The 72,089-nt window shown below is 38.2% G+C and overlaps 1 protein-coding gene across 1 annotated transcript; it reads left to right on the top strand.

Moving 5' to 3' along the window:
- Positions 1-45,512: 45,512 nt before the first annotated feature.
- Positions 45,513-71,442, top strand: LOC139714216 (uncharacterized). Its single transcript, XM_071625930.1, has 5 exons — positions 45,513-45,636; positions 61,851-62,077; positions 64,048-64,118; positions 69,453-69,599; positions 71,183-71,442. The coding sequence occupies exons 2-5, from the start codon at positions 61,858-61,860 to the stop codon at positions 71,252-71,254; spliced, it is 510 nt and encodes a 169-aa protein (XP_071482031.1). The 5' UTR covers positions 45,513-45,636; positions 61,851-61,857; the 3' UTR covers positions 71,255-71,442.
- The last annotated feature ends 647 nt before the right edge of the window (positions 71,443-72,089 follow it).

The raw sequence follows: 72,089 nt of genomic DNA, 5'->3' as shown, positions 1-72,089 counted from the left end.
TGCTAAATCATGACATTACGTTTTGATGTCAGCGATATGGATTCTTCATTTTGACAATGAATTACGCAAATCGGAAGTGAGGATAATGAATAGGTAAGAAAATAAGGTACACCTGGAAAACAAGGGCATCACACCTCATTAGTTTTGCTTGAGTGATTTGTGAAAACATAGAAAACTCTGAAATACCATAGCTTTTATATTGTGTGTCCGGTTTTCATTGCTAATGTTGATGTTTGCTATTCTGAATGTTCGTTGATCCGAAAATGAAATAAGTTTTGTTATTCATTGCTATGGGTGATGTTTGTTATTCCGAATGTTCGTTGATCCGAAAATGAATTAAGCTTTGTTATTCTGAACTTCGTGGAATATTTCGCAACACAAGAATTTCCTATAGGTCTATCTATGGATGTTTGTTAAACCAGCAGAAGTGAAATGAGGTTCGTTTAATCCGTATGAGAAAAGGATGTGTGTGGGGCCTTATACTAAAAACTCTCTTAATCACGAACCGTATAATGTCTCCAGAAAAACGAACCCCTCCCTTTTGTTTTTCTCATTTTCGGACTAACGATCCATCGGAATAACGAGCCCTATTTCATTTTCGGATTGATAAACTTTTGGAATAACGAACTGCAATCATTAATTGTGTTTTACTTTGATTTCTCATTTTCATGGACACATAGTGTTACTATTCATATCAGAACAAATTCTTGTAATCTGTCAGAGTGTTTCAACAGCAAAAATGGATATTGTATTAAACATTTCCATGCGTTAATGGGTTTTTTCCAAAATGTAATGTAAAAACAGTAACAGTTGACGGTGCTATAGTATCACAAGGAATCCAAGTCATGTTCTCCATGTGATAGTAGCATTTGAGCAGGAAATGAAGGCCATATTTTACTGAGATGAGATAAGACCTTATTGAGGTAAGAGCGGGAGGAATGAGATCTTATTGAGAGGTGATATGCGATCTCCATTATAAAACCACACATTCGAATTAATCTGATGTTGACATGTTGAATGCCGTACAAGTTCACCGATTATACTTTTGTCAGTAAACTTACAGAGAGATAACGTATACGTATGACAACTTGTGCCACCAACATTGGAAAAAAAAGCAAAAGCAAAAAACCCGAGGAATCTCGACAATCCTAGCATTTTTCGTCGAACGTAGTATCTCCATCGGTTTTTATGATATCTTAGGGACTTCTAGACTGTCAAAAAGTGTTTAGTCGAAAAACTTGTCCGAAACATTAGAGCTCAATCAAGATCTTTATAATGTGGGGACAATGATGTGTACCCCATTGTTTTTATTCTATTCTTTTGTGTGTGTGTGTGTGTGGAGCATGATATCGTAAAAAAAATGAAGCTATTCTAATTAAGCCCTACATTTATTTGGGTCTTTTGATAGAAAAAGGCGAAAAAAGCGAGAAATGACTATGAAATATCGTCTTCTCAGACAATGTCAGAACCACAAAGTTAAAAAGACAACATCTCTCCTCGTCCCTCTCGGGCCCAAAACAGATCTAGAAGACGGGTGAACTCTCACATCTCGCATCCTGCTTCCTTTCTTGGATTCAAGACGTCGAGAGGAATTATTTTATCCAAAAAGGTCTATAAGGTGAGGAATGTTGTCCCATCTTAATTCTTGAATGCATTTATCTATTAACTTACAAGTTTTTTATACACGCTTATAAGTTTAAGTATGCAATGCTCCATTTCCCGGAATCATGATGATTGACAGTTTGGCCTTGTTATGTCTTAGTTTGGATTACTGGTTCCTTAGGTTTGATTGTATGCATCCCTTATCATGTTTGACCTGATTACTATTGCAAGTATAATACATGTCGGCATAAATGGGGGCAAACCATGGTAATTCGATAAAAAGCAAATGATAATACCCTGCCAGTTACATACTATGTTATAATGCATATTTGGAAGCGTTTACATTTTTTTTTTCGTTGTGTTTTTTGATCTCCACATCTTTTGAAAATCTGACTTCGATATAAAGTCCTCCAGAAACTTGGTAGTTTCTGACGTTGAATTAGTAAGCTTAAGTTTGAGCGGAGTTATCACAAATCTTTTTACATTATATGACCATGAGCAGCCCGATACGTAAGGAAGGGTAACAGTGTTTGATGCACAAGTTAGGGTTACCAAACAAAAATCAACAACAAATATGATCTCTCTTTGCGATCAACCACAATTGAGATTCAAGAAAACAGTTTCTTTTGTGTGTGTTTGTGTGGGTTTTTTTTTACCATGCATCAAAGATGTTTTATTTTCTTTAGTGGTATAGTTGTATTGGAAATGTATTTTGAGTGTAGTTGATGATACTGGCAATAAGTATTAACTAAAAAAACCCAAAACTGATTGGTTTGCAGATAGAGGGCACTGTACAGTCCAGAGAAATGGGGGATTCCCAACCTGTGTATAGCAAACTAAACAGCTAACCTTTGTTGGTCATTGTGTGAACGATTTTGGATGGACCTCGGAGCAACAGAGGATTCAGCTGCGAGCCACCTTCGGGGACAAAAACCATGCATTGAATAGTAAACCACTGAATGGCTTGGGTGATCAACGCGCCTGCAGTTCTCAACATTCAGGCCAGTTCTTTGTCCAACAGACGATGCACCTGGTGTTAATTTTTCACCCCTCCCCTTCCCCCCCCCCCCCCTCCCCGGACAAATGTCACAATGCACATCTACACTTTAATATGAAAATCTAAGATGCGTAAATATCAAATCATACAGCAACCGCGCTCTTTGCTTGGGGTGTTGGAAATTGAAATGAGTAAATACTCTCTTCTGTGTTTTTTTTTCCCGTAATAAGCTCTGGCGTCTATGTCAGTCAGGCAAAAGAGGGGGAATATGCTTTCGATATACTTGGAAAACATGTATAAGCATGTATACTTTTAATCATTACAGTTGTTGTTGTTGTTGTTGTTTTACGATGTCACAATTGTTGTGGATGACAAATAATTTTTCCAAGCCAAAGTGCTTGAATCACGTTGCGAGTACAGAAAGAATATTGTGGAACCAAAAAAAAAAAAAAAAAAAAGAAAAAAAGAAGAAAAAAGAATCCTTTAAGAAAATGTAGCGGCTAGTTCGGGGAAAGTCGTAAGATCATAAGAAAATTGTCCAACATTGTGACACAGTCACAATAAACACTGGTTAGAGTTTGTTATTCCGAAGGCTCGTTAATACAAAAATGAAAAATAAGGTTAGCTATTTCGAGGTACGTATAATGCACTCACTGTCATTACATTTTCGGACTAACGTACCTTCGGAAAATGAACCTTATTTCTTTTCTTTTTTTTATTAACGAACCTTCGGAGTAACGAAACTTATTTCATTTGAGTTGGATTAGCGAACCAGTGAAATAACTCCACAATAATGTCCGGATTAACGATTTATTTGTTTTTTCGTAGTCAGACAAACAAATCTGTAGGTAAAGGGAATTTTTGTGTTTGGGAATGAGGAACTTACAGAATAACGAACCGTCTGATTATAATGAACATCATCCCAAACAGCAAACAGTTGAACTAACTATTTGCCTATCAAACGAACAATTGTTTGTTTGTGTCTAATAAAATGAAATGGAATTAATTAGTATTTTACCTTGTTTACAATCCGAAAGGGATATCAAAGTTTAATGAAGGCCATACAGCAGATTTATGTGCATATATAAAAAGAAACATGAAAGTTAAGATCACGCACAGAATGCACAAGCGAATTTGGCAAACATGGCATGAATAAATTCTTATCTTGATGTGTAAAGTACACTTTTCTTAAGTGTTCCAATCTGAGAAGTGTTTAGGCTTACCGCCACGGCTCTTCCTCACGCACATAGCAAAGAAAGCAGAGAACACAACTTTAAGTAAGATTTGAGTGACAATGACCTAAATCCTGTAAATTCTGATTATAGCTCAAAGGTCTTTGCCATCAAATTTCAAATGGAATCATAACAAGACCAAAGTTCTTTATTGCTTGGCAAATAAAAACAAACACGCAAATGAAACTTGTATAAGGAACAATGTCAACCTCTTTTACAAGGAACTTGATAAAACGATAAAGTGTTCAAAATGGGACTACAATAACATAGCAAATAACACCATCAAAACATCTCGAACATCATCACAGGAACCTATATACACTGGTAATAACACTCCTATATAGGTTAATGATACGATTTACTAACAAAGATCAAAGGTAGAGGAGATATGGTATCTTTACGTGATGGTGAATAAGTATACCTGTCCACAGATGAGGAGTCCTTTGAATTAGAGTAAAAATATGGCATTGACCTTGAGGTGAAAGATTATCCCTCCTTGACTTACTGTATACATTATGACGGTGAATGAGTAAAATGAACAATCACACGGGGAAATGGAAACAACCAGTTTTTCTCTTCCTCCATCTGTGAACACAAAGTGGAAATAAATCTAAATCAAATCAAAATCAAACCAAATCTGCGTTTGGTTAAGAAAAAGAACTAAGTTAATACTGAAGACATCCTGGCAAGTCATCATTTCCTTGGACAAAACATTTACTCTCAATGTCCCTCTTGATGTAGGTGAAGTCATCTGGTAAAAGTGTTTTAACTATCATGAGAAGAAATTTATACAATGTTACAGGACTCTCTCCAGGACACGGACAGGAGACAAATCCATCTCGATAGCAACTGCCCCACGCCCCTGGAATCAGCTCCCTTACAGTGTCAGGGAATCGCCATCTTTATCAGTGTCCCACACATTTTTGAAAACTTTCCTTTTCAATAACTGATTGGTTATTCATGTATATTTTGTATTTCTTTTTGTCCTCATCTATCCTTTTTTCCCCCAACTCCCTAATATTCGTCTGAAATCATAGTTCTGTGAAGCGCAATGATACATTATTACTCGGTATATACTTGCATTGTAAACTTTTGTGTTGTAATTTATTGTATTGTATTGTATTGTATTGTGTATTGTGTAGAATCTTAAACATTATTGCTTTCTTTGTTATAGTGTTTTTTTTTATGGTTGACAAACTATAAAACCACCGGGTGCTGTTCGTTATTCCGAAGGTTCGTTATTCCTAAGGTTCGTTTTTCCGGTAGGTTCGATAATCCGAAACACACATACAACTTTTGTATTCCCTATACCTATCATAGAGGTTCGTTGATCCGAAAATGAAATTCGGAATAACAAACCTTCGAACTAAAGAGCCTTCGGAAAAACGAGCCTTCGGAAAAACGAACCTTCGGAATAACAAACTGCAACCAAAACCACCACCAGTCATTCCCGTATATGTTCTTACCTCAGCACATTATTCACATAACTATCCACACACTCAATTATATATGCACACTCGCCTTACATTAACACAGGTTAATCTGAGGATGAAATTAGGAAAAACACAGAACCTTGAAATACTTTTTATTAGAAAATATTAATTTTATTTGGATAACAGCATTCAAATATTGGAAGCCAGAGAGACACGAGGCATATTTACACAATATTATACAAATATGGAAATTCTATTATTCTTACATGACTGTATACAAACTCTCCCAAGGCACCCAGGGAAAAGTATGGCAGTGTCAAGATTACATAAAGAAACTAGCTGTGTACCATAAGTGAACGCTATTTCATGACCAGCTTCTATATCACTACATCTTATCTAAAAGTCAAGGACAGTTCAAAATATCAAGCTGGTTTAAACCTTATAATCTGCTTTCGCAAACGCACAATACATACAGGCAAGCCTATATATAGGCCCTATAATATATATATATATATATATATATATATATATATATATATATATATTGTAAATACACTGATGACTTTCAAAATCATTTTTTTATATACATATATAAATTTCAGACATAAAAGAAATGACATATCATACCCTTTTCTCCTCTACTTCTATCTACCATAGTCCCTTATGTGTTATGGTATACTTTAGGTTGCATATACAATTTAAAACATTTACACCAGGTATGTACACAAAACAACTACCTATATAGTAGTTAGTTAGTTAGTTAGTTAGTTAGTAAAGTTAGTTAGTTATCTATTCATTTATTTCAGTAGGACACATGGTCCAGCAAACACGGCTGTTCTTTTTCATGTCCATGCATCACAAGGTAAAATGACATATAACAATCAATATTCATGTACACAAAAATATAAAAAACATAAAAAACATAAATCAAAGTAGAGACTTTCTTTTCTTTTCTTCTACATACTTTCATACATGAATCTTTTTATTCCTGTAACATAACAAAAAACATCAATAAAGTATTATAATGTACATGAATCAAAGAAAGAAATTGAGAGCATACATCAATCACATTGAAAATATTTACTGCATTAAACAGAATTAGCAAATCCTTACATTAGGAATTATGGTGCAGGGGGACTGCCACCGTGCCATGGGTGGCTGTTTTAACACGTGGTAACCCATTGTCACATTGACACAACCAGTTGTGAGCTAATCTTTTTTTGATAGTTAAAGAGATAGAGGGAGGGCACCTTTACTGAGGGTTTCTAAGAGCAACTTACTTTGAAGAATGATGAGGTTTTCAGTTGACACATTAGGTCTTTATATATATATATATATATATATATATATACATATATTATCAATTCCGCAGGAGAATACACGAAAGCAAAATCAGTTTAAAAAGAGAGCAATAAACATTGGAAAGCAAACCGGAAAGGTTTATTGACGTGGAATGACATACTTCGTCTACAACATTCAACGTTTCTATTTTTTACCTCCATGGGAGTTTAGTTTTAAAAATCTTGTTAAGTGAGAAAAGTGATAGAGCGGAGGGACCTATAAATAAAGATAAAACATAAAAGAACATAAAACGTATTAAGAAATTGCATAATGATTATCTTTTTAGAAAAGATCACTGAATTCTTTATAAACAATTTAATTCTAGCTCAAGCATCTGGCTTCGGCACACACACCTCATAAATTCCATCATTATTATTTTCCCAATGTTTCTTCGTCGGACTCGTTCTTTTATCTACTGCCCTGCAGAAGACCAGGACTGCAATGGAAACGATCAGCAAGGTCACGGTGACGGTCGCGACAGTGATCAGCGCGATGAATGTACGGTCCTTGGTCCAGTGGGTGCCCTCTTGTGCGGGCTTCGTTATCGCCGCTGGAACAATCGGGACTGCGGGTACCTGTGCATACAGTGGATCCGAGACAGATGGTCGAGCGGAAGTACTCACTAACGGACACGCTGTCTCTGTCAACGATGATTCAAGGACACTTACTTCAATTTCACTCCCAGGTTCAATACATTTGCCATGTCCTCCTTGTACTTGCAGTAGGTGCTGTTGGGTCTGGAGGAAATAGCGATATTCGGAAAGATGGCAATGACACTGGAGGGGATTATCTGCCAAGAGGAAGGTCTGCAAAGATAGTATGGTGCTGGCACTGATGTTGCCGATGGATTGTAACTGATTTTCGTGAAGATGAAGTTCTTCGAGGGTACTCTCTACAGGGATGAAAGCTCGCCATCCGATGATAGCTATTTTGTTACTGGAGAGGATCAACACCTTTAACCGAAGCATATTGGCGAAGGCATGCTCATGAACGAAACGAATTCTATTATTGCTCAAATCAACGTATTCAGCTTCTGGAAGGACACTGAAATCTCTTTCCTCCAGAGCTGTGATAAGATTCCTAGCCATTTTTAGGTGCGTGACCTTACGAACAGGTGATAAGGCTCCGACAGGGACAGTGGACAAAGATGCGTTTGCAAGCTCTATGGTTTTCAAGGATGTGAGTCCCGCTAAAGCAGACATAGGGACATTACCTATTGGGTTGTCATTAAGGGTAATCCTTTGGAGATTTGTTAACTTGGCAAAACAATTTTCAGGAATACTTGATATCAGATTATCATTCAAATAAAACTCAGTCACGAGATTATCAGGGCCGAAGGCGTCACAAGGAGGTGAAACGAATTTATTTCCGGAGAGATCTAAAGTTTGCAGTGAAGGCGTTTGGTTGAAGGCGCCGGGTTCGATACGCTGTAGTTGAGAACGGTCGAGGAGCATGAACTTCAGGTTGTGCAGTCCCTCAAGCCAAGCGGAATGGAGGACGGAAAACTCATTTCCACCCCAGGAGAGAAGCTGTAGAGCGTTGCATCCTTGAAAAGCGCCCCCTTCAACGGCTTGCAAACCGACATCTACCATGTAGAGATACTTTAAGGACCGGAACATGGAGAGTCTACCTTGGTGCAGGGTGTTGATCCTGTTCAAACGCACGTCGAGTGTCTTCACGCTGTTGCACTGCACCGGTATGTCCGTGAGACCCCTCTCACCACAGTAAGCGTGGCGACTCCAGGCGCTGTAGTCGCAGAGTTCGTCGCATCTCAGCTGCATGCCCTCTTCGACACTGCCCTGGGCCTTGATCAGCACAAAACACCAGCAGCCGAAGGCTAAGGTCACCATCCCCTGATGACGTCGGACACTCCACATGGCGAGTGATGCAGACTGCAGCTGCTTTAGCACTCTTGATTGTGGACGTTAAGGGCACCCTTGGAATTGAAATACATAAGCACATGTTACCATCGTAATTTACCGGAATGCAATGTTCTTGATTGCTTTTTGATTATCTTCTGATGACATTTTTATCTCTCTAAAAAGTGGAATAAGAGGTGATTTTGACACACAACAATTTGCAAATTTCATTCTGTAAATGGAGAATCTATACTCTCCCACACCGTCCACTTATTCTCTATAGTGCTTTCCTCACTCGCCAAGGGCTTTCCGCATGACTCATTCTTCCTCATCATTAAAGCAAAAACAAGCAAACAAAGAAAACAAAAAAGAAATACAAATAAACATATTGCATTCTTTCTGGTCCCCCCCCAAAAAAAAAAAAAGAAGAAGAAAAGGTACACCGTACACTCAACCTTTTAGGCATTAGGCAAACGTCATCCCACGTGATTGAAATTTGCATTCTTACTGGCTCGTCACCAAAAACGTATTTATTGTTGAAAACGTCGTCTGTGCAATAAACCTTGTAAACTATCATACTAATTTGGTATTGTGGAATGGTCCTTTAATAATTACTGAAGTTATTGTCTGTTACATGCACTGCATAGCAAACTCCCTCTACGCTCAATAGTTCGTGAGTCCCCTCGGATGCAAAGTGGTGAAAAACAAATAAAGTCACTCAAATTCACGAGTACATTCAAACATACGAATGTAACTCCGCCCCGTATACCCATGCAAGCACTCTCCCGCCCCCCCTACACACACACACACACACACACACACACACACACACACAGCCGTGCCAAACACACCCACACACATACTATTCTTTTACGTTTGTGCGCTATATACTACCCCCTCCCCCCCCCCCGTAAACGTGTATTGTTCTCTTATGATAACAATACCTTATGCTACACTCAAAAAGATCACCGCCATTTTTTATTTTAATTGTGATGAGGCCTGTTCTGGCTCTAAAGTTAGCACACACACACACACACACACGTACGCACACGCACACAATTTCGAGGTCCCCAGTTCGCGTATAGATTCAGCGGGTTGTGGCCCCGTGCAAAACACACTACATTTCACCATCATTTTATAGTTTATATACCTAGTCTGTCGGTAGACACTACCCCCCCCCTGTATGGTTTCTTTAGAACTCATAGGGTTCATTATATATTTATCAATTATGCAAGGCACATCCCCTCAGATTAACCGAAACAATTATGCAAGATGTGTTCTTAAACATCTTCCTGTTGTGAATTATGAAGAGCGTCGGGTTCAGGAACTTGCAACTTTGAACAATCTACAAAGCCAGACACTGACGAGATAGAGATCAATATCATTCTTTCAGTTAAGACTATTCGCTTATTCCCCCCCCCCCCCCCCCCCCTTGTCAGCCTCGTAAACAATTAATTCTAATCGAGTCTATAATACGCTGGTTGTAAGTTTTGGTGGTGTGCCTACCTGGCTTGTCGCAGTTTTGACAGATGGTAGGTCCTACTTGCTGACATGCCTCGGCGGGCTTCCCCAGTCGTCTGGGGACGTGTTTTGTTGAGTGGAATCCTTTATGATAAATCCCGCTCACTGGTTCAGGAGCAGTGGACCCTGGATGCCGCACCCTGGATAACCCCAATGTTATGTGATAAGGGTAGCAACGCGCTCCTATTCGTATAGGGTTAGAGGGTCACGTCGTAGGCATATGATTGGCGTCCCTTTATGTCGGAACTGCAAACAAGAAGAGTACCAATTTGACAGTAAGCATTCTGGTGCTTTTTTTTCTTTTCATGTGTCTGTAGTTGGCGCGTGTACCTGTGCGTGATATTATATCAGTGTGTATAATCATACTATGATAGGTGCCAAAAAACTTCTTATTGCACTCACTTCTGCTCGCGCTTTTCGTCATTTGGAAGTAAATGATCGCGCTACATGCATGCATACAGAACTGAGTGAATGTGAGATGCACAGAGTGACCTAGCAGCAAATTCAATTCAATTCCAAGAACATAATATGGTGACATCAACAAACATTTACAACCCAAACAAACTTATAAGGCAAGGATTAGCACATCACAACTTGCAATAAGGTGTCACAACTTGCTTTACTCAATGAATCAGATAGGAAGCGATCCAATTTCAAGGAATGGGAAAATATTAAGGACTTTTGTCTAGCACAGAGAAGGAAAAACTGATAACTTCTTTTACTTGTCTCTGTCAAGTGTAAAGTGACTTTGAAATGCAAACAAAAATGCTTTTTAGCCAGCTGTTATGAGCAAGCGTATTCTAAACAGTACTTAGTTTACTTGACTTAGTGTTGCTTGTTTTTTATTTTACTATTTATTAAAGTTCAACAGTTTGCATTAGGCTTATGTGTTTTTTAAGCAAGTCCGTCAGATATAAGAAATAAGAATTCATATGACATCTTTGACAAAACATAATGCTTCGCCGTTTTTTGTTAACTATTTCAAACCCTCATCTCTCAAGTTTCATTAAGACTTCCATACTCTATCGACAAAGCTATGATACATGCAGATGCAAGAAAGCTCTGATAGATGACTACATATTTATCGAAATCAACCTCTGTGGACCAGCATCTTTATCTCTGGCAGCTATACTCTTTCAAAAAACACATTTACATTCCGAAAAAGATTTCGGTTATTCTGGTCTGATATTAAATCAAGACTTGTAAAATAAAAGTGTATACGCCGGGATTATGTTCTTAATTACTAAAAGTTAAGGTTTAAAACGGCTTAAGATCGCAGTCATATCCAAATAGAGATACCAGGACCTGTCTAAACAGCATGATAACAGTACTGTGCTACCTCACCCCTCCCCCTCAAAAATATGAGAAAATCCCAACAACAACAACAAAAACAACAACAACAACAACAACAACAACAACACTAAACACCGACAGAAAAAAAAAACATAAAGCACAATAAATCACCCAGGGATTGCATAGTTGCTGGCAGGGAATTTTTATATGTTATTATATATATTCGACATCTTTGTGTTTATGAAACGGGTAAATAAACTAAGACGGTCAACATTATAACCAGGTTACTCAAGAATTCTCCAGCTTGCCGTATCAAAGGATTAAACATAGCGAGATCGCCATTTATATACTGCAGTAAACGAAAGAGACCTTTATCGCGCAGTAACTGCTGAGTAAATAATACACAGTGAGAGATTCCTTTTCACGCTTTTGTATACACGCGAATGGATGGATGAACATTCTGAATTACTGTTGTTTGCCTTTCTTCCCACTGGAAAACCCACGGAGTGGGAATTGTACACAACGGCTTTTCATGAAGGTCAAAACACATCTAAGCGTGTTTGGAAAAACTCAGCACAATAAAGGGGAATTCCAGATTCCATTTCTTTCTATATTGTGTTCTGATCATGATGTTGTTGTTAACTTTGATCTTTGCATGCAAGAATTACCCAAATTTGTACAAAAAGTATTACCATCATGGTTATTGATGTTGATCACGCCTTCAACTGACAAATTTGCATGTAGGAATAGACCAGCTTTATCAAAATGTTCGTATTTCTTTATTCCCCTGCATGCTTTGCAGCCATTGTTACTATGTCTACCTGAAAAAAAAAAAGAAGAAAGAAAATACAGAAATAAATCCAAAAACAAACCGACCTCAAGTTTGGAGGCAAACCTGACAAAGCTGACCATGTTTAGTTCACAGTAAATTGGCTCTGTTCGTGTGACTAATCTTGTGATCTTGAAATGAAGAATAAAAAGAGAAATCAGGAAACAACTATGAAGTATGAAACTCACAAGAATATACTAGGATGGCATCATAATCCTGTTGATTGCCACAACTGCATAATCTTCCCACCTCCCTGTTATAATTATGGATTATGCTACACGGCTTTATTAAGGAAGTATACCTCCAATAATTTGCAAATCTAGGGTTTTCCAGCCTCACCAGTATGTTCAATGCCATGATAATGTGAGTGTACAATCTTCTATTACATTCAATTGAAACAGGTTGAATGGCGAGACATAAAATTTATGACAATGAGATCTATAACAAAAGAATTAAGTTGCTTGTTTCGAACTACCGCTCCAGCGACTCCAATCAATACACGTGACATGCCTGAACCCGGAAATAACTGACGATTGTTGCCCTCATTGCAAGACAGGTAGCATCAAATGGGTGACATGCTAGTTTGCTCTGGAAAGAACATGAGGAAGACTCATTCTTCTTATTATTACTGTTATCTCCTTCTACTACTACTACTACGACTACTACTACTACTACTACTACTACTACTATTACTACTACGACTACTACTACTTCTTTTCTTCTCCTTCTTCTTCTTCTTCTTCTTCTTCTTCTTTTTCTTCTATTCTTCGGCATTTGTTCTCCTTCTCTTCTTCCTCTATTTTCATTCTCATCATTTTTCTGATATAGAACTAAGTGTCCTCTTGCTACCTTTCATCACTGCTTGTTATAAGTCTCCGAGGGGTGACCCAAATGAAAGCTAGGGGAGATCTTAAAGGCAGCTTTTCAGGAAAGTGTGAAAAGTTAAATTTTACGATGCTACATGATTCTGTGTGTGTGGCTTGAATATGGTTGCTTTAAGACGAAGAACAACAGAGTGTCAAATGATTTTTCTTTTTCTTTTCTTTTTTCAGCAGAGACATTGCAGAGATGGACAACGGTACCCGTAAACGAGGTCTACATCATCATGCAAGTGTACCGCAGCTCGCACTGGCCTCAGATCTGAGTTCCTACCGTAGAGGGGGTATGCCCTCTTATTGTGCAGTACTTAGTAATTGCGTCGACGAAACTGTTTTAGAGGGAGTTTATTAATGCGCTCTCCCATCTCACTGGTCTATACCACTTATTGTAACATGCCTGAAACAACGACTGACAATGTGTACATCGAATATAAACTGGTTGTTGACGATGATGATAGAGATTTCATTTCATGTTCAAGAAGCAAAGCAAATCAAACAAAATGGAGGAGTCAGAATATCTTGAACTATAATGTTATATTCACTTGTGTACAACATTTACTTCCCCTTGTGGCCGGAAGAAGGTCATGTGAATTCATACAAAAATCCCAGTTGGACTAAAGCAATAACAATTTTCATGAAATTGGACATTCATTATCTATTTCATTTCAAATCCAAATGTTTATTAGATTTGCACTTGAATTTCTGTGTGGAAATGACATAAATAAAAATGAATTCATTAATCAGTGAGATATTGAAAAAAAGACTGTAGTTGGAAAGCTATGCTAAAATAAGTTTATTGTTTACGTTACACCACTATTTCTAAGAGTGCTCCACTAACATAACTAATGTAAATGAAACATGAAATATGAAATACATCAAGACTGAGTTAAAGGAAAAACAAACAGAATATAGTGTTCATCTATGATACAATACAAAAAGACAGATATAATAACACCGCCAACAAATTCGCACTAATCTTTTTGATATGATGGATCATAAGAAAAGATAATGACAACAATGGCAATAAAACATGCAAAACAACATTGAATGAGTTGCAAAAAAGACTTGTAAACTATGAAACCTTTCTTACAAAAATTCAATTATGGTACTGTTGTTGATTTCTGTAAGGCTGCAGTAAGTTTTCTTGTTCGATTTGATGTAATGTTGGTTGTATTTCTTTCTCTTTAGCTTGTCTGGTGTGTAATGACATATATGTTGTAATTCATGTGAAGCGGAGACTTATAGCCCAGGAAAAATATGAATGCGAGTTCACAGACAAGCAGTTTATGCTCACGCCGTCTTGTGTTTGTACCACCAACATTACAATCCCACATTGCGCCACCTAGCGACAGTAATGTGGCAGTTGAATTTGGATCGAGCTTTTATATTGGCGAACTATATCGCTGGAATGATAACTCGTCACGAATCTTGCTTGTTCACAGAAACCATATTATGTTTAAACATAATGTTCTAATTGATCTGGAGTTAAGATACCACTCCTCATTTTCAAATCATTTTGAATGGGGTGGGGGAAGGGGTTAACCGACTGAAAGTTGAAATATACCAAGAGCTCATGTTCGAATGATCATTAGACACAATATTCATGGCACATCCAGCAGATTAAACACGCTTTCGCTTCAAAGGATCAGTGCTCATGCTGTTCTTTGGGACAAGGGATGCAGGAAACATGTTTCGAATGTGTGGAAACTGTGTTGCCATAGTAACGGCAAAACACTGATTTTTGAGTGAAATAATCCGAGTTATATTGCGTTTTGTTATGAACTGTCTATATCTCCTTGGTCCCACAATTCCTTAAATCACTGTATTATTATGTCGATTGATTTTCATGAAAAAATGGACTTATCGGTTTTTGAAAAACAAACTCTTCGGATGTGATACACTCAGCAAAAAAGAAAAAGAAAAAGACGAAAAAAGAAAAAAAACACTCTTTTTTTCAAGCTCGTATTTCTGAAAGAATATCATACTACATATTGATGGTTTATTTACCATGTTAAAGGCAATTTAATTGGCTATCAACCCGGTAGGTTTAAAGAGGGAAACTTTACGCATGAGGGAACACATTAATTTTTCTCTCCCAAGGCATAAAAGCAAAAAATGCAAAAATGGACAAGTTCTCATTCATACATATGTGCTCCTCCGTAATAAAGAGAACAAATGACAAATGCAAAACAATAAGAAACACAAACTAAATTGGAAAAAAAAATTACAAACTAATCTCTATAATGTTTTTTTTTTTTGTAGCCCCCAAAGATAAGGAAAGGTAAACAATAATGGAAAAAGTGACGAATTTTCTCTCAAAACTAAATTCAAATGGCATTACAGACGAGGTAATATTAACAAACAATGGTAGACATTTGAAACGTTATTTCGAATTAAGCACGTCGAAAATGATAACTGGTTCTTGAATTTGTCTCATGAATTCCTAAATCCCCCCCCCCAAAAAAAAAAGAGATATAAAAAAGTTTTGTCCATTTTACCACCTTTACGAACGGCTCTCTCCTTTGTTTTGTTTTTTTAATTTGAGTTGACAGAAAATTTCCATTTTTCCCTTTTGTTTCTCAGTTTTTCCTTGTTTGAGAATAAAGAGATACACAGAAGTGAAAACTTATTTATTCATTTTATGCTATTCATTCGTGTCTCTTAATGTGTTTAACTAGTGTTTTGCTATCATTGCTATCTTAAAGGGCATTTGCAAATGAATGACTAAATGTCAAATTCTGCAGTTTTTACTTTTGTGCCTTGAACGATCAAACCGAATGTGTTCACTCATGCGTAAAAATCATTTTGTATTTACCTATCAGGTCGATAGCCAAGGTTTATTATGACATAACAATGCTTTTATCAAAATATTCTATGAAAAATATGCACTTGAAATAAAGCGTTTACTATAACCTATACTTGTTTTGCTTATGATAGTCTCACAAATATTCTTCGAGTGCGTAGAAGGTGGTAAACATCACTTTGACGGATTGGATAATTATTATGTACAGCTGTTCCTTTTTACAATTTGTAAAAAAACATCAGGACGGTCATTATCACATTTTTATTCCCTATGCCAAAAAAAGGTTCTCTGTCATTTGCGTTAATCTTAACGTTTCACGGATACGCAAGATATCAGTTTATGACCGTTTCGCGTAAAAAGAAAACAACAACTAAAAAGCAGAACAAAACAAAACATTCTATATGGGTTGACTAGCAAGAATCTCAAAGAGAAAATTCAAAAGTCATCTCTACGGTAAAAGATACCTTCTGAAACCTAGGTACTCTAGATCTTATAAGGGGTTTTTCACAAAGAAGTTAAGTCAATCTTAAAAGTTAAGATCAATTTGTTATGGCATACCACTGTTTTCCCTGTTCAATTCTAGTCCTTTCAACTAGTTTCAGTATCCACTTCATTTGTTGTCCAAAATTGTTTAAAGACGGATTCCTTTGTTCCTAATTTTGATTTTTACGCAAATGGCTACTTGTAAAGTCTCCAAAATTTTCATTTTCATTAGAGAGTTGGTATATCATTGCAGACACACACTGCATATCATAACTTTAAGTTGATTCTAAAATTCTTTGGGAAACACCCCAGGTTTTCCTGTAGCTAATGGGGTACAGTTACTCTGCATTTCTGCTTCATATGACCACCACACGACTAACCATGGTCTTGACAAAGATTCTTTACTTGATGTCATAAAATCTCTAACATTTAGCTTAGCAGAATCATGGGTCATGTAGTTAATTAAGAAAAAAAAAGTTAGCATGATATATTTTGTCTTTATTTTCATAACATTTATGCGCATTATGAAATCATATGTATTAGCTGCACTAACAATGCAGATTTGACAAAAGAGAGAGAGAGAGAGAGAGAGGGGGAGGGAGAGAGAGAGAGAGAGAAGGAGGGAGAGGGAGAAATGGTGTTTGGCTGCAATGTGTTTGGAGCGTTGTCGCGCTCTGGTGTGTGACGAAACTTTTTGTGCCTCTTCTTCCGCCCTTTGACCTCAGTCTCCTCGGTGACGCGGGAATTCCCCTGTAGCTTTACAAAAAAACTATACGTCATATTAATGTAAAGACCCTCTGTATTATCAAGCTGTATGTATGTACCAAAGCTTCCTACTGTACGGAGTAAGATAATCAATACCCAAGCAAATGCTGGAACACATTTATGTCAACACAGCTTTAAAGGGTGTGTTCAGTTCTGGTCGAGGTGAGGATTTAGCTTTCAACGTTTTGCGAGATATTCAAAAACCACTCTATAAGATGTCAACGAGCATGCAATTCTAAGGGGTATCAAAAGTTTATTTGATGACAATCGGTTTTGAAATGGCTGAGATATCCAAAAACAAAGTGAAACAAAGAGATCCTAATAAAAGCGTGGCCTGTCGCCTTTTATTATAATCACTTTTTTGGATATCTCAGCCATTTGAAAACCAATTTTCATCAAATAAACGTTGAATCCTTCTTGTGTACATGCTCTTTCATATTTCATAAGAGGTTTCTCATTATCTCACTTAGGAATGTTATAAACCTAAATCCTCACCTCAACCAGTACTGTACAGTCCCTTTAAAGACACTCAGTCGTGGCGAGTGGTTTGTGCGGCACGGAGACGAACGCAACACGCTGCCTCCCCCATTCTGTATCAAATGTAGTGACCCCCGAATGAGAATAGCGCTGGCTCAATGGGTCAGCGAAAATACGATAGGCTACAAGAGAGCTCACTGTGCTTATCTCCTATGACCCAAAATGGCTGTCCCAGCGAGCCACGAGAGCTTCCGAATGGACTCACACTCTCAGTGCGCATGCGCATGAAGAGAGGCCGAAAGAGCCACGCGTCTTCTGGCCTCTCTCCTCCAATCACCGCAGCTCGCGGTGACAATATTTGTGTATGATGCGTACACACACACACACGCACACACACACACACACACACACGCCGCAGCGTCTTCTGGCCTCTCTCCTCCAATCACCGCAGCTCGCGGTGACAATGTTTGTGTATGATGCGTACACACACACACACACACACACATGTCTCAGTGATAGCATTGCGCAATTGCATGCACAAACTTCGGTCGTTCGGAGTTTACGTACCATTAGGGATGGCGATCGGCTGCCTTTAAAGGCAGCCGATCGCCATCCCTAATGGTACGTACACTCCGAACGACCGAAGTTTGTGCATGCAATTGCGCAATGCTACCACTGAGACAAGTGTGTGTGTGCGTGTGTGTGTACGCATCATACACAAACATTGTCACCGCGAGCTGCGGTGATTGGAGGAGAGAGGCCAGAAGACGCTGCGGCGTGTGTGTGTGTGTGTGTGTGTGTGCGTGCGTGTGTGTGTGTGTGTACGCATCATACACAAACATTGTCACCGCGAGCTGCGGTGATTGGAGGAGAGAGGCCAGAAGACGCGTGGCTCTTTCGGCCTCTCTTCATGCGCATGCGCACTGAGAGTGCGTCCATTCGGAAGCTCTCGTGGCTCGAGAGTTCTGTGGGCTCGCTGGGACAGCCATTTTGGGTTAGGAGATAAGCACAGGGAGCTCTCTTGTAGCCTACCGTATTTTCGCTGACCCATTGAGCCAGCGCTATTCTCATTCGGGGGTCACTACATTTGATACAGAATGGGGGAGGCAGCGTGTTGCGTTTGTCTCCGTGCCGCACAAACCACTCGCCACGACTGAGTGTCTTTAACAATGCCGATTGCAAGACTATTGTACCTAAAAATGGCTGCCATGATTTTAAACTACTCTGAAGTAGACACAAATGTTCTTTGAATTTTGTTATTTTTCCCCTCACTGCGTGCTGTGAATAAATAGACAACAAACACAAATAGAGGTATCACATTAACAAGCTGAGTGATATTCATTATTTTTTGTTTTCTAACTGACCACCAATCAACACTATTATACAAAAGACATCTTGAAGATGAGTGTGTGATAAGATTTCACATACAATTCCTGAAACAAGAGTTTTGCCGCGAACATCATTACAGCCAAAGCAATTTGGAACGAAATCAATATGTCAAAAATTGAATAATGAATATATATATATTTTTTTTTCTTCAAGTTTAAAGTTTGATAAGAGGGCCAGTTGATATTTCATTTTATATTTTCTATTTTTTATTTTCTTAATATTGCTTCATCATAAATATCATTTCATTTCGAATAATCTGTGAGTTTGCAACTGATTGACAAATTGTCCTACATCGACGTAAATAAGTACTGAATTGATCAGTGTTTTAGTGGTAGCTTAAAAAAAAATCATGGGCGTACATAATCGAGCAGGTAACACCTCGACGGAAGAATTTCATGATAGCAATCTTTGAGTTGATGTAAAAGGATGAATTTAGAAAGTGAAGTAAGCCATGTGTTTACTTTGATAAACAACGTTTGTGCCAGCAGACCTTGAACATGGTGATTTCACTGATGTACGCATTATCCTTACACTTTATTTTTCACTATCATAGACATTTTGTTCTTATGGCTAGCCATGTCGGAGATCAATTTCTTCCGAAAAGTGTACCTTATCTCCTATTTCCAGGATTAATTTGCATGGTAAGTCGAGTTCGTGAACAGTCTCTGTTTGCTTCTTATCACGCAACAATTATAAGTTATCAATATAACTTAATAGATTAGATACATAATGTTCTGAGTAGTAGCGATATGGTAAAAACTCAACAAAACATGATCGATGTGCGTACATACTAACACGGAAGCTACACGATGATCGCAAAGGCCGTATCCACCGATTGTTTACACAAGTTTGTTGTCACCCACATCACAATTATTATCGTCATATTCCCGTTTTTAATGTTCTGCCTGTTTGGGCTATTGTCTGGAATAATGCACACCCAAACTCATTTTGCTCAGCAGTTGCTGATTCGCTCTATCTAAGTGAGTAGGGCGTGTTTATACCCTGTTGCCTAGTTCAAATTTACGGCCCGCCCACAAACAATGCTAGACGACGCTTGCTCCGGGTCCCTGGTAGGACAAGGGAAACGGTTGTCATGCACGGTGACACAACTTCACTCCGCGACAATTTATGCCTTCTTATTTTTATTTCCGTAGACTTAATAGAGTTAATAAGGTTTAAGGGCTGGGGTGGGGTTTAGGTTTAGTTCGAAGTCAGGATTAGGATTATAGGGCTAGGGTTATGTTTGACGGCAGAATTTATATATCATATCTATTATTATTATTATTACTTTTAGCGTGCAAATATTTCATGCGAGCATTGTCACAGGAGCAGATGTTATGGACATGTCTTTATCTTTTTTCTCTCTCTCTTTGCCCTAAAGTGTCGTCTTAGAGTTCACGTATAGCAGATCAAAAGCTCTCTGGTGGTAGGACCTACGAGTATCCACGAGTGTCCTGAAGAAAATGCCGGCTGCTGTCTAACGACATATGTTATTGGACCTATAAATATTTTTGTAGTTATACATCACTGTGATTCAAGACAAAGCTACAAATTTGAAGTCATATAGGGGTGATTATGCGCATGACAAGCCATCCCCTGGATATTGAGCAAAACCAAATATATATATATATTTTTTCTTTGGGTACTGTAGGGGTTTTCCCAATAAGGAGGCGAAGAAAATCCCCTTAGAAATAGATAGTTCATAATTGAATGGATGAAATGGAAAAAATGACAGTACCGGAACCAAGAGAGAGAGAGAGAGAGAGAGAGAGAGAGATATCACGGACGATCTGATAATGCACAGTACAAAGAAGACTTTAGACAAGATGCGCACATTCTTCTAAAAAACAAAAACAAAAAAACACGTAATTAGGGTGACAGAAAGCACAAAAATTACTCAATACTGAATATATCACTGCATAAGGAAGACCTTCTAGATAGGGCTTCTTTTCTCTTTTGTGGAGGAGTTCCTCTTTTACTTTTTATGATCTCGAAAAAATTCAAGAAATCAAGAAAAGCGCGTGGTTACTTTTTTTTTCCCAACAGAAGATTTACATACAGTGAGTGCCCTCCCCGACCACGGCAACTTTGTTGTTGTTGTTGTTGTTGTTGTCTGAATAACATACCAGCTGACGTACACTAAACCCGAAATCGTGTTTTATCTTTTGTGTTTTGTTTTATCACTTTGAACCGATACATTGGAATAATTTAGACAAATTAACTTATTGTTATGAGGATGGAAAATATTACTGGAAATGGTGATAAATGAAATTAATCCAGCCGAGGACCAGGTCTGCAAAGTCATGCAGATACAATATGTACAAAGATCAGACTATCTAAAAAAGTATAGTTCTGCTCAACAGTTATTTTGGATTAGACGTATACGTATTCCTGCCTTTGTTTCAAACACTGCAACCTGTCGAACTACTTAGAATGGGTTCAATCCGGAATGGAGACTGAAATGAAATCTCAAAAAAAAAAAAAAAAACATCTGCACGGATATATCGAGACAAATATTCTAAATGCTTGATAAGTTTCTTCTTCTTCACGATCCTTAGCGCGGAATGGTAACAAACGTCACCATGTTAAAAAGGTGACAGCAGATGGCAAATGCGTACCGACATCCTCCACAACCACAACGTAATAATGTTACCGTGCATATGAACATAAACGGGGACTCACTGCGAAGCGAACTCAGTATGTATATTTAATATATATTATCATGATGTCATGTGCATATTATGCATTTTGTAATAAGCTAAGGAGCCCACGAACCTTCCCCTTTCTATTCCCTCTCCTCTATAAACCGTAATTGCAACACACGGGAACACAGTTCATTCCGAGTCGTATAAAATAATCCTTTTATTCTCGTATATACAATGTTAAAAGTACAATGATAATTATGTAAAGTTGTTCACAAACCTCTGTATACATTAAAGACATAAACTCTGCTTAGTGCATAGAAAGACGTGTTATTAAGGTGTTCTATTGCAGGCAATGAGCATTGACCATCGTCGTAAGGCACTACATTTCACTGAAAAAACAAACAAACAAACAAACATATTCCGCATTTTGTACGGAATGTATACTCTCATGTTATTACAAATTCGTTACAAGGTTATAGTGAAGACTGCTCACAGCTGATAGTTGACAGTGGAAACATTAAAAAATTATAGCCTAACGGGTGAAAATATAATGCAAATTACATTATGCATATGCATTTTGGCACTTGGATTGAAAAAATCCACTTTATAGTGTCTATACACCTCTAAACATCATCAGGGTTAAAAAGGGAAAGAGTGAATATATATGATACATGATATATATGTATATATATATAATTATATATATATATATATATATACATACATATACAAACATGTATGTGTATGTGCGTGTATAAAGCCATAATCATATGGAGAAAGAGAGAGAGAGAGAGAGAGAGAGAGAGAGAAAGAGAGGTAGAGAAACATATTAGACAGTGGTTTGTTGCGTGTTCCATTTTGTGCTATGATATGGAGGTAATGGAATCAAGATAGACTAGGTGCTCTATAATTTTTATTGTTTAAGTACTATACGTCATAAGCTTAAAGGGGATAAAGGGAAGGAGGAAGAGAGAAGGAATATTTTTGTAAAGGGTTCTAAAGGGAAGAGTTTTGGAAGACGGCTGGGATTTCCCTTCGGTCCGCAGGAGAATACAAGAAAGCGAAAGAAGAAAACGAAAGAAGAAGCAGGGAAAGATCTTTACAACATCAGTATTTTTTTTTCTTCAACTCAGTGTTGTAACAGTGAGAACTTCAAGGATGTCGTTTCACAAATATACTCGGATTTGTTTGTGTATTAAGTGCAATTTACTTGTGCATTTAGCCTTTGTGATTTCAGGAACAAAAATTATGAAATTATAATTATACTTGACGTCCTAATGATTTGAAAGGGGAAAATGAGCATTCATTTTGTTTACAGCATTACTAAAGAATTACTTTGGAAAGACATTGAAATTTGAAAAGACTTTGAACTTTGGAAAGACATACAAATTCTGAATTTGGAACGATATGTAAACAAGTAAAAATGCGGAACAAGAGTCGTTCAGGAATGTCATAACGTGTACATTATGCATGCTCGTAAGCTCACAGACTTAATATCAATAGGTAATATGCTATTTCTTCAAAATACTGTCCTTTTACGGAAATACCTAAGAGTTTTACGCTGTTACGCCTAGACAGGTACAGACAATTGCAGAGGAGAATAGATCAATGTGCGGCAAGCAGTAAACATGCAAGCACGAACACTATTGTGATGACGGTATTTTATCGTTTGTGAGGTATACATACTAGAGCGAAGATCGAATGCACAAAAATAGATCAAGGAGACAAGAAACAGACACACAAAAACCACACCGACAAACAAAATACAAAAACAGCAGCAACGATAACACACACACACTTCAGGAGTCGAAAAGGTAAAACACTTTACAAGTTATCAAGTGAAAGTTCAAACGTTAGTAAAACAAAAAATCACACCACACATAAACTCATGATACGGATTTCAAACATCATTGGACATCGTCACGCGATAGTATTGAAGAGAACTATCGTATACTGGCCTCAAATCTTCTGTGTTTTGACAGTAATACAATTATTATTTTCCAAGTGTTTGTCGGGGTTTGCCTGATTCCTCCTGTTCTTCAACACTTTGCAGCAGCCGAGGATTGTAAGCAAAATCACGAGCACGAACCCAGTGATGGACACAAGACTTGTCAGTGCCACGAAGGTCTGGTCTATGGACGAGCTCACGCCCTTTGTTGCCTCAGAGGTCAGTGTTGCAAAGGGAACCGAAGTGGCCGTGGGTACCTGTGCATACTGTCGATCAGAATCGTGTGGCCGATTGGAAGTACCCACTGACCAACAGGCAACCTCTGTCAAAGATGATTTAAGAACACTAACTTCAAGTTCACTCTCGGGATCGATACATTTGCCATGTCCTCCCAACTTTTGCTGTACGTCCGGCCGGTTCTGGAGGAAATAACGATATTCGAAAAGATGGCAATGACAACGGAGGGGATTATCTGCCAAGAGTAACGTCTGGAGAGACAGTATGGTGCTGGCACTGATGTTGCGGATGGATGTTAAGTGGTTCCCATGGAGATGTAGTTCCTGAAGGGTATTCTCGACAGGGATGAAAGCCCGCCAACCAATGTGAGCTATTTCGTTGTTGGAGAGGATCAACACCTTTAGATGGTGCATATTGTAGAAGGCATACTCGTGAATGTAACGAAGTCGATTGCAGCTCAGATCAACGTATTCTATTTTCGGAAGAACACTGAAGTCTCTTTCATTTAAGGCGGCAACTAGGTTCCCCGCCATTTTAAGGTGAGTGACCTTCCGTACGGTGGACAAGGCTCCAACTGGGACAGCCGACAAAGATGTGTTTTCAAGCTCTATGGTCTTCAAAGAAGTAAGTCCAGCAAAAGCAAACTCAAGGATATTCTCAAGTGGGTTATTGTTGAGGGTAATCCTTTGAAGATTGGCCAGCATTTCAAAACAATTTTCAGGAATACCTGATATCAGATTATCATTCAAATAAAATTCAGTCATGAGATTATCAGGGCCAAAGGCGTCACAGGGAGGCGAAGCGAATCTATTTACGGAGAGATCTAAAGTTTGCAGTAAAGATGTTTGGTTGAAGGCGCCGACTTCGATGCGCTGTAGTTGAGAACGGCCGAGGAGCATGAATTTTAGGTTGTGCAGTCCGTCAAGCCAAGCAGCACTGAGGTCGGAAAACTCATTACCACCCCAGGAGAGAAGCTGAAGAGCGTTGCACCCTTGAAAAGCGCCCCCTTCAACGTCTTGCAAACCGACATCGACCATGTAGAGATACTTCAATGACCGGAACCTGGAGAGTCTACCTCGGTGCAGGGTGTCGATTCTGTTTAAACGCATGTCGAGTGTCTTCACACTGTTGCACTGCACTGGGATATCTATAAGGCCTCTCTCACCACAGTAAACATGTCGACTCCATGCACTATATTCGCAGAGTTCGTCGCATCTCAGCTGCTGCATGCGTTCTTGGACACTGCCCTGGGCTTTGACCAACGCGAAACACCAGCACCCGAAGGCCACTGTCAGTATCCCTTGCTGTCGCCGGACGCTCCACATGGAGATTATTCTGCACTCTCGTTGACGTCGAAGGTACTGTTACAATCAAAAGGTGACAACGTGACAATTTATTAATATGGCAAAATAAAAATGGTTTCTTGAATATCTAACGTTTCAAACTATAAAGCGTGTACAGTGGACACCCGTTAAGTCCTTGGGACCGGCAGTTTTCTCTCGAAATTTCGTTGAACCAAACAAATAAACAAAATAATATAGTGGATGAAGTTGCCGCCCCAATTTTTACTTCGTTGTATCTGGAATTTCGTTTAAACCGTGTTCGTTATAACGGGAGTGCAGTGTATACGAGTTTGTGTACCTGCCTATAACGACCACCTGCCTATCAAAAATCGCGACCATGAGGCAGCGATCACTGACTTCCGCTGGAAACATGGCGTCCGAAAGGAAAAGGGAGAGTTGTCCCTCGAATCCACAAGGAGGCGGCCACGTCCTCACTACTCTTAAAAAGTCAGCCCCACTTTCACAGACAGACACACCGACAGCGAAAGAGAGACACAATGCATACACATATTTAGGGCTCGACAATACATTTTTCTCTCTTGGTCCGTTAGGACATAACTACTAAAATCTTTAAATCTGAAATTTTGGAGGCCTGAAAAGATAACTAGGTGTTCTAAAACAAAAGCAAACGTAACAATCCTTTTGAATTATAGTTGTCCGATGAGACGTAACACATAAAGGTAACCTTTTTTTTAAAAAAAATTGTTGGCCCATAGCAACATCAATTCTTAGTGGCCCCGGGCCACCGCCACTGTCGAGTCCTGACATAATGATTATCCAGATAAATCGTTAATTATGATGATTTCCCGACTGTATCCGATATACCGGAATATCATAATTTGATTGCAGGACATTTTTTTTTCTTTGATAAGTATGTTAGGATTTACCATATAACATGTTAGATTTTTATTGACTTGAAACCCCCAATCAAAACCATGATATTCAGGGCAAATCTGAGCTTTAATTATAGGCAACATTAAAAAAACCCAAAACAAACAAACAAACCAAAATATTACTTCTGTCTTTTTGACCCATTGCTCCTCTCGCAAAGGCTAAGTTACTCCATTACAAACAATCGAGACGAATCCCAAGTTTGAGAATAGTATTTGCTATATATTATTCCTACCTGGTTTATCGTAGTCTGAGTAAGTTCTCGTCTTGAGTCAGATACCTCTCGCAGAACTGAGTAACTATGCGCGTCATTCTGGAGTCCGTTACCAGTGAACCGCTCATTTATTATATAGTTGAGATCATAATAAGAAGCTCAAATCATAACAAGATCACAATAAGAACCGTTGTCACGCACTGGAATAAATGAACCCGGTATTGAAATCCGAAGGCGGGGCAGCCCCATCCACTCCCTGACATAAGATGTCAAAATGTTGATAACAATACAATGTTTGTACTGTGCTGTAAACGTTATATAGTTGCGAGCGTAGTGTGACATTATGCATGGAGGTATGTATTAGTAGCTCTATGGCAGCATTTTCTGCAGGACTGCCCCTATTGTAATACTATGACCTGTTCTTTCATCTGCTTGTATGCCAACGCGAAGCTATTATCCACGCAGCTAAAGAGAACTTTAATCAATGATGACATACTATATAGTAAACGATCTATTGTTTAACTTCACTTGGAACTTAGAAACGAATATCTGCTGATAGACGTTTGAAATTTCAAGCGTCGTCTGTTGTACAATCCTACATTGCGCCCCCTTGCGGCATATAATATGACAGCTAGTGACACTGGGATCCTGAATGTGTATGATAGGAACTAAAGTCTTGGCTAGGCCTCCTCTCCCCATGGGTAAATCATGGCCGGCAGAACCAGAGGGGGACAGGGGGGCTGGGGCCCCCCTCTACTTTTTGTGCACCATACAAGGGAATACATAAGGTGTCATTACTTTGCCCCCCCCCCCTTTTATCTTAACCCGGAAGTACGTGAGTGGCACTAAAATGAAATAGATAGAGATCTTGAAGTGTGAGCGCGGTAGGGTTATGTTTTTCTGCGTCTTTTTTGTTTGGTTTTGGTTTTTTACTTGTCAGCTTAAGAAACCCGGAAGTCGAAGGGGAGAGATGACCTGAGACCCCCCCCCCCCCCCCCCCATTTTGACAACGCTCCGCCGGCCCTGTAAATAAAGCAGTGTTGAAAATCAAAGCTTACTCCCTGACGTAGACTCGATGTACGCTACGGTATCAAACCACCCTTTAATTTGAGGACAGCACGCATTTCTATTTTGAGTGACAGCACATAACATTATGACTCAATGAATGATACATTGCTTACTTCATGATAACTTGCTGATGGAATGGTATACACGTTTTGATTATAATATTATAATAGGGAATTTGCTCATCACGGAGGAATGCAATGAGTCAAGATCTATACTTGATATCCTACTACTGGCGTCTAAAAGGCTGCTTATGTATTTGAGAAGAATGAAACTTCACGGAAGCGTGATTAGATCAATAAAAGTGTAGCTCGTAGCTGAAAAATGATGATCTGAAGTCATCAATGTTCCTCACTGAGTACGAGTTCAGGCTTCAATGCCAACGAAAGTGTCAAAAAGTACATGCATGCTGCCTTCTGATGACTATACTTGTAGATGGCTGCATACCATTGTCATAATTGATACACGTGTTTCAAACACAGCATAGTGAATAAGACTCCCGACTCCCAATCAGAGGACCCGAGTTCGATTCCCGCCCAGTGCCCATTGTTTACGTCCTTCAAGTTTCAAGTTTCAAGTTGATTTATTTCATTTCCAACAAACAAATGATTAGGAATACAATAAAATGTTTGTATATACAGATGTCAGGAAATCAGTACAACAATGCGATGAACATATATGATAACATGTAATAACGACGCAGGTAGATTATCAACAAAGATACAACTAAATGTTATATCATTATGGTAAAGGCAGAAACAAAATTGCTTGAAATGGAGGGGACTGGTAAAAAGCAGAGCTTGTAGTATGCAGTCCCCTCATGAGAAAAAAAAAAAAACAATCAAATTGCAAAAAAGAAGGCAATTTGCCTAAGTGATACAAAAAAAAAAGACAGAGTAATCCGCACATACATGCACACACGAAGACGCACATTAACAAACACACAAGACAGCTCTCTTGTAATTAAAAGGAAGAAAGGATGAGAGGATAGAAGGATTAGTGAGGAAGGTAGTAGTCCAAGGTGGACAATAAAAGGGGGAGGAGAAGGAAATGGTGGGTCATAACCAGGGCACTGGAGGCACAGAAGCTCGGGCTCGCTGAGGTACAAAAAGTAGTAAAATTAAACCGGATCAACAATTTTGAAAATCAAAAGTAAAAAAGAAAAAAAATAGTGACTTGCTATGTTGCATACGAAATTTTAAAGTAATTATTCAACTTTAAGGAAAAGGTATGAAAACTTAATGTTTCTTTGATATTATTATATATTGTTATCAAGAGAATTTCAGAATTTTGGTCCAGAAAAGGAGAATAAAGATTTTGCAAAGACCGTCCTCGTCAAAGGCACATGATATTCATGGGATTGACGAGTTGGATATGCATGAACAGTTTCGTTTTTTAAAAACATGGAATCCAACGCAATGATGGGGAACGAATGGTCGGTGAGTTTGTAGATGAATTGTCGTAACTGCAAACGATATAAGTCGTGAATTTTCAAAATATTATTTTCGTGAAATAAATCATTAGTATGACTTCTCCACGATTCGATACGAAGAGCTTTTGTCTGTAATAATAATATTCTTTCTGTATAAGTAGAAAAAGTGTTTCCCCATTCGAGTATCCCATAATTCAAATAAGGTAGTATCAAAGTAGAGTACAACATAAAAGTATATTTTTTAAAAGATAAAATCTAACTTTATTACACCTATATTCCTTGAAATAACACGACAAACAGAATCAAAATGCAAATCCCAAGTAAGCTTATTGTCCGTAATCAAGCCTAAAAATTTGATGGAAGAAACTGCTATGATCGTGTCTTCCAGGAAAATATTTCTTTGTTAATTTTCCAGCGAATTACTGAACATCATACATTTAGTTGTTGTTTTGCAAATTAATTGACAGTTTGTTCGTTCTTATCCACTAAAGTAATTTCATTAATTCACTGTTTAAAGTATCAATTAATCGATCGGAATCAGAATCAGATAAAAACACATTAGTGTCATCCGCAAATAATAAGAAAGAAAGGATGCTTGAAGAATATGACATATCATTGACATAAAGAATAAATAAAAGAGGACCTAATAATCTTCCTTGAGGAACACCACAGTTAACATTTTGCATATTCGATGTGTGACCGTTGATAAATACAAATTGTTTTCGATTAGTAAGGTAACTCCTGTACCACTCCAAGGCCTTTCCTCTGACACCATAATGTGATAATTTGTGAAGTATGTTGTGGTCTATGGTATCAAAGGCCTTGGAGAGGTCCAGGAAGACTCTAGTATGATGAAATTTATCTATAGCTTTTGAAACCTTATCAAGGAAGGTAAGGATTGCATGAGATGTGCAGTGCTTTTGGCGAAAACCAAATTGATGATCAGAAATAATTTTGTGGGTGTCTACTAAGAACTTCAAAAACCTGGAGTAAACAACCCTTTCTAAAGTTTTCGAAACAGAGGATAGCAAAGATATTGGTCTGTAATTGGAGACAACTTCCCTTTCCCTTTTTTTTTATGGACAGGAATTACTTTGAAACTTTCATAATCTCAGGGACAACACCATTACTATAGATACATTAGATACATGTACAAATGGATCAACAATATAATCTATAATACTTGTTAAAATGACATTATCAATGCCGTCATATCCAGAACTTTCTTTATTTTTCAAATTCTGAACTATATCTAATAATTCATTTCTATGCAAAGGCATATAAAAACAATAAGCTGGGATTGGGGACTTCTATAATGTTGAAAATTCAAATGAGTATGTGGAATATTTTGGGCAAGATTACTTCCTATTTGTGAAAAATACTAATTAAACATAGGCCTATTCACTATTGAGCAAACATCATCAACAAGTAAATCACCATATTTGATTGATGTAATACGGGGTTTATCCTTATTTTTGTTTTTGTTGATAGCCATATTGATAACTTTCCAAGTATTTTGAATATCATGTTTAAACAAACTTATCTGATTAGTAAAATATTTCCGTTTCTCATAACGTAATATTTGTGTGAGGACGTTTTTATATGATATGAAGTGCACTTATTAGTCTAGTGGGATTTCTGGAAAGGGGCTCTCTAAAAAGGTGTTAGAGGCATTTTTGAGTAAAAGTTGGAAACCGGTCTCTTTTACCTAATTTGAGTATGCTGAATCCGAAAAATCCGGTTCCCAAGCGAAATTCACTGATCTTGACCATCTAATTTGCGTAAACAAAATGGCTGCCCAGCCACAATGGGCCGAATGCATAAAACAAGCAATTGCTGGTAAGCAATTGCTTCAAGCAAAAGCACAAGCTCGTCTAGCAAAAGGACTAGCTCAAGCAATTGCTTAAATCCATATGCATAACCTTTTGCTAATGCTATACCTTTTTCTTGTCCCGCACAAGCAATTGCTTGCGTTTTCAACAAAAGGGACGTCACACCTGTGCGAACACAAGAATAAAGGAGTGTGACAGCATGTATTTGAAGGGGCATGTGTGTGCAGAAACATTTTCTGACATAGCATAAGAGCTATGAAATGACACTCATAAATGCACACACAGACGCACACACACAACGATACACACACACGTATAACTGGCTGATTACAGTAGCCCGGATCTGCCAGATTGCACGTGGAGAGAGGTCTCCTTGCTCTCCACCGAAGTCAGACATCCTACCTGTTTTTTAATCACATTTTGCGTGCTTACCACTGGACATTCCCGTTGTTGAAATGAAGCATTTCTTACCCTACTTATGAGCAATTTCTTGTAGATTTATACCACTCCTTCACAAGTGTAGTCTTTCTTCCATGAATATGAAAATTATACTTAAAAGGGAACGTCCCAGATAAGCAAAAGCTCAAGCTCATTTTACAGAGCTTGGAAAATCGTAAGCAATTGCTAGAAAGAACTAGCAAAAGGTATGTTTTATGCATACGTTTTTAAGCAAATGTTTGATCTCTAAGCAATTGCTTGCGGACAGCAAGCAATTGCTTGCGCTTGCTAGCAAAAGCTTCTGCTCACAAGCAATTGCTAGTTTTTATGCATACGGATTCGAGTAAAAGGCTAGCACAAGCAATTGCTAGCGTTTATGCATCCGGCCCATTGTCAGTTTCAGACACGCAGTTTAGAAATTCTTTGCAAACGAGGGGTTCACATCTTCCTGGTCCTTTTTGTTTTTGTTTTCAATATACGTGGATAACATGCCGCCAGTGACGACCACCAGGCATTGATGCATTTCAATTTATTCTTAAATGGACGATGCCACGCTCCCTTGTCTGTCTGACTTATGATATATCTCACCAGGTGTGATTCAGATCATAGAAATGACATTCTAAGCAAATAGGCCTCTAGCTTTAAGGGCCAGTGGTAAGAACTAATGAATACTTGATACTCATTAGGAACCATGTTACATACAGAAGATTCCACTTTGTATCAGACGTAAATGGTCGCCATTTTGCCTCTCATTATATGCTTTATCAAGTATAGCTTTTGAATATCCATGTTGTCAACTGAATTCTGTCACAGAATTAGGATATGGATCTTTGTATGGAGGACCTGGGCTTTCCACCACCTTGCTATTAAACATGAAGTTATTTTTGTTCCCTTGAGAGATAACATCGATCCGATAGCTACCTTAAAGACGTCTTCTTCCGTAGATACTGGAGTTGTGCTTTTTCTGCCAGACTGATACTGACAGTACCACTCTTAGAAAAGCAAGTGATCAAGGGCTGCGTTTATCAACTTTCCCTGTTTAAACGGCTTTCGATAGCCCTTTCGATAGCCCTTTCCAAAGCCCTTTCCATAGCCCTTTCGAGAGCCCTTTCCAAAGCCCTGACTGCCTGTACTATTAATGTGCCGCTTGTTTTCTAAGAAGGGACGGCGAAAAGCAATTACCATCATAAGAGCATATCTTCCTTTGAGAGTGACGAGTCATGATGCAATGCCACATGAATCAATTGTCTTCCTATCTGTGAGGCAGCTCCAGTTTAGCACATACTTCAAATATTTCTGAGTGGCGGCATAAGACCTTGGCTGCGTTTATCAACTTTCCCCTGTTATAAACGGCTTTCGATAGCCCTTTCCATAGCCCTTTAGAAACGGCTTTCAAAATAGTTGCGTTTATCAACTCTCTTCGTGAACACGATTTTTTAACTGGCCTGTCACTGCACAGCTGCATTGCGCTATTCGACCGCAGGAGAAGTACAAGTACTGAAGTGCAAGACTACAAAGCCGTTTCAAAACAGCTTTGCGTTTATCAACTTCCAAAAAGGCTTTTACAAACAGGTTTCTGAAAACCTGTTTAGGAAACCTGTTTGTATAGCCACAAATTTGGGGCTCTCGAAAAGGCTTTCCTAAAGGGCTTTCAAAACAGCTTTGCGTTTATCAACTCGTAAAAATTCCTTGAAAGCTGTTTTGGATAACCTGTTTCTGCCGAGAAAGGAGAGTTGATAAACGCACCCTTTCGTAAAGGCTTTCCTAAAGGGCTTTCAAAACAGCTTTTGCGTTTATCAGCTCGTAAAAAATTCCTTGAAAGCTGTTTGGATAACCTGTTTCTGCCGAGAAAAGGAGTTGATAAACGCACCCAAGGACTCACAATCATCAAGGATGCTGCTTGTACGAGAAGAAAACTAAAGGATTCCAAGAACGTGGTTGTTATCAGTCGCCTTTATAAGAATAAACTTATATTCGATTCAAAAGATGCATAACACAAGCTCGTTTGGCACAAAATATGTTCCGCCATTTTACCGACAAAAGTATACTGAAACGCTCGCGGAAGCAGTTTCAACGACAATGTATACTCCTGTAATTTTAAAAAAAAAAGAAAAAAAGAAGAAGAAAAACCTGCTCACAGTACCAGAAACTGATCTTTTTTTTTTCACCAGTCAGCTGCCAGTAGACAATGGGTGGGAACGTTTTAATCTGGCCTACAGCCTGTAAAATAATAATGATGTATCTAGCTCCAATCCTGCAAAGTTGCCTTGAGATGATTTCATGTGCATGCGAAAAGCAATGCAGAACGTTTCGATGCAAATTTTCAGTGTCACAGGAAATGAACAGCAGTGTTGCCGGGGCGGATCCAGGAATTCTGTAAAGGGGGGGGGGGGGGGGGCGTGACTAATATTTCTGGTGCCACTTTCCGGGTTTCATTTCATTTTTTCTTTTTATTTCTTTTGTTTTTACAGAAAAATAAAGGGGGAGGGGGGCGTGCGCCGGTTGCGCCCCCCTCTGGATCCGCCACTGGTGTGTATGTTAGCAACAATGTGATGATGCAAACCTTGCATGAATGTAGATCAATTCAGTTCGATTGAGAAATAGACTTTTCGACTCAGATTTTGTTTCTTCGACAGCCAAAATACATAGGTGTTGATGACTGAAGAATTACAAAGTCATCCTTCGTTTCTGTTTCCAACACTGTCCGAGAAACCAGGATTTTTCTTACATTTTTTTTTTTGTTGCTTGAGCCTGCATAGTAGGTGAAGAGATAGATTAAAAAAAGACATAAATTATGTTCGCAGACGAGATTTATGAAAGTTGCCACTTGATTTTGCATTCAACTGCAGATTGAAAATAATTATAAACCAATTTATCCAATGAAAACGACAAATAATGTTTGCAGGGAAGGATAAAGTGACCTTGCACTAATCTATAGTATTATAGTTATGTGATTGCCCGATAACTTTGATAGGAAAACCTTGTTTTGCTGGTAAGTATGCATAGAAATTGGGTAGATATTTGCATAAAAAATGAGATAATAGAGGTGTGTTGTTTAGTAGTTGCAGTTAATTTTTGTATCTCTTAATCGCACCAGGAATCATTAAGAGGTCTTGATGTAACTGTTATGAAACATAATCATTGCGGCAGTGCGTTGTAGAATCTCGAAACCTGCCTGGTCTAAGTCCTCTTGAATACCAATTTGCAAACATATTTCCGTATAAATAAGTGTTATTCAGTTCTTCTTTATTGATTGATTCCACTACTTGATTTACCTCGGACTCTGACAACACTATAATGTGCAACTTGTTTGCCCGATAACTTAGCTGTATTTTCAGTACGCCAAGGTACATTTTGATAGCAAGACTTTGTTTTAGGGAATATATTCATAGAAATGGCCAACTATTTGTATGTTTCATTATGCAAATTCGATTAGTGGGGTATTTCTAATAGCTGTTTTTTTTTAATCCCTTTCTCACAAAAGAATCATAAACCATAATGATTTCAGATTCATATATCGCGGCAATGTGTTGTAGAATCTCGAAGCCTGTCGTAGTATAGCCTCTGGCATACCAATTTGCATACGTAATTGCAAAATAATGTTATTCATTTTTTTTCCTGAATTGGTTGATTCCAGTACTTGATTTTCCTCGGACTCTGATGACACTATGTACACTTTGTTTGACAGATAGTTTTATCTATTTTTTCACTACGCCGATGTACATTTTGATACCAACACTTTGTTTTTAGGGGAAATTTTATGTCGAGAAAATGGAATTTGCATAATTTCATTATGCAAATAAGATGCGTGTTTTTATCTTAATACTTGAAGTTGGCTTTTTGTATCTCTTTATCACACTAGGAATCGTAAAACCGGTTTTGATATAATGATAACTATCATCAGAATTATGATTCAGATTCATGTATTGCGGCAATGCGTTTATTGTAGAATCTATAGAACCCTGCCAGTTAGGTATCCTCTTGTATACCAATTTGCATAGATATTTGCGTAAGAGTTCTTTAATTCTTTTGAATTGATTGATTGCAGGACTTAATTTTGATTGGACTTTGACGACACCCTATACTTTTTGTTTGCTCGATAAACTTGTTAAAATGATTAAAAACAGAAGTGAACAAGTAGGTATGCATACATGTGCATATATGCGGTAATGCATTGCCGTATCAGCGGCAACTCCTAATTTGCATATTTCACTTCTTAATTTGCATATATAAGTGATAGTTTATGAACAATTGATGACCTAGCTTTTGTCTCTGCACCTTAATTTATAAAATTATTACTATTTCTGCATGTCTACGGAGATTTTTATGAAAAAAAAATCATCAAAACACCTTAAAAAGCTATGGATTGGCGGCCATTTTGTTTATGCAAATTAGATACTCTTAGACTCAAAATTCCGCTTGGGAATCGAAATTTCTGAATTCAACGTACTTGAATTATACAAAATAGACCTGTTTCCAACTTTTTACTATATAAATAGGGAATGCAGTCATATTTTCCCCAAATCCCACTAGACTATATCATGAGATTGCTGGGTACGTTTGATTTTATCAGCATAATACTAATTATTCTTTCGATTAATAGCAGCAACGACTTAGATACCCATGGAAGTCTAGCGGATCTTTTATAATCTTATTTCTAGATTTCTTTTTAACAACAGGAAAATGTTTATCCATAAGCGAAATTAAAGTACTCATAAACAAATCATAAGCTTCATTTGTATCTTCGGTATTATATACAAAAGACCAATCCATATTACCAAGGTCATTTTTCAACCTCTCTATATTACTGTACCAGGTGTCACCTTCCGGAAAGTTGACACATGGTCATTAATGGTAACTTTGTTATTAAGGGGTATGTGAGTAAAAAAATAGGGTAATGGTCTGATAAATCTGAAAGAACAATACCAGAGACCGGTAAGGGATTAATATTACAAAATATGTTATTCATAATAGTTGCCGAGTGATTGATTACTCGAGTTGGTTTGGTTAGAAGGGCAAGAAAGATGTGGACATCATAGTATCAAGAAAGGATTGAGCAGTATTCATAGTTTGAAACTTGGATAAATCTATATTAAAATCTCCCATTATATAACAATCTTTATTATGAAACAGTCATGTTACAAAATTTGCAATAGTAAAACAAAAAAAAATCTTAGGTATTAGAATTTTGGACAGTCACAGTTGTTGGAGGTCTATTACATTATAAATACAAGTACATTTTTTAGCATGAGAGACCTTGATTTCAACACTTAATGACTCAACAACTTCATTTCATACAATTTTAAATCATTGTGTATGATATAATCAAGGTTTTGTTTGACGTATAAATCAACACCTCGGCCCATTCTATCATGTCTACTATTTTCTATGAAGTCATAGCCTGGAAGAGAATATGTGGAAGCAGAACCTTGAGTAATCCATGTTTCAGTAAGACCTATTGTAGAAAAAGATATAGTATGAACATTGTCCAGAAAACAGCAAAAAATCATCAAAATTCTCGTTCAAGCTCCTTATGTTCAAAATGCATTCGTGAAAACCAATCATTAGTTGCGGTTAAAGATTTAAATTGATTCATAGTATAACACTAGGAAACTTGAATACTGTTCATTGTTATCCTCATTAAATTCTACATCTGTTTCAAGAAAATAAAAATCATAAACTACAGGATACTCATCATTTTTTTTTTTTTTTTTGGGGGGGGGGGGTCGTTAATTGCATGTGATACTGGGTCTTGGCGAAGCAATTCAAAAAGTTCGTCGTTATTTAATGAATTGAAAGCGAAATTTTCAATCAATTCAATTCAATTCAATTCAATAGTTTATTTATTTCCATCATCACAAAGAAAAGAAAAGAAAAGTTGACATAATCCAAAGTGATACATTTTTTTTTTTTTCATTTCTCTTACACTCGTCCGATAAAGGATTTTTTTCAATACAATATAAAGTATATTATACACGAATGATGTCGTAAAAAAGAAACAATGCACTTTGTCATGGCAACAAAAAATAGTAAAATAATCACAATGAAAAACAGTGTTCCACTAAAAAAGCCACGCTTGTAAAAACGTGGAACACTGGAACAAAACAACAAACAGCACCAATTTGTTATACCAATAAGACATATTCATTTTAAATTCTTCTATATACTATTGTACATTTTACTCATTGATATAATGATGTTGATACTATGAACAATGCTTACTAGGATTTTAGGATGCAAATGTATAAACTATATAACATATCACATTTGTTGGCACAAGACACTATGGGGCCAGGTGTGCCAGGAAAATTGAACGGAAAGGAAGATATGCAATCGGCCACAAAAAAAAAAAACACAAACATAACGACGACAACAACAACAACAATAACACAATACACAGAAATAACAGAATTTGAGGAAATGCACTCAGACAGATACTGGACAACGAAGAACGAGGAAAAAACAGAAAAAGGAGCAGGGAAGAATAGAGAAGGAAAAGGAGAGGGATGGAAAAGGTCTGTGGACACACTACAAAAATCTCAAGGAAAAGTGAAACATGACGGGTTTTTTTCATTGAACAGAATTAACTGGTATATTTATAAAACAAATATTTTTTGAGTTTATACTTAAATGTAATTAACTTCACAGATTCTTTTAGGTCATTATCTGAGCTATTCCAAAATCTGGGTCCGGTATAAAACAAATGTATTTTGAGTGTGTACAGTTCTAACTAAGGGAAGATGAAATTCTTTAGATTGTCTAGTGGGATAATTATGTACGTGGCTGTTACGGTGAAATAAAGAATAAAATATTTTGAGTAGATGATTGCAGTTGTAATTAAACATAAATTGACCAAGTTGAAACAAATACAACTCTTTTATTTTCAGAATTTTGTGCTCAAGGAAAAGCTTGTCAGTATGTGCTCGGATATGAAGGTTAAAAACGATTTCTGAGCGCCATCTTTTGCAGAAGAAAAAAGTTTATCTAACAATGTCGAATATGTATTCCCCAAGCAAGACTTCCGTAATTCAAGTACGGCAATACCAAACTTGAATATAAAGCGTAATCAAAGCCGAAGAAGGAAGATAATATTTCAATCTATTCATTATGCCTATGTTACGTGCAATTACTTTACAAATATTGTTTATGTGACACTTCCATGATAACTTATTATCAACACAAACACCTAAGAATTTAATAGACGAAACCTCTTCTAGAGGAGTAGTGTCAAATATAACATTACCTGGTAATCTATCTAAAGAATTACTGAAAAACATATACTTTGTCTTCTCAATATTCAGTGACAATTTATTTGCATATATCCATTGTGAGACATTCTTCAATTCATCATTCACTGTACTAATCAAAGTATTAGGGTCAGGGTGGGAATAAAAAAGATTGGAATCATCCGCGAATAATATGAAAGAGAGTTTATCTGAAGATCTATAAAAATCATTAATGTAAACTATAAATAACAGTGGGCCTAACAAACTTCCTTGCGGAACACCACATTCTATTTTTCTTCATAGAAGAATCAAAACTGTTCACATGTACATATTGAAATCTGTCAGATAAATAACTCGTAAACCATTGCAAGGCTTTTCCGCGAATACCATAATGGGATAACTTAGAAAGAAGTATACCGTGATTAATCGTATCAAAAGCCTTTGAAAAGTCCAGGAAGATGCCTATTGTATGCGAAAATGTATCAAGTGCATGTGTAATCTTTTCCACAAAGGCAAGTAAAGCGTGGGTGGTGTTGTGATTTTCTCTGAATCCAAATTGAAAATTCGTAAATATATTACTCATATTGAAAAATTTTACAGTTCGGATATATACTATTCTTTCCAAAATTTTAGAAATTGAAGTTAATAACGATATTGGTCTGTAATTATTGACATCATTTTTTCTCACCTTTCTTATATATAGGTATAACTTTGGCAGTCTTCATTTGACTTGGTACAATCCGCATCATCTAAAATATAAAGGATGAATGGCAAGACCGAACTCGAGTTTCAAACGAGAACCATGCAGAGTTTATGCGTTCGAGTGCACAAGGCGATGACCCAAAGAACAGAAGAAAAGGGATAACGGAAGAATGCGAACATCGCTGCGGAAAGAAGGAAGTAGGAACAGAAGAAGGGGAAGAGGGAAGCAAGAGAAGACAAGGTGCAAGGGTTACAAGAGAGCAGAGCACCGACGATAAACAGGGACAGCACAAAGACAAGGAAGAAATACAGCCTATTACACATAATTCTATAGCTCTTATACATGAGTAGTGAACATACAATAAACAGAGCCCTTCCTACCCCATCGAAATATGGAGAACCCAAACTCTAAATTCAATAAAAATCTAATTATTCGTCAAGTCAGAGTCAAAACAAGAATTCTCCTAATATAAGAGAAGGAACAAATTAAATCGATCCGCAAACCAAACAAACAGACATCCATTACATTATGCTATAATAAAATCTGAAAATACATCATCTTACCAAATCTTTTCAAACACAGTCATTTTCCAGATTATCAAATTATTATTATTAAAAATCATTATACCTACAGTTCATTACCAGACTGGCACTACTCCACCAGGTGGAGAGCCTGAAAATAATGAGAGCCGACGCTATTAAGTGACACGTCATGACCACACCCCTTGTCACTTTCGTAAGACAATATACATGCCACTATTTATTCTACTTAAATAATTTACAATTCAGCAATCAACAGGCAATGACTGACGCCACCCAGCTGAGGGATGACACAGGAATGAAAAATTGCAGAAGAGGAAGAGGAAGAAGAAGAAGAAGAAGGAGGAGAAAGAGAGAGAGAGAGAGAGAGAGAGAGAGAGAAACCAAACCAACAACCCTAGTGACAGAAAGTGATGTCATTGACCGCGGGCATGGCATGATATGAAACAAGGCCAGCAGTTTGGGTTATCCTATTTTCAAAAGAAAAAGGAGAAATGAAACCAAATACGTGGCGTGCCATAGCATTTTATACGAAAACAATAATGTCGATGCATTTCCAATTCAATTTGTTGGGAAAAAAGAGGGAAAATAAGTAACACCCGGTACATATAGACATGACGCCATTCCAGTTGAACAAGGGATTGCATAACGCAAAGCTGCTATATCCATTCTCCAAGATTCGTATTGTTATCCTTGGACAAGATGTTTTTACCCACTGTATGCCCCTCTCGATCCAGGGGGTGTTTCATAAAGCTGTTCATAAAGTTACGAACAACTTATACGAGCGACTGGTGATCAGTTCTTGTGCTAAATTATTGAAATTCGGATAAGTTTTATAGCACATCAGAACTGATCACCAGTCGCTCGTATAAGTTGTTCGTAACTTAACGAACAGCTTTATGAAACAGGGCCCAGGTGTATACCTGAGGTACCTGAGGACAACGCTATTGTATAGGGGAATAATGATGGCAGGGCCCTGGTCGTGCTTGTTGAGCAGTGGTAACATTGAAGTGGCTACCCTGGATAATGAAGACATCATAAATTATCATTATTATTACCATTATCATTATCATTATCATTATTATCATCATTATCATTATTATTGTCCTTATTATGTTACCATTACTTTAAATGAAAGAAAGCAGGTTTAAGTTCACGTTGAGCAGGCATATCATAAGTTGAGTTGTTCCATTTTTCTGTCTTTCACTGTTTGGGAATAAGTGCAGAAAATAATGACATGAAGGTTGATCAAAAAAGATCGATTGTAGATATATCAACAGATATTCTTGAGCAGATATTTTCACATTTGTATATCTATCACATGACGGGGCATTACACGGCTATATAGACTAATGCTAAATTGACCAGTTTATAACAGTGGGACGTATCCAGACTCAGGGCTCCTTTCGTAAAAAGTTGTTATGATAATTTTATTCAAGCAACTCTTCCTGCAATAACACGTGTCACTGCAATGACCAGACTTCTAGTGATCTGCTTCCTGAAAAACTAAAGCTGCAAAAAGATGATATTCAGCAAGGGTTAAGCCAGTTCGCTGTTTCACTTTGCGCATGAGCAGAAGAAAGGTCATTCGTACCATCAGGCATGTTGGTTTTTGAATTCACTGGGATAAGTATCTGTGACGTAATGATATTTCATGTGATCTTTTTAAATGCTGCTTGTCAGCACATCCACTGACAGCAAAAGTGGGATTTGGCAACATCAATAGAAAGAGACTGTCAATACATTCAATGCAAAATAATGAAATTGATGCTTTCCCAAGTGCTACCTGACGGATCTTTCTGCAATCTGGGACCCATTTCATATAACAACTCTTGCTGGAATGTCAGTTGTCATGGTAACAACACAAATCCGGCTTCCTGATTGGCTGTTGCTACTGGAAGTTGCCATTCCAGCAAGAGTTGCTATCCTAACATCTTTTATGAAATGGGGCCCTGGTCTACGCCAGTTCATTCTTTGTTTGAACAGGATCAATGAATTCCAAATTGTTACGTTTCAAGCTTACGCATTATGTCACTCTATAAAACAAGTGAAGTGCCCCTATAACCGACTGAGAAAAAGAAAGGTCATTCGGACCAATGCGCCCATAAGCTTACTCCAAACTGGCTTATTGTATGTTAACAATTTTATGAAATGGGACTGATTATCTGCATGGGTTTGTGTTGCTGCTAGATCGCAAATGAAAAGGTGACGGTATGAATTTTTATCTTTTAGTGATCGTGAATTCTGTAATATCATTGGTCAATCAACCACTGAATATATCCCGTATTCCGTGATAAGGTCATATTGTGCGCATGCGCTAAATCCACCACTGAATATATTCCGTATTCCGTGATATGACGTCATATTACACAGCTAGCTGCGCGTGTACCAAAGACGCTTATAGGAAAGTGCGCGCTAATCCTGTACAAAACAAATGGACAGCGCGTGGTCCTCAAGCGTATTAACGCACATAACCTAAGACCACTAGACGCTTGATAAACGACAACAGCAACTTACGTCTCTGGCTACTGCAGTATCTTATGGCTTGTACGTATTTGTACATTGCATGCGCGCATATACAGTAATCAGCTCGCGAGACGTAGGCCTAAGTCAACATGGTCATGGCTGACAGCCGGCGATTTCAACATCATTCACGAGGGGAAATCTTCTTCTTCTTCTTCTTCTGATTAAGTCTGCCTCCTTCAATAGACTGAAGATTCTTGCAGACTGGTGCTATTTACATTATAATACAATTTAGTTACAGATATTTACAAGCACATAGAAAATTTGACGAAAATACTAGCCACTGTGATCAACCGTTAGACGGTTTCGAGAATCAGCGAGAAGAAGGTTAGCACTTACACTAAAAGATAAAATCGTTACCCCCCTGCTTGTTCTTACGAAATACGGGAAATATCTCCGGTCTGGTGCCATATTCCATTCGGCCTTCGGCCTCATGGAATATGGCACCAGACCGTAGATATTTGCCCGTATTTCGTGTCAGAGGGTCGTTTTGAATGGTATTAAATCTTCTTCAGTAGCAGTAGGATCTGGAGTGCCTCAGGGGTCGGTTCTTGGGCCTTGCCTCTTTCTACTTTACATCAATGACTTGCCTGATGGTCTCGCGTCAAAGGTTCGCCTTTTTGCCGATGATGCAATTTCTTACATGACCATCGACAATCAACATCATACGCAAAATCTTCAAGAGGACCTAAACAAAATTGGTGAGTGGGCGAAAAAATGGATGATGGATTTGAACACAGATAAGTGTAAGGTTTTGATAATATCCAGGAAAAGAAGTAAGGTGCAACACGTGTATCATCTAAATAACGCCCCTCTTGAATCTGTTGAATCCGTGAAGTACTTGGGTGTAACCATAACTTCTGATTTGAAGTGGACCCAACACATCAACAATACTGTCAATAAAGCCAATAACGTGCTTGCATTTCTAAAACGCAATCTTCGCATAAAATCTTCTGATGTTAAAGCCACAGCTTACAAAACGTTGGTTCGACCAATTGTTGAGTATGCTTCCACAGTTTGGGACCCATCTACCAAGAACCTAATCCACCAAGTGGAAATGGTCCAGAGAAGAGCTGCGCGATTCACTTTAAATCGCTACCATAACACCTCGAGTGTCACCAAAATGCTACAAGAACTTAATTGGACCACTCTGGAACAGCGCAGAGAAAATGACAGGCTAATTATGATGTACAAAATACACAATAATCTCACTCCTCTTTCAGCACAGGACTATATCATCAAACAGGCTACTCAGTTAACGAGAGCCTCGCAACCACACTCCTATCAGGTACCATATTCGAGAGCTGAATCGCATCGCCATTCGTTCTTCCCAAGAACTGTAAGGAACTGGAATTCCCTGTCGTCAGAAATTGTTTCAGCGCCATCTGTGGGATCATTTCGAAACCGTCTAACGGTTGATCACAGTGGCTAGTATTTTCGTCAAATTTTCTATGTGCTTGTAAATATCTGTAAATAAATTGTATTATAATGTAAATAGCACCAGTCTGCAAGAATCTTCAGTCTATTGAAGGAGGCAGACTTAATCAGAAGAAGAAGAACAAGCAGGGGATAACTAATAGTATCCTGTTTCGTAAGAGCCTGCAATACTGCATACTATCCGAGGGGATTCCCCCGATGATGTCATCAGTGGCTAGTCTTTTGAAAGACGTTTTGCCCTTGCGATTTAATAGCTGTATACTGTAACGTCATTGAATATTTATGCAACCACCCAAGTCCAAATTAAATTTTGGCTATCGTCTTTGGAAACCCTTTACGAAGTCATGCAAAGAAAGATAAGCAGTCAAATGAATGTTTTTACATTTATATGTGTGTAAATAACATTCTACTAACTGAAAAAAACTAATAACATTAATCATTCATAATAATAACTATTTTCCCCTAAATTTATTGATTCTTCAAACCGTGGGTATTGGTTTTACAATAAAGGAGTCGCCGTGGCACGATGTGTATGTATTTTTGTGCCGGGGGGGGGGGAGGGTATAGGGATCAGTAACATTATTTTGGCACCGGAATATCAACATAGAAAAAAAAAAACACGATTAGGGTGGGTCCCATTTCTTGATTGAAAATCGATTGATGGTGGTGGTATGTGTGTGTGCGTGTGTGTGTGTGTGGGGGGGGGGAGGTACTTTGGCTCAAACTATCCACGAGCACTACCCCCCCCCCCCAAAAAAAAAAAGTAACAAAAAGAGAAAACTTTCCTTTGCCTATTGGGGGATTATTGGAGTTCTTCAGAAATGAGCCACCACAGAGTCGTGGTCACAGCGAGAGAAAGAGAGAGAGAGAGAGAGAGAGAGATGCCGCTCTGTTGAAAAGATTTTTCGACGGCCAACCCGCTCATCAATCTCAAAGTACCAAGTATAAATCGGAGATTATCCTTGATGACAAAGATTTGATTCAATTAAAGGATCTGTGGCGGTGCAGTGAAAATGCAAGCTAACTTGACGTGTTGATTTCTGATACGCAAAATATTAATGTGCAGTGGCGGAACAACAACAACAACAACAACAACAACAACAACAACAACGACAACAAAACAAATGGGGGGGGGGGGGGGCTTTGCATTTTGTATAAAGGCGCCCCCACTTTATGGAATTCCTGGATCCGCCCCTGCTTATGTGTCGAAACGGATAGCTGATCGGGATTCTGCAAGCCATGTTTTGTTTACTTCAGCTTATTAGCCTAACTATCTTACCTTTCTTTCCAAGTTTATTGAAATTGAGTCCTTTATTTGAAATCATCAACCATTATCAAAGTTAGTAATCACAAATTTCTGCAAAGTGCATTGCCGCGCGACCTCTCTACAAAAGTGACAAAATGCCACTTGTTGATTGTGGTCGCTAACCTGGAAGAAGAAGAAGGATAAGGATACTACCTAATTCCTTTTAAGGCATTCCTAATGTAGGCCTACTAATATGATGAACAAAAAAAAAAAAGGAATGCACCTTCCCTTCGACTGAGCATACACTCCGTGCATGTTATACTTTATGACCACTCAACAAAAGGCATTGCAATAAATTGCATGCAGGGAAAAGCTCTGAATGAAAGATTAGGTCACAACTTGAGGGTCATAACTGGTTTATTTTTTGGGGGGATGTTTCGAAGTAATGTGAAGAAAAAATTTCAGAAAAATTATCGTAAAATTATAAAACATATTTTGGTAGAGGTTTTACCACATAAGTCAGTATCATAAAACAGTTTAAAATTTGGAAATGACACCCGGAGGTGTTAATTTAACACCATAAATGAGCACCGAAAATTTAACACCAGCTCGGTGTTCACTATTTAACACCGGACTTTTTGCAGTGATGAATCAAAACAAGTCAGCATACACTGCTGGCAAGATTACCGACTGCTGACAATAGCACGAAGGCCTTTGAACAAAGGCTACCGACAGCGACAAGGGTGTGGGGATTCCTCACACATACACTGTGCATCCTGAGTACCTGTCTGCCTTGCGCCTTTGCGCAATGCATGCTTACTATGAGCTACTAGCTACTGTAGCTGTGTATGTAGGCGCTCTGCCAGCAGCTAGCTTTATACTGGAGAGTCACTTGTTTACACGTACACATAGTCTGTACAACTTGAGCTGAGTGAGGGCGAACTAACAGAGAAAGTTGCACATCGAAGAGATAATTAGTGTTTTTTCTGCAGTTTGTGAGACGTAAACTCCCAAGGTATGTTATCTTTGGCTTTGTTATGACGGATATACAGATTCATGAAAATTAGAGGGAAAAATATAGCGCTTAAATTAAAGGTACTTTCTATCTAAAATGATCTTGTTTTTCCAGACACGTTCGTCTGGCCAGGCTTAATACACTGACACTGTACCTATGTAGAGGCTAGGAACAGGTTGCAGCAACGTTGAAGCAAGTCAGAAGAACATGTTGCCAGTTCACACACCAGTGAACTGTATCCGCCATTCATACTGTACATCGGCTGATTTTTGTTTTGTTGTGTTTGTTTGTTTGTTTTTACCGTACATTGGTACAAACGTGATGCATAAAGTCATAGCCATGGCTTTTCGGCTGGTGTCAGTATCCGCCCTTAAAGGACAAGTTCACCCTCATAAACATAAGGATTGAGAGAATGTAGCAATATTAGGAGAACACGTCATTGAAAGTTTGAGGAAAATCGGACAACCCGTTCAAAAGTTATGAATTTTTGAAGTTTTTGTGTAGTAACCGCTGGATGAGAAGACTACTGCAGTGTATGAATAACTTAGATGTCATATGCGTACAACAATATAAGGAAAATATAAAGAGAATTTCCACAAAATTCCATCTTTTGAAAAAAGTACATATTCCCTTGACTCGTTACCGACATATGTTAGGGGTAATATTATTCCCCCTGCTTTTAGAAAGAGACAAGTCAAGTGCTCTTTTATTATGCGAAAAAAGTGAAAATATGTTGAATTTTCTTTACATTTTCTTTATCCTGTTGTACGCATATGACTCACAAGCTGTAGTAGTCTCCTCATCCAGCGGTTCCAACACAAAAATTTTAAAAATTCATAACTTTTGCATCGATTGTCCAATTTTCCTTAAACTTTCACTGATGTGTTCTACTAATATTGCTGCATTTTCTCAATCCTTATGTTTATGAAGGTGAACTTGTCCTTTAAGGAGGACGACAGCAACAATCGTCAGTACTCAGTAGTCCCGTATGTTTATCACGGTGTACAGTGATCTTCAAATGCACCACCACACCATTTTCCATCTCCCTGACCCTGCCTGAGCTGAATACACAGTGCAGAGCATATGTTATAAACTTTATATTTAAGTTTATATTGAATTCAAAACATGGTCAGCCCATAGAAAGAATTTAATAAGTCTAGAAAAGTTGGAAAAAAAAAGAAGATTCATAAATCATTGCATGCTGAATCAAATTTGATTAGACCATAGACCTAACGTTAGTCTAGTTCTCATTTTATGATGTATTTGTAACGTTAGAGTTACAGAGCTGAGTACCAGCCCTAATCTTGGACAGACACAACAAGAAGACACAGACACAGCTGCCAGTTTTTGAGTTAATGGTATAGAATAGACCGATAAATCTGCCTCTTGTTCGGTGGCCTCTACCAGCTTGTTATTTGTTAACCCGTTGAGGATGAGTTCCGAGTATACTCGGGCAAGGGGCTATGGGGAATTCATGTGGTACCAGCAAAATCAGCCCATCCTCAACAGGTCAACTGTTCGGTCAGTAATACGGTCGGCCCCTCACAACATGTTACAGTGTATGAGGGGCTGACCTACACATTGTATGTGTACTAGTATTGCCACCCATACAGTTAACAAGAGGCCACCGAACAAGAGGCAGATTTATCGGTCTAACTGTAGACCTGATTCAGTGACTTTCTTTAACCTGTTGAAGACCAGTCCCGAGTGTACTTGGGCAAGTGTCTTTGGCCAGTATGGGAAATGCTTGTTGTAGCAAAATCGAACCATCCTCAACGGGTTAATAACAGTGCTAATATCATACTAGCATCAATAGAGCAATGAATGACAGGGGCATCATCGTAATGTAATCATGCAATAATGGTTTCGTACCAGAGCAGAGCGGGCTCTGAAAAATTCGAACGAGCCGTTAGTTTGACTGGACGTGGTACCGCGACACGTATTGTACGAAACCATTATTGCATGATTACTAAGACATGAGAGCACTTTGGGGTGAGTACAATAAGTCTCACAGTGTTTAATAGTTATATGAAAGGTACTTTAACCTGAATGCAAACTAAGACAAGGAAACTCAGGGAAACTTTTTAGGTACCAAAACTTTATATTATCTTTAAAAATATTGCAGGATGAAGGGTATATTGTACCCATGATCAGAGCCATGCACATAATCATGTGAAATGATATATTTTACATGAATTTTATTACAGACCTTTAAGAATGCAAGTGGGGAGACCGTTATCAATAAGAAAATCGCTTGACTTAGACAACAGCCTCTCATTATTATGCCTTCATTGTATTTTTTTTAAACTAGAGGAACGGAACACACGTAGAACACATGATTGCATTTATAACATAAAATCTGTTTTGTGCTCAAACTGCATCTCAAATTATGAGAGTGCATCAAAACTAAATAAAAAAGATGATAAATGAATAAGAAATAAATGAAGAAATAGAACAGATAAATCAACCCACGTGAAAGCCTTTTTATTCAAAGTAGTTTTCAGTTTATCAAAAAATGTAATAACATGAATTTAATTAATATAGAAATTGCATCAGAGTAGCAGGAAAATAAGGAAAATGTATTTAACTGACATAATACTATATAGTATATGTATCACAACAATGATCATTATCATCATCATAAATCAATATAAGTACCATGACGCACCCGGCCTGTGTGTGCATGCCTCATGATGAAAGACGGGCACACCGAATACTTAATTGTCATGCGGCAATTGAAACATTTTTTTTTCTTTTGTTCTGCTAAAAATATATTAGGTTACTTGTTTTCATCACATAATTCAGAGTAGTAATGGATTCTGGAGGTAATTGTGTCGCCGGGGTCTTTTTTTTCTCTCTCTCTCTCTCTCTCATTCTTTCACTCAAAGAGGAATCCGGTACAATGCTCTAAACGCGTAAAAAAGAACAAAATATGGAGTCACAAATGTAAACAAAAATTGGTAGAATAAAGAAAGGGAAACTGACAAGAAAAGTGGTGATTGACGAGAGGGAATTTGAACTTCAAGCCCACACTACAGTGCTGTGATAGTCATTAACCACAACAATTATTTGTCTGATAAATCCAAGCAAGATCAACTTTGTGGAAATTGTCCCCAATGCCATTAAACGCAACGGGTTCGCCGTGGAGGGGGAACTATCACGAGTATATAAACTGTTGGAATGATCCCCACCTCCATTCTAAACATGTGCAGTTTATCATTGTGTGGGGACTATATCACAAGCATTTTTATAACAGAGGGAAGGGCTACTCTATGGTCGTGAAATCGTCCCCACCGCTGTGTAATTGGCACGCAGTTTCCCATTGAGTGGGGGTGACCATATGATATAGACGGAGGTACACGGAAATAATAGAGAGTGTGAAGACCAAAGACTGCGTGAGCTTCTAAGCGTCTTTGGTGAAGACTAGAACTCCTGCTGCCTCCCGGCCGTTGACCAATCAAGACGAGAGCAGACAAGCGGAGCACAGGTACTGTAGCTCTATACATGTAGGCCTCGCGCTATTTTTCCGGGCTCCCATAGAAACCTGTGTTAAAAACAGCATATCCCATAAATCATAAAAAATCAATTGAATCGTAGAATTTTTTTAAATTGAAGCAGATGAAGGCAAATTTTCTCCGCTTTCAAACAAACAACATATTTGGGGATGTTTTCCAGCCTAAAAAGAGTCAAGAGCCTCCATACGAGACTAGTCATCCAGTCACTCTCAAAAACGATAAAAATAGCAAATTACCTCATACACTGTATACGCTATAATTTTCGCGTACATAAATTTTCGCGAATTGCCGCTGTCACACATTTTCGCGAGTGGTTAAATTCGCGATTGGGGGACCAGAGAAAATATGAAGTGGCAAAGAAAGTGTGAATTTTCAACTTACTAGCAAATAAGAATGATACTAGTTATACACTGCATGAAAAAGACTTGCCAAACTCTGCGAACTAGTACTGTAAGTTAGAATTAAACATTTTTGAAGTGGTTAAGTCCATCGCAATAGATTTCTGACGAGTGGTCCCCTTGCGATAATGGATTGGCTCTCTACAGTATTTGTAAAGTAGACATGGACGTGCGTAAACAAGCTTAGCCAGTATGGTCTGTTCGGTAAGCCGTGACATGGTATACTAGTACTGAAATGTTCGTATCAGGGCAAGTCCAAGATAACACGCACGTTACGTATGGGACATTCAGAGACTTTTATGACCTGAAAAATAGTGTTAATGGCCTTTGATCATATTGAACTTCATCATGGTGATTGATATCTAGAAGAAGTATAATCATGTAAAAAATGGAGAAAAATGACCTTGACAATTATATTCTAGAAGAGTTCATGTGCCGTTACGTATAGGACCAGAAAAATTTTGTTTTTTTGAACATTTTTTTCAACCTCAAAACTCTCTGAAAGTATATCATTCTACAACTTGTAACTCATTGTGATGAAAGTCACAACACTCAAGATTATCACAGGTAAGTTTCATGTCATTAGGCAAAAAGCTCTAATTACAGGTTCTAATTAAAGACAGACATGACGTGTTGCGTATGGGACAGTTACGTATGGGACAGTTTGTCTCCCATTCATTTAGTGTGTGAAGAACCATGTTTATGGGTATTTTGCATAATTATTGACATTGATGAAGGGCAGTTTGCCATTTAGTTTCAATAAAAAACAACTTGACACAAGAAATATTAAGTTTAATAAATAAGCAATACCTGCTGCGTGGAACCCCAGTGATCGAGTAGATATATGATGTCTGTCTAGCAGTCAGGTCATCGATTCAAGTCACACCTCAATATGTATACCCATGAATTTGTTGTGGCTACTACTGAAAACTGAATAAGGACAATTTGTGTATTACTTGCAATTAAAAAAAATCATTTTACTTTTTTTTTTAATATATATATATACATGTATATCACAACCATTTCAAATTGGATAGATCTCCATCACATAAACTTTGAATTCCTCTAGTCTTAGGATTTTATGCTCTTAAGTAATTCATATAATTGGTTTCCATCTCTTTAAATGTTGAAAACTGAATCCCCATTTCTACAAAAAACTATACCATCCCTTTAATGGTGATTTTTCATTGTGTATTTTGCCATTTTCCCCTCCCCTTTCTGAAAATTGTTCAGTCAAGTTCATGTATTGTTTCAAGTGTCTATAACTCAAAAGTAGCTACTATGTTGGGATGCTTTCTTCAGGATGATTGACCATTTGTGTACTGAGAGACCTTCCCAGCTAGCTACATGCATTCACATGCAATATGTATGAGGATGTCCCATACGTAACGCATTTGTCCCATACGTAACATTATTTCAATGCCTAATAAAAAATATTTCTTTCACTTTTTTTTCTTTTTTCTCTGGTATTTAATTTCTCTAAACAATAAATTAGAACTTTCCAAAAGGGCATTAAAACAACCTTAGCAATTTCAGAAAAAACCTAAAAAAATGACCTCATTTTGTTACGTATGGGACATCTCATGATAGGACACGAGCTAATTTGCATAATCATTTGCATAATCCCTAAATTTTAATACCAAGTTAAACTATGTGATGAACTTCTTATGTCCACATATTAATCAAATATTATATGCTTTCCTTTGAATTAATATGAATTTTTATAAATGTCCCATACGTAACACTGTGTTTCACATATATGCAAATGAAGCCCTTGAAATTTGCATAAATTTACATAATATCATTTTTTCCTCCACGGAAATCAAAACTTCAACTCATAAGCTTCAAAATGATACCAAACATGTCAATATTGAGCAAAGATGAAATTTTGCCTTCTGAGGGGACCTTATCTTGGACTTGCCCATCATCAAGGCAAGGGATTCATTTTGGAAGGTAATACACAGTATTTTCGCGTGTTGTTAATTTCGCAAATAGCTCCCGACTCGCGAAATTCGCGAAAATAAAACCCCCGCGAAATATATAGCGTATATATCAATAAAATTATACAAAAACCCTGATTCATTCAACTTCTTCATAGCCTGCAGAAGTTCTTGTCCTCAAGCAATGTCAAAGACCAGGTGGCAATTTTCCACTTTGACTGTTTTTTAATGATTTTTTTTTTTTTTTGGAAAAAATGATATTACAGCTGTACCTACCTCATCTTTATACTGCTTTACCTGTAGGCAAGTTGAATTTAGGAGCGTGAGGCCTATAGAGCAGTCAAGTGCTTCCAAACACTTTTTTAATGCTGTCATCTTGTACAGATATTAAAGGACAAGTTCACCTTCATAAACATAAGGATTGAGAAAATGCAACAATATTAGTAGAACACATCAGTGAAAGTTTGAGGAAAATTGGACAATCGATGCAAAAGTTATGAATTTTCAAAATTTTTGTGTTGGAACCGCTGGATGAGGAGACTACTACAGCTTGTGAGTCATATGCGTACAACAGGATAAAGAAAATGTAAAGAAAATTCAACATATTTTCACTTTTTTCGCATAATAAAAGAGCACTTGACTTGTCTCTTTCTAAAAGCAGAGGGAATAATATTACCCCTAACATATCTCGGTAACGAGTCAAGGGAATATGTACTTTTTTCAAAATATGGAATTTTGTGAAATTCTCTTTATATTTTCCTTATATTGTTGTACGCATGTGACATCTAAGTTATTCATACACTGCAGTAGTCTTCTCATCCAGCGGTTACTACACAAAAACTTCAAAAATTCATAACTTTTGAACGGGTTGTCCGATTTTCCTCAAACTTTCAATGACGTGTTCTCCTAATATTGCTACATTCTCTCAATCCTTATGTTTATGAGGGTGAACTTGTCCTTTAATTTCGACTACAACGATATAAAACTTTCTACATTTCGTGCTTGTTTTCAGCAGAGTGGACCCCATCAAGCTACAATGCACCATGTACTGAATGTACACCATGTCCAATCAATGCACCCTTTATACTGGCATTATACCTTGGGTTCGGTGAAATTGGATGTAGGGCCCATATAGACAATAATTCAATGGCATTCATTCAGTCCAATTTGAAGGTTTAAATGCTGGATACCCTGAAAACCTCCCAAAATATCAAAATAATCATTCATAACACATTTCAAGGTAAATATTTAAGTTCAGTGAGCAAGAAAGGGAAGTTCAATTTCACTGTTCCATGGAGCATTTGAGCTTCTCACCAGGCCATATTGATGTACTTTTATCAATGTAAAACTCAATATAAGGTAGGGATTAGATTTCACAGAGGTTAGTATGAAAGATAGAATGGGATGGGATGGGAAATGGGAAGGGGGGGGGGGGGGGTTCCAGGACATGCCTACAGAATGGCCCTACATAAGGGCAACAACAGAGAGCATGAGTACAGGTTTATACAATACACAGAAAACTGTCGGGGGAAGGCAGGGTGAGGGTTAGGGCTCAAGTTACTCGTTCTAGACTAGAGTTCTACACTAGCTTAGACTGGGTTAAATTGCAGCCTACATTGTAGTTCATAATTATTAGGCAGCTACGCGTTGGGTTACATTTGGGGTTAGAATCTTATTTGGGGCTGAAATCTAACTTTTGGTCGGCAATGGATTCAACTTTAGGGCTATGGTTAGGGTTATTAAGGGCAAGGGCTACCTTGGAAATAGGACTACCGGTACACTTGTTTACTAGTGGTCTGACTTACCCCTTGAAGAGTATTTCCGAGTTTGAGCTACCGTAGCAGGTACCACGGCAGCAACCCCGGGAACCTTCCTCTTACACTCTGCATGCCGTTTGCTGGCGAGAACATCGCATTCTAGCAAACGGCTCTCATGCCCACTGCCTACAAGTCTCGCAATAAATGCCTCACACTCCTTTTCCGGGCTCCCATAGAAACCTGTGTTAAATGCAGCATATATGCCATAAATCATAAAAAATCTATCCAATGGGATAATTTTTTTTTAATTGAAGCAGGTGAAGAGAAATTTTCTCTGCTTTCAAGCAAACAACATATTTGGGGATGTTTTCCAGCTCTAAAAGAGGTATTAAAGAGCCTCCATATGAGACTAGTCATCCAGTCACTCTCAAAAACGATAAAAATAGCAAATTACAGTATATCAATAAAAATTCATTAAGAATACAAAAACCCTGATTCATTCAACTTCTTCATAGCCTGCAGAAGTTCCTGTCCTCAAGCAATGTCAAACACCACCAAAGGTGGCAGTTTTCCACTTGACTGGTTTTTAATGATTTTTTTTTTTTTTTTTTTTAAATAACATTACCTCATCTTTGTACTGCCTTCCCCGTAGGCAATGCGCGAGTTGAATTAGGAACTTGAGGCCTGTACAGTGTTGTGTACAAGGTAGCTGTCGGGATTCTATTAGTCTCCACCGGTGAAGTTATACCCGAGGTGGGGACTATATCACGATTATGCCGAATGACAGTGTGTTAACCCATTCCTCCTACAATTCTCCGATTGCCTTCAATGCCCCAAAACAAGATTCTTTTTTTTTTTTTGCGGGTTGACAGAGAACAGAAAGGTTGGTAATCCACTTGTGCGAAAGCAGTCAAGCGGTACATGTAACCCCTTTCCATGGTCAACCATATTATGTGCTATCAAACAATAGAATTATTGATCAGGCCCAAGGTATGAATAGAGTGTGCGCTGATGTGCGCAGAAACTCTATTGTTTTTACACTAAAAGATATGCTGTGTACACCTAAATGGGGTCAGCGAAGTCAAATACTTGTATCTACTAGGCTTATTCTTGACTGCTATGTACATTTTTATATGAGCTTAATGGCGAAACAGCACATGCTACACTGGAGAAAATGCAAATAATGCTGCTACACATGTATGCACGCAATTTTCATACAGAAAGAAAACCAATATTGATAGAAGAAACTCTAACATCTCTAACACAACAATTTTTGGGGCAGCGTAATCACAAATTAACATGGATTTAGGCCACAAATGCAGACACTCCTGTCTACATTTTGGGAACCTGATATACCAGGTTCCCGTACTGAACAGGTTAAGATTAATAGATTGTGATTAACAAGAATTTATTCCCATTTGTAGTCATTTGAAAATTATTCCTTTGAATGGCCAATGCATTGCCTGGATGACAGCAATTCATTTTATAATATAATTTCATTTTGTTTTGACAGTTGGTTCTAGGTAAAGTAAAAGGAAGGAAATGGAATTAAGTACAATGTACCACTTGCAGTTTTTATAATAAAAGCAGACGCACATTGTATGGATCAATGGCAAGGCCCTCTGGTAGAGCAGGAAGATACTGCATCTCTCATTAAAGTGTTTTAAAAGATTGTATTGTATTGGAGGGTAATGCAAACTGAAAATGAAGCACCATTCCAGAAATGTACCCTTTAACCCATTGAGGATGTATCACAAGTAAACATGTAGGCAGGTGTCTATGGGGAATGCGTGTTGTTGTACATGTAGCAAAATCAGTCTGTCTTTTAATGGGAATATCCATAGTACAGTAGTTGCCTGAAATAGAAACAATCTATATTGAATCTTTGGGCCATCGAAATTTAACAATTTGGTGGCCTGACACTAATATTTAGTGGCACTGGGCTGCCATGGGCCTACCACTTTTGTTGAGCCCTGAATTGCAGGCTACTATAGCTGGGTGATTTTACTTTCTGTCAAATGAAATTGAGCTGCGGCTTTGAGAACTTGCCTTGCATTTGCCTGAGCTCAGTTTATAATAATGATGATATTGATATGATTTATATAGCGCCAAATCCACTCTGCAGAGTGCTCTAGGTGCGGTAGGAAGAGAAGCACACTGTTCTGAACATGTGACTTGCCTAAATATAGCTAAAGACCCACAATTAAGACTTCAAATGTACAATGTTGTCTTTGTAGCAACTAATCCACAAGATTAGAGGAAGTGAAACAAAAACAACAAAAAATACTGGTTTCCTGCAGACTGTTGCTTTGAAAACATAAATCTCAATTACATTTTTACTCAGAAGCATGTACATGTACGTGTACTAGTCTTGTACATGTATACAGGATTTGACACAAACTTGTATGTGTAGTGGCCCATTCTGGCCACTGTGTGACATATTCATGACCCCCCCTCCCCCCCCCCCCCCCCCCCCCCCCAAAAAAAAAAAAACAAAACACACAAACAAACAAACAAACAAACAAAAAACAAAACAAAACAAAACAACAACAACAACAAACAAACAGACAAAACCAAACAAACCCCTCCAAAAAAAAAAAAAAACAAACACAAACAAACAAACAAAAAGCACACACAAAAAACCCCCAGATAATTTACATTTGTAACTTGGCCCAAAATAGATTAAAGCATCTAAGAAAAACAAAACATTTTGCATCAACGTTACCTTCAAGGCCACCAAAGGGTAAATTTGATGGCCCAAAACCAATTTCCAGTGGCCCTGGGTCACGAGGACGCTGGTCATGTTGAGGCCTGGTATGGATGCAGGAACAAGAACAACAGCTCAGTAAAGATTGAGGACAATGCCCTTTGTGCAAATTAATAGTTATAGTGATTGTTTTGAAAGGGGAATATCAAACGATTTTGGTAAATTATCATATTGACACTTTAGATTGTAAATTGTATGAAATGAGGTACATATATTTTGTGCTTTCTTGTAATTTTCAATGTTTTAAATGTACACTGTGTACGGTACAGAGCCTGTAAAAGTGCTTTGACCTCTCAGTTGTTTTGCATGAAACACAACTGTGACCTGATTTTTTTTTTTAATGCTCCACACACATTGTTTTTAGATTCAATGAAGTCATAATTATCAAACGATTGTGGGTTTTAGGAGAGTGAACACACATAATATAGTAAAGTAGAACACAGGGATGTTTATTTTTTTAGGCAAATCGGAATATCTGTACACCAAGTATACATTTTTATAGATCTGGTGGAGCTGTAGCTGGATGGACAAACTACAACATTTATCACTGCAGGACAATTCGTCAAAGTTAAAAAAGGAAAGAAAAAGAAAAGAAATTATGTAAAAAAAAAATCAGCATTATAGGTAATACAATGTCTATATGTACAATGTACTTTCCAGCATTTGGCTTTGTTGAAACTACAATGTACAAGTGTATGTCAATTAACAACTTCAGGAGATGTGTAATTTTCATTTCTTTTTTAATTTCTTCATTTAGAATTCTCTGTAGTATTTTCTTTGCATCAATTGTTCTGCAATGATGCCAGTGCTGGAACTTTAAAATTCATACCATTAGAATCTCACAGATTTTCTATTTTTCCTCAAAATTCACTTTAATACATACAATGTATGGATACAATGTACAATGTGTGTATGTTCTACAGTTGTACTCTGATATTGCTACGCTCACTCAAACTACATACCAGGTATTGTTCATTGACCATCCAGGCACATGGTGAGTTGCTGCAGTAAACTGATACAATGTACCAACACTGTGACATTAACTCAGTGTACAACGTACAAATATAGAATTGCAGACATCTGAGCCAAGTTTTTATTTTCAATTATCTCTTATCCATTCCACTTTCCCCTCGGGGTGTGGTTTATGTAGTCGAGACATAATGATAAGGAAATGGAGCAGTTTTTGTCCCCGCCGAACAAGTTCGAGCAGGGGACTATGAAACGGGCTCCGTACGTGTGTGTGTCTGTGTGTCCGTCCGTCTGTCTGTGCGTCCGTGTGTGATCAAAATGTTCAATTTGCTACTTCTCTGTCATTTATGAGCCAATTTTGATTCTGTTTACTTTATATGATAGCACTACATGGGAGCTTTGAAACTTCTACACAGAATTTCAGTTGTGACCTTTGACCTTGACCTTTGACCTATATTGTACATTCGCTACAAAATGCTACTCCTTCGCTATTTCTAACCTGATTTCGATTCCGTTCGCTTTATGTGATGGCACTAGGTGAGGGCTTCAAAACTTCTACACAGAATTTTGACCTTTGACTTCTTTGACCTTTGACCTTGATTTTTTACCTATATTGTACATTTTGCTTCAAAATGCTACTCCTTCGCCATTTCTAACCCGATTTCGATTCCGTTTGCTTTATGTGATGGCACTAGGTGAGGGCTTCAAAACTTCTACACAGAATTTTGACCTTTGACTTCTTTGACCTCTGACCTTGATTTTTGACCTGTATTGTACATTTTGCCGCCAAATGCTACTCCTTCGCCATTTCTAACCCGATTTCAATTCCGTTTGCTTTATGTGATTGCACTAGGTGAGGGCTTCAAAATTTCTACACAGAATTTTGACCTTTGACTTCTTTGACCTTTGACCTTGATTTTTTACCTATATATTGTACATTGGCTACAAAATGCTACTCCTTCGCCATTTCTAACCCGATTTCGATTCCGTTTGCTTTATGTGATGGCACTAGTAGGTGAGCGCTTCAAAACTTCTGCACAGAATTTTGACCTTTGACTTCTTTGACCTTTGACCTCGATCTTTTTATCTGTATTGTACATTTTGCTACTAAATGCTACTTCCGGCGGGGACATATATTACGCACCGCGTAATTTCTACTTTTCCTTGTTACGCTGTACACTGTCTATTGAATCTACAATTGTACATGGTGGGTTTTAGTATGTACAAGTATAAGTGTACCCTGGTACATTTTTGTACTCTTGTAATGCACTTGTAATGTAAACTTGTGCAGAGTAACAAAAGTGTTACAGATTTGTAAGTTTACAAATCTGACCAAACAGACATGCGGCTGTACGTGGCGTACTTACAATGTTCGCATAGTACAATGTACAAACATTAATTGAGATATATTGTGTCGTGTGTACTGACTAGGCTGAATAATACACTGTGCATGTAATGTTCAAATTTATTAAAAAAAAACAAACAAACAAACAAATTCAAGCACATCACATGTATACATTGTAGCGTTTGAGAGACTTTTGTGTGGATAGACTTGGAAGTATCTCTATGCATGCTATACAATTTCTTGTACATGTGCATACGTACTGTACATGTATGTACTGTACAAACTGTAACACTGCATGATTTATTTCAACATTATCGAATACAATGTACCGTTGTACACTGTGCACTGTATGCTTGAATGGTATAAAATCCAGAACGGAACATTTCCCCTTTTTAAAGCATAATGTAGCTTTTGTTTCAGTCCCTGGAAGGTTGTAGCATAATAGGAAATGCAAAGCCAGATTGATAGTGTTTTAAAATGAAAATGTGTAAAAATCATGAATTCCAAACAATGTTGAAATTGGCTTTGATGGAAATAACAAATGAAAGGAAAAAAATCTATGGTTTCATTATTAAATTTGACTGAAGCTATTATTCCACACTATTTGCAGTTATGGGTTGAGGATTTCTTGCTTTTCAAGTCTACCCTGTACCTTTGACACCGTTTATACCATTTACACACATTTTTTTTTTTCAAAAAAACCCCAAGAATTCTCAGACAATAAATCAAAAAGAATGTCTTTCGTCCTTTCCATCCTTCTTATTTTTTCTTGTTGCATAGCAATATCAAATGGGATAAAGATGATTTCGTCTTGAAGGAAAGGGTTGCACTAGATCCTGGATTATTTGCGTAAAATACAGAGAAAGCCAGTTATAACAAGCCTGTGTGAGATGGGCTACCCTTTATAAAACATTGAACTTGGCAGTCCAGGGGCCTGTTTCATAAAACTTGTCATCAGTGACAAGTTGTCATGTACAAGTGTAGAATTCAATGTGACAAGCTACTGAAATCCTTGCATCTGATTGGCTGAGAGCAAATTTGTCATAGAAATGTGGCAGTTGTCACTGATGACAAGTTTTATGAAACGGGCCCCAGATTTTCTATTAATCTTCAATACGGTACTGTATTTAGCTGGACTCTTTAAAGGCACTCAGTCGTGGCGAGTGGTTTGTGCGGCACGGAGACGAACGCAACACGCTGCCTCCCCCATTCTGTATCAAATCAATGGGTCAGCGAACAAAACGCGTAGGCTACAAGAGCGCTCTCTGGCTAATCTCCTAAACCCAAAATGGCTGTCCGAGCGAGCCACATGAGCTTCCGAATGGACGCACACACTCAGTGCGCATGCGCATGAAGAGAGGCCAAAAGAGCCACGCGTCTTCTGGCCTCTCTCCTCCAATCACCGCAGCTCGCGGTGACAATGTGTATGATGCGTACACACACATGCACACACACACACACACACACACACACACACGCATCTTCTGGCCTCTCTCCTCCAATCACCGCAGCTCGTGGTGACAATGTTTGTGTATGATGCGTACACACACATGCACACACACACACACACACGTGTCTCAGTGGCAGCATTGTCCCACACGTTTTATGGATATAGCACCGAGTCTGCATGGCATTGCGCAATTGCATGCACAAACTTCGGTCGTTCGGAGTTTACGTACCATTAGGGATGGCGATCGGCTGCCTTTAAAGTACATCATTGTTTTTATATACAAGAGGTTATAACAAGGTATGTAATAGCGGACTTGGCCACCAAATTAGACTGGGGTTCCCGTGTATTGTAGGCACAAACTAGTTGAAAAATAGATGTCATTTCACTTGCGGTCACCTGTCTACAGCATAACGTAGTCCACCCCACAAAGACCCACAACTAGCAAATGAGCGAGTGATGCTACTAAAGCCCATTTTGTGTTAACAGTCAGCAGTTTGGCTGTTGAACAGTGAACAGACACATTGTGCCATGCCTTAAAAGCATCCCTTTTAATAGTGAGCAAAGCTTAACAAAACTTTGTGCAGTCATTTTATACACAAACTGTGATTGCAATACATTTAATAATACACATATGTGTACACTGTGCATGACAGTTATGAGTCACTGCAGTGATAAAATCTGTAATTTCTATTTCTCAGACGAGCTACAATATTTTACTCTGATTCTAGTTCTGTGGTTTGTGACAATCCCCCTGCTTTGGAAGTGCTCAAAACAAGAGCCTTTCCTTTTCCCTTTCCTATTTTTTTTTTCCAGGACTTCTTGTCCTTAAGAGATACATGTACAACTGTACACTGTATCTGTCAGGCAGATATAAATATCTGATATCCTTCCTTATATGTGGTAATGGTAGTTTTTATTCAGGAGTGAGTGCACATAGATGGAGTATTCACTGCATAATGAAGAAATGATACGTAGTACATGTACAATGTATGTACAATGTACATGTAATTGTGGGAATACCCAGGTAGGTGTTTTGTCTCACCTCCCTGGAATACCACAGCACAATAAAATTCAATGTAACAAACTATTTTTGTGTTATTTTCATACCATAATCAGACCCGAGAACCACTTTATTGGGACAAATTTTGGGAAACACATTCAAAGTCAATACTACAACTAGTGCAGAAAGATTGGTGTAAGGTTTAACACCCTGGGTGTAGAATCTAACACTGATCAAGTGTCAATAGAGGACCACATGGACAGGTGTAGAAAGTACCGGTACATTTACATTGTATGTTTTGATGGTGTTGAAACGTGCAGTGTTAATTTGACATTGTAGCTGGTGATATTTTTGACACTGTGCTGGTGTTAATTCAACAATGACACTACTGTACATGGTGTTGATTTGATATTGCAGATTGTCAATAGTAACACCCAATCAGTGTGAGATAGGAGACCACACCAACCTGGTATACTGGTCCGGTTCCAGTAAGGAACGTTTTTTAAGAATCAGTTCCCAGGTGAGAGAGAAAGGAAGACAGACAATGGGGTACACGCAGACTGATTTCATAATCAATAAATTATCATAAGATTTGACTTTATAACTGTAAAGTATGTCCCCCCCCAAAAATTACAACCAGATTTTTGCATTTATAACTTCCAATATGATTACACTGAATGCTACTTCAGGTAAAAAAAAAAAAAAAAAAAAAAAAAAAAAATCATACCTTTATTTTGCAGAAAACCCCATGCAATTTGGTTAAGTGGTTACAGACAAATGTAGTTCAAAGCATGTCATATGTTTGATTCTTCCAAGTTTAGCACTTTGGAACTGCATATTGATCTGTGAACACAATGGATAGAACTTGGAGGGAAGAGATTCCCGACATGCGCTATAAAATGTCTATTCTCTTTTACCACTGAAGCAAATCGCATGGGATATTCTGTAAGATGTGGGTAAAAAGTTATAGTTTCATACCCTGAAATTGTATTTTGGATCGATTCACGATTTCTAAAATTAACGTTGACAGAGGGTCACGTTGTATTTCTTATTTTTTTTCCCAAATCCTGCAGAGGCATTATGGAGGGATCTCAAATGGCAGCCTACAGTCCCGTCACCACGACGATAACAGCTGATGGGGAGAATGGAGTAGCTCAGGATGGAGTTCGTCATAAAGGGGGTGCAGGAGCAGCCAATCGCAGAACGCTCATCGTGGTTGGCATAGTGATTCTTGTCATCCTTACCATCATCATCATTGCTGTCGCGGTCGCCGTCACAAAGCGCTCAGCAGAATCATCATGTAAGATTGTGTTTTCAGTATTCCCTATGTTACTACATTCTATAAAGTACTGTATACGCCAAATATTTTGCGAGGTTTTTATTTTCTGGATTTCGTGAGTCAGGTGCTATTAGTGATAAAAGACACATGATAATAATGACTCTGATCCAAATTTTTATGTGATGCACACATAAACTACATTTCTCCGTTCAGTACAGTACTCCACAATCGCAAATTTAACCACTCGCAAGATCGATTTGCGAAAATGTACACTTGCTAATGGCGTATACAGTACCCAATTACGGATTTCTTTGACCAGTCAACATATGATACCCTAAAAAACGTGATGATAACGCAGAAATATACGAATTTCGGCTCACTCACTCGTACTAATTTAGAGTATTTTGTCAAGTCCTCAGTTTGTTAGTATACATGTAAATCGTTATCTATAAGGCCGTAACTATATCTTGATTAGAATTGTAAGATTAAATAACTAAAAGATGACAAGCATTCCATGTTTTGAAAGCTAAAATACAAAAATTTTCAGCTTGCTCGCTATGCTCGCTCGCAAAAATTTATCAAAATCAATTGCATTTAAATCACCCTCAAAATACCCCTTTTAAATGCTTGAAAAAGCATATCATGTGGACTTTTTTTTTTTTAAGTCCCTACCAGGATGGGATTGGGGTTGAACACTTTTTCAGAAATAAGGAGCGCAATTTTTGGGCTTGCCCGGGCGGCGTTTTCCCTAGATACGCCACTTGTTAGGTCCCATCCGAGGGACACATTGTACAGCATGTACAATTATCCTATCAGTGAACTTGATAATATACAAATGATGCACAGGATAGAGTGCGTTAGTGTAGGCGTAGTGCACTCGAGGGTATTTACAATTGTGAAACATGCACGAGGCGAAGCCGAGTGCATGTTGCACTACATTGTAAATACCCGAGAGTGAGCTACGCCTACACTAACGCCACGAAATAATCCTGTGCATCATTTGTTTTATAAAATGGGTCGAAAATTCGAAAACTAACATCATTTTTCAGCGTTTTTCACGTACCTTTGTGGGTCAAGACGTCCGAAGATGTTCGTCCCAAACTTTTACGCACGTCGCACTCGCGGAAGTCCCGCACATACAGTACAGTGTGTATAAGTATAATGGGGGGTTGGGTTTCCGGACACCCGCATGAAAACTTACTTATTTTACATAGAATATGCACCCTTTACCTTAAAGACTTGATATAGACTCCTCATATAGGCCTACTAGACAACATACTCTGGAAAACGGCGTGAGAATTAACCTGCTAAATCGTTGGATTTGCTCTTCAAAGTGACTCCATGTACGCGTCCGGTCCCATAACGCTTGGTCTACTGTACTGTACAAAGTGTACGTATAGTACAGTATACGTACGTACGCCACATATGTTATGCACAAGGGAAGACAGGCCGGCCGGCCGGCAGCCCGAACTAGAAGTTGTTTACAGGATTGACAGCGCGTACGCGTATACATGCAATTCATCAAAGGAGCCGCCGCGCGCACAGACGATCGGCAATCTACCATAGGATTACAGGCAGTGCAGTTGTACTGAAGTAAAGGAAGGAGGTGTGTCTCATTTCAGCGCTTCCTATTGGCTACATTCTTGAACCCATTTTATAAAATGACATCATGGGAATAATGGTCTCAATATATTGAACTCAAAACTACACGGCCATTTACCAGACTTGTATGCATTTTCCAGCAGAAAAGTCCAGTTGGAACTTGATGCAATAGGATGATTTGATATAATTTGGACTACTGAAAGGGTCAAAGGTCACAAGGGAAGCTAGATCTGTACCTGGTTATTTTGGCATTGCATTGCAATTGTTTGGGTACAAGAGTACATGTATTGTTGACCACACAATGTAGTCAAATTGCTTTTAATTAGATTTGTCTTGTTTGTTTGTTTGTTTGTTTATGGTAAAGTTTGGAGCTTCTTTCTTTTTCTTAGCCTCTGCAGTTACGCTAAACACCACAATGGCTACACCTACGTCCATGAAAGGAACTATGACAACAAAAATGGTAAGTTGAATAAAAAAGAAGAATTATGACAGACAGGACTTTAACAGGACAAGTCCACCTTCATAGACATATTTGTGGATTGAGTGAATGCAGCGACATTTATAATAGAACACATCAGTGAGGATTCGAGGAAAATCGGGCAATCCAATCTAACGTCATGAATTTATGAAGTTTTTGCTCAGTTATTGCTGGATAAAAAGACTACTACAGCATGTGATGTCACATGTGTACAAAACGATATAAAGAAAATATAATAAGATTCAAGATATTTTCGTTTTCTCCTACTGTATAATAAAAGAACACTTGATTTGCCTCCGTCAGACTGCAGGGAGAATGATGTTACACTTATTATGTTGGTGACATATTGAGGAAATGTGTACTTTCAGAGAAAACACATTAAATTTTGTGAAATTCTCTTTTACTTTTCTTGTACCATTCTACCCATGTGACATCAATCACTGCTGTAGTCTTCTCATCCAGCAGTGACTGGACAGATACTAATAAAATTTCATAACTTTTGAATGGATTGTCCCATTTTCCCCAAACTTTCACTGATGTGTTCCATATTGCTGTGACATTCACTCAATCTACATGACATGAAGTTTGACTTGTCCTTAAATGTATTAGCCCACATTTGTAAACCTGCAGCAATTGGTCTCATAGTTAGCATGGAGTTTGGGTATGATTGCAGTAACACCTGTGCAAAATTTCGTTCCAATTAGTCCATTACTTTCATAAAAATAAATGAAAATGCATCGTATGCATGCGTATAACGCTCGCTAGCTCCGGTCCACGTACGTACTACATGCATGCGATACATGTGTGGGAAAGTTACGTAGCTAGCCCGCGCTCGTAATTCGATTTTGGGTCGGGTTGACCCGGTTTGAAAATTGATTTTAAAACGATGATTTTCTCTCTTTTATCGAATGGTATAGACAAAGAGCGACAGGTGAGGTACAACGTATGTTACTATTATAACTTGTACTTGAAGTCATATTGGACCTATTTTATGCAGTTTTTATTTTCGTGGGTTTGCAAATGTGGGCTAATACCTTTAAAACACCTCAACTGCCACTTCTTCTCTACACTGTACAAGCTGATTGATATTGATAAAGTGCAATCAATAACAAACTGCATGTTGAGGGTGTTCATTTCTGTCATGCATCTGTCACCCTTGGAGGTAGTGGAGGCATTATTGTATCCCCCGAACAGAGTTCGGAGGATACTATGGATTTGGCCTCGTCGCGCCGCGTCCGCGTCCGCCGCCGCCGCCGCCGCAGAGATTTCCTTGTGAGCGCTCTACCGGCTGCGTTTCTTTTCCGATCATCTTCAAAGTTGGCATGAAGGTGTATTATGATTAGATGAAGACGCCTATTGTTTTTGGTGATGGCGCCCTCGCTTGTTCCGTCTGTATACATGAAAAGGTAAATCCAATAGGGTCTGCTTGTGAGCGCTCTACCGGCTGCGTTTCTTTTCCGATCATCTTCAAAGTTGGCATAGAGGTGTATTATGGTTAGACGAAGACGCCTATTGTTTTTGGTGATGGCGCCCTCGCTTGTTCCGTCTGTATACATGAAAAGGTAAATCCAATAGGGTCTGCTTGTGAGCGCTCTACCGGCTGCGTTTCTTTTCCGATCATCTTCAAAGTTGGCATGAAGGTGTATTATGGTTAGACGAAGACGCCTATTGTTTTTGGTGATGGCGCCCTCGCTTGTTCCGTCTGTATACATGAAAAGGTAAATCCAATAGGGTCTGCTTGTGAGCGCTCTACCGGCTGCGTTTCTTTTCCGATCATCTTCAAAGTTGGCATAGAGGTGTATTATGGTTAGACGAAGACGCCTATTGTTTTTGGTGATGGCGCCCTCGCTTGTTCCGTCTGTATACATGAAAAGGTAAATCCAATAGGGTCTGCTTGTGAGCGCTCTACCGGCTGCGTTTCTTTTCCGATCATCTTCAAAGTTGGCATAGAGGTGTATTATGGTTAGACGAAGACGCCTATTGTTTTTGGTGATGGCGCCCTCGCTTGTTCCGTCTGTATACATGAAAAGGTAAATCCAATAGGGTCTGCTTGTGAGCGCTCTACCGGCTACGTTTCTTTTCCGATCATCTTCAAAGTTGGCATGAAGGTGTATTATGGTTAGACGAAGACGCCTATTGTTTTTGGTGATGGCGCCCTCGCTTGTTCTGTCTGTATACATGAAAAGGTAAATCCAATAGGGTCTGCTTGTGAGCGCTCTACCGGCTGCGTTTCTTTTCCGATCATCTTCAAAGTTGGCATGAAGGTGTATTATGGTTAGACGAAGATGCCTATTGTTTTTGGTGATGGCGCCCTCGCTTGTTCTGTCTTTATACATGAAAAGGTAAATCCAATAGGGTCTGCTTGTGAGCGCTCTACTGGCTGCAGTTCTTCTTCAATCATATTCAAACTTGGCATGAGGTGTATTATGGTTAGACGAAGACGCCTATTGTTTTTGGTGATGGCGCCCTCGCTTGTTCTGTCTTTATACATGAAAAGGTAAATCCAATAGGGTCTGCTTGTGAGCGCTCTACTGGCTGCAGTTCTTCTTCAATCATATTCAAACTTGGCATGAGGTGTATTATGGTTAGACGAAGACGCCTATTGTTTTTGGTGATGGCGCCCTCGCTTGTTCTGTCTTTATACATGAAAAGGTAAATCCAATAGGGACTGCTTGTGAGCGCTCTACTGGCTGCAGTTCTTCTTCGATCATCTTCATACTTGGCATGGAGGTGTATTATGGTTAGACGAAGACGCATATTGTTTTTGGTGATGGCGCCCTCGCTTGTTCCGACTTTATACATGAAAAGGTAAATCCAATAGGGTCTGCTTGTGAGCGCTCTACTGGCTGCAGTTCTTCGATCATTTTCAAATTTTGACATGAAGGTGTATTATGGTAAGATGAAGAGGACTATTGTTTTTGGTGATGGCGCCCTCGCTTGTTCCGTCTTTATACATGAAAAGGTAAATTCAATAGGGTCTGTTTGTGAGCGCTCTACTGGCTGCAGTTCTTCGATCATCTTCAAACTTGGCATGAAGGTGTATTATGATAAGACAAAGATGCCTATGGTTTTTGGTGATGACGCCCTCACTTGTTCTGTCTTTATACATGAAAAGGTAAATCCAATAGGGTCTGCTTGTGAGCACTCTACTGGCTGCAGTTCTTCTTCGATCATCTTCAAATTTGGCATGAAGGTGTATTATGATAAGACAAAGATGCCTATGGTTTTTGGTGATGGCGCCCTCGCTTGTTCCGTCTTTATACATGAAAAGGTAAATCCAATAGGGTATGCTTCTTGATGCTGTGGGTTCGGGGGATACATGTGCTCGGCTGCGCGACCATAAAGTCCATCAAGGTAAAAGTTCATTGAACTCTTTGTGATTTTTTTTTAAAACTTACAATTTTGTATACTGTGTTTTCTAGGAATGTTGTGAATTGTAGAGGTAATTGATATAAACTATTTCAAATGAAATGGTAGTGGTGGAAGATCCCATTAAAGAATAAATATTCCAGTCTGTAATTCAGGAAAGAAAGATCAGTGTTGATCTAGGACGTATAAACTTATGTGCAGGGTAGAAATGAATCAAAGATTGCTTGCACGAACATGGTAGGGATGAAGAGTCAAGGTCAAAATTAATAGAACTCTTCTTGAAAAGGTCATTCTCAAGCACATTCTCACAACTTTATCTAGGAATGTTCAGTGCAAAGTGTTGTAAGAAGCTACAGGTATTTGTACTGTATACGCCATACACAACTGTACTGTATGGCGAGTCTAAATTTTCGCGAATTGAGACTTCCTGTCAATTTTGCGAGTGGTTAAAGTCGCAATCGTGGAGTCCTGTACTGAACGGAGAAATGTATGCTACATGCATACATTGCATTTATGTCAGGATCAGAGTCAATATTTTCCCATGTTTTTAATTTTGCGAATATCAGCTGCTTCACAAGATTCGCGAAAATAAAAACCTCACGAAATATTCACCGTATACAGTAATCACTAGTGAAGGTCAAAAGATACCAATAATTTTAAAAACTCACAATTACATTGCGTATATTTTTATCGTGGGTATGTACACACCTGCATAGCCAAGGGGGCGGTCTCTCACCTCCCCCCCCCCCCCCAAGATTTAGAAGGCGACATAAGAAAATAAATGAATAAAAACAATAAGAAAAGTCAAGTTTGTGAATGTTCTCAGTCATCCAGGTAAATTATCTCATGAACTATATCAGTAAATCTAGTCAACTGGACTTACTTGTAATTTGGAGTAGCAACGTTCCGAAATTCCCTGACCCTGTTACGGGTCAACGATTAATTGCCGCCAATGATCAGTCGTCCTGATGAAGCGTGCCGGAGAGGATGTATTTCACCTAAAGTATGCACCAGATCATTGACTTTCAGTTCTGAAAATGCAAAATCTCTCTTGGGAGGGGGATACCCCCTTCCACACCCTCCCTGAAGATTGAGAATTTTCCAATAATGTATGCCACAAAATATGTGCACCAGATCATTTAACTACAATCACTTCAAAATCTCCCACATGTGGGAGAGGGAATTGGGCTTGTAAACCCTCTCCAACATCCACCTACTTGGTGTCCATCCATAGACTTGCTACACTTCTCTGATTGACAAATTTCCAGATATTCCAACAAAAAATGTGTGCCAGATCATTAAATTTCAGTTCTGAAAGTGAAAAACCTTCCGCAAATATGGGGGGGGGGGGGGGGGGGGTTATCTCCCACCCTTCCATTGCTTGGTCTTCTCTATAGACCTAGTGCACTTAAGGGAATGACAATTGCTGAATATCAGGTCTATAAATGTGAACACACCCTCGTGTGGGAGGAGGAATACCCCCCCCCCCCCACCCCGTTCCTTTTTGATATTCATTGTATACAAATAGATGCAAGAAATGTATTTTAATGATATCCTCTTTTTTTTTGGTGGGGGGGAGGGGGGTAAATTGTTGAATAATCTTCATCAAAATACTGTTTCGTTACTTTACCAGTGGAACTGTTTCCGGATGATAAAACATGCAAAAACATGCATCGAATTGCACATATAAAACATCAAAATGCAAAAAGTTGTCACTGCGAGAGAGGGGACACCCCCCTACCTCCACCGAGAGAAAAGCCATCAATGTTTATCCCCTCTCTGTAGTAGCCACCTGTCTATAACAGCCATATGACATTTTTTGTCTCCCTTGGGTGGCCGCTATAGACGGGTTTGACTGTACTTTATTTGAATTATGTGTCATGGTCTAACACCTCATACACCTCATTCATCATTTTCCTCCCTTGGGTGTGTCCTCTCTGATACCAGACCACCACACCCACACCCATGAGTACAACCCTCGGACCCCCGGGGTTCTTCGATGGTAAAATTGTGCTTGATCGGCAGTACTATAATGCCTATGATGATGAGCAATCCCCAGAATATACTGCACTCAAGACTGGATTCACTGAGGCGGTAAGTTGTGCTCTCCACTGTGCTATTTTTTTCTTTTCTCTCTCTCTCTGTTCCCAGTACCTACGAGTTTGGATAATAGTTTCAGGAATTCCCAAAAATCTTCTTCTCCTTTAAAAAAAAAAAATGATTGATAGATTTTATGATACAGGGGAAACTCGGTATAACGAACACTGCTATAATGAGATATTGGTTATAACGAGGAAATTTTCTCGGTCCCAAATTTCCTTCCACACAAGTCTATGTAAAATGCTACTCTTATAGCAAGATCGGCTATAACGAAATAACTGCTATAACGAGATAAATTTTGTGACTTCCAAACAAAGAAAAACATAGTAATTCAAACCTGCTATAGCGAGGTAAAGCAAAATGCCTTCGGTAAAGCTTTACTTCGCCTGTGCTATCATCTTCCGAGATTGTAAAGCTTGATGCGCCAAAAACTGTCTTGTACACACATAATCATTTTCTTCAGTGCACTCCAGCTAGCACTGCATGTTGTACGTGTGAAGTGTGTGTGTGCACGCACACTGATACATGCAGAAAATGTGGTGGGACGGCCATATGTATACATGACATCATCATGACGTTTAGCAGGTGTGAGGCAATCTGATGCTGTGATTGGCCTTCTACTTAGGGAATTCCCCGTCTTCACACACACACACACGCAGTCATAATGTATATACAGAATGTGTCACATACACGCACAGCATTGTGCAGACCATATTCAAGCTTTCCACACAACACACACCCATACGATAACCACATACCAATCCACAGACGATCTTGATACAATCGCAAGGTATATAGATTTACAAATTCAAACATCTACAATTAATAAGAAACACATTCTTGATATTGGATTTCCTTGGCGAAAAACATCTTCTTACCCATAAAGGTGAGTAATTCCCTCACACACAATATCAAGTTATCAGTATTGATTGAAATATGATGGGTAGTCCCACATATGCAAATTAATGTCTTTATTTTATGCCTTCTTTTATGCCTACTGATATAACAAGATATGGGCTATAACGAGGAAAATGACTCGGTCCCGACCATCTCGTTATATCGAGTTTCCACTGTATAGTTATCAATATGGCACTTTCAAAGGGAATTAAAAACTTGTTAAAAATTTTTGTCTGAAAAAAAAAAGTGTACCATTCAAGCACAACAGTTATAAAAAAAATGTGAAGAAATTCAACATGCATTCACTTTTTAGCATAATAAAAGTACAGTTGATTAGAAACATGCTTTCAGAAAGCAGGGGGAATAATCACTACCCTTGAACTATGTCAGTATCAAGTTGATGGAATGTGTAATTTTAATGAAAAATGAATTTTTGTGGAATTCTTTTTATATTTTCTTTTCTTTATAATTGTTGTCCACACATGACATCATGAACTCTAGTAGTCTCCTAATATCCAGTAATTACAATTAATAACTTTTGCATTGATTGTCCGATTTTCCTCAAACTTTCACTGATGTGTTCTACTGATGTTACTGCTTTCACTCGATAAACATTGCACTTTGGGTTTTGGTTTCCTTTAACAAATTTTTGATTTACGCCTTTGTTTTGCTGCATACAGATGAATGAGCACTTCAGCCAGCCTGAGTATCAACCCTTCTACTCAGGCACAGCAGTTAGTTACTTTCTGTAAGTTATTCCATTGTTCATTTTTATGCCTCCGCCCGAAGGGTGCCGGAGGCATTATTTTTTCGGGTTGTCCGTCTGTCCGTACGTCCGTTTAAAGTCTGTCCGCATTTGTTTATGCGATAACTTGAGTATTAGTGGAATTGTACCAAACTTGGTCCAGGTGTAAAGTATATGATGGGGCAATTACTTGATTAGATTTTGGGTGAAATCGGCTGAGGTCAAATTCAAAGGTCAAGGTCAAATCATGAAATTGTATCCATTTATGAGATAACTCAAGACTGGATGAAGCAAAATTTACCAAATTTTGTCTAAAGATGACATTTGATGGGGCAATTACTTGGTTAGTTTTTTAGTGAAATCGGCCTGAGGTCAAAGGTCTAAAGTCAAGATCGAATCTTAAATGCAATAATTCAAGACTGGATGAAGCAAATTTCACCAAACTTGGTGTAAGGATGATATTTGATGGGGCAGTTAAGTAATTAGTTTTTGAATGAAATTGGTAAGAGGTCAAAAGTCAAAAGGTCAAGGTCAAATGCTCAACATTTTACTATTTTCATCATATCTATGCAATTCCTGAAGGTATTTTCTTGAAACGTAGTGTAAACATGTACAGTACTCTCCGCATAATCGGGTAGGCTCGAGCAGAGCGTTTCTTACCCGATTAAGCGGAGTACCCGATTAACGGAAGAACACGTCTCACTCACAATAGACACACACAATGTGTGTGTAAATGCATTTTACACTGCACCAAACACCTACACTGTATGCCTGCACGGCACATTATATGTAACTTACACTTGCTCAGTCACGAACAATAATTTACACTCATTTTATGGACA

The sequence above is a fragment of the Diadema antillarum genome, unplaced genomic scaffold (assembly GCF_040938485.1).
Source record: "Diadema antillarum isolate AM-2024a unplaced genomic scaffold, OU_Dant_1.0 seq00002194_RagTag, whole genome shotgun sequence".
Lineage (NCBI taxonomy): Eukaryota > Metazoa > Echinodermata > Echinoidea > Diadematoida > Diadematidae > Diadema > Diadema antillarum.
The sequence above is the reverse complement of the archived record's forward strand: the minus strand, read 5'-3'. Positions and strand labels throughout refer to the sequence as shown.

Bases quoted from the DNA above. Each gene is read 5' to 3' on its own strand.
- LOC139714216 (XM_071625930.1), top strand. From the start codon at position 61,858: ATGGAGGGATCTCAAATGGCAGCCTACAGTCCCGTCACCACGACGATA. The intron at 64,119-69,452 runs GTAAGTTGAATA...CTCTGATACCAG, and splicing joins GAACTATGACAACAAAAATG to ACCACCACACCCACACCCAT. The intron at 69,600-71,182 runs GTAAGTTGTGCT...TGCTGCATACAG, and splicing joins AGACTGGATTCACTGAGGCG to ATGAATGAGCACTTCAGCCA.